This window comes from Mixophyes fleayi, chromosome 2, assembly GCF_038048845.1.
Source record: "Mixophyes fleayi isolate aMixFle1 chromosome 2, aMixFle1.hap1, whole genome shotgun sequence".
Classification (NCBI taxonomy): Eukaryota; Metazoa; Chordata; class Amphibia; order Anura; family Limnodynastidae; genus Mixophyes; species Mixophyes fleayi.
The window spans coordinates 324,124,958-324,197,046 of record NC_134403.1 but is presented as its reverse complement, the minus strand read 5'-3'; positions in this window follow the sequence as shown (position 1 = coordinate 324,197,046).

Below are 72,089 nucleotides of genomic sequence, written 5' to 3'. Positions count from 1 at the left end.
TACTACACCCAAACTGAGGCAATCTTTCAAAAAGTAAGGACTCTAGATGGAATTGATTATAATGGTCAGAAAATCCAAATATTCCAAGACCTCTCTTGACATACACTTTAACTCAGACATATGCTCAAATATAGATGGAGCTTTCCTTTTGGCTTGCAGGTTACCCTCAATGGGCAAACCGAATCTGTGCGAGCTCCCTCAGATTTGACCTCCTTTTGTTCAGCTTTGGATATTCACAATATCCAACTGCCAGGATGGCATGACTACTTTGCGAGACTAAACCCTCTGTCGACAGGGTCCTGGCAGACAGCCGGCAACACGAGATCATTGTCTAAATGAAGACAGAACCCTCTAGGAGATCCTGTCACTTTAACAATGTGCCTATGACTTTTTCAACATCGTCAGTTGGTAGCCCAGGAAACCGCCTGGGCTTAGCCTTCTAGGCCCCTCCTGTTGTCACTGCTGTTGAGATTTATGGTTCTCGTTTATTGTTGTTTTTTTTTCTCTCCTATTGCAGGTCCTCTGAAATAGATTGTAGACCCTACAATTTACCAGTCTCCAGGCCTACAGACAGTTCTTAATTGATTGTTTATTATGTGTTTTAATGTCTGGTACTCTAGTCCATTCACCTTAAGGTAATTCATGCCAGGTTTCACTCCTGTTGTCTCCCACCCCTCCATAAGCAACCACCAAAGATTATCCTGGGTCTACCCAATTGCCCGTTCAGTGAACACCTTAATCAATATTTGGATACTTGGAGACTCCTTAGCGGGTTATTGTACCATAGTTTGCACTTTCATTTATGTGTTTTTGATGTATTCAGCCCAGTTTGAATTGGAGGCTAGTCCTCCGTAGTTACTTCTCTAATACGTAAACTCTAGTAGTTACCTTGGTCACCTACCCCCGTTGACCCCCAACCCTCCCCTCTGTCTGGAACAGGGTATACTTTGTTCTATCTGCAATATATGTAAGTTCTATGTTATTTCTCTGAAACTTTCTTTTTTTCCCCCTTACTCTTCTCTTTCCTTCGTGTCCCTCCACTCCAATCCCTCAGGAGCATCCTCCTATAAGATATAGAAATGGAGCTTTAATTAGTGCCGTACCCAGTTCCTATATACCCACATTACCTGCAACCTTAAAGTGGTCTAGGTAAATTATAAAGGGTTAAACCTTCCAGAAAAACGTTCACGTGCATTCATGAATTCCACAGAGAAGGCGCTGATGTTGTTTTTGTACAAGAGACACACTTTAAGTATGGGTCATCTCCAGCCTTTTGAGATCGCTACTTCCCTAGTTCGTACTTTAGCAAAAGCGCTGGTAAAACCCTTGGTGTTGCAATAGTCTTTTCGAAAACACTTCCTTTTACAAAATACTAGACTGGTTGAGGGGAGAGCCCTTTTAGTTAAATGTAAGCGCTACAACACTGTTTATACCTTTGTTAACCTTTATTGTCCAAACCAGAGCCAACATTCCTTCCTGGCTTCAGTCGTGGAGAAGTTGAGGAGCTGGCGGAAGGTGTGCTGGTTGTAGTGGGTGATCTCAATTGGTCTCTGCATCTGGAACTGGATTCATCAAATGGAGCTCCCAGACTCCATAGGTCCCTACACGCGAAGGTAAGGCCTTACATGGTTTTAAGCTGGACGATACAACACCCAACAGTCAGAGACTATACCTTCTTTTCGCACCCACATGGAGTTTACTCCTGCATTAATTATTTATTTCTCTCACATAGACACCTCCATTTGGTTCATTCCACATCTATAGGCCAAGCGACCAGGACCAACCACGCCCCTATATCCCTAAAATACCTTCTGGCCCAACCCAGGATAAAAAGCTGTTCATGGAGACTTAGTGAACTTCTCTTACAAAAATCATATTGTAGGACTCCAATTGAACAAGCCTTAGATCACTATATAGAGTTCAACTATACTTTGGAGGTTTCAGCGGTGTCACTTTGGGAAGCGCATAAGTGTGTTATTAGTGATAAACTAATCCAGCTAGGCTCCTACATGAAAAAAGAAAAAGAAGTTCTCAAAAAACAGCTCCTTCAAAATATCATAGATCTTGAATCCAGACATAAAGCCACTTTGGCCACCGAGGTACTAGCAGAACTTATAGAAGCTAAGTCAGCCCTATATAAACTTCTAAAAAAAAGAATAAAATTAGACTACCGCAAATGTCGTAACCGAACATAAACTTATCCCCCCGATGGTGTCGGCCTTCATTGCGGTCTCGGAGGGCGTGTTATTTTCCACACATTCACTAGAAGCCCACATCACAGTGATACCTAAAGAGGGCAAAGACCCATCCCAATACCCAAGCTACCTTCCGATTTCCTTACTCAATGTAGATAGTAAACTTAATACAAAACTCATTGCTAACTGACTAAAATCTCTTCTCCCAGGCTTAATTCACTCTGACCAGGTTGGTTTTGTTACTGGTCGAGAGGCTAGGGACAACACAACTAAGGTCATTAATTTGGTCACTGGGCACTAACATCCCAGCTTTGCTTCTATCCTTGGATGCGGAAAAAGCATTTGATTGTATCGATTGGTCATTTATATGGTGCATGATTTCACACATGGGTCTAGGTCCACTAGCGCTCCACAAGATTTTGTCTCTTTACCACTCCCCCCACAGCACGTATTAAAATAAACGGGATGCTTTCGGAACCGGTGTTGATTGACAATGGTACCAAGCAGGGCTGCCCACTCTCCCCGATAATTTTTGTGCCCACAATGGAAGCTCTGGCCAGGTCCATTAGAGCAAATCCTGACATATCAGTATTACAGGTAGGAGGGGTAGAATATAAACCAGCTCTGTTTGCGAACAACCTCCTGGCCATGGTCACTAATCCGGTTATTTCGATTCCAAGTTTGGTCAAGGAATTCCAGCATTTTGGTTCCCTGTCTAACGTCAAGATTAATTATTCAAAATCGGTCACCCTCTATATCTCATTACCTATCCATGAAGCTGAGGGTATCTAACAAGCGTTTCCCTTCCAATGGCACTCCCATCATATTAAGTACCTAGGTGTGTTGATCCCTAGCGACCTATCAGGGCTATTTGACCTTAATTTTGGTCCTCTATTAGTACAACTTTGAATGGATTTAAGAGAGTGGAGAAGTAAGGCCTCCTGGGTAGGTCGGGTCAATATAATTAAGATGAATATCCTTCCCCGCATTCTCCATCTTCTACAAACGCTTACAATTCACATGCCCGATAGGTGGTTCGTTGACTTACAGAAACTGTTGAAAAACTTTGTATGGGGAGAAAGACCCCGTTTTAAACATGATATCCTGTACCGCCGCAGACACCTGTGGGGTCTACAACGCCCACATTTTGCCTTCATATCACAATGCAGTCATGTTAGGAAGGACTGTGGAATGGACAATCTCTAACGTTGAGAAACAGTGGATTGACACTGAGGGTGCAAAGCTGCCTTCTCTGACCCAGTTTACCCCATGGCTTTACAAATTACCTTCCATCAAACATCCCACTATTGGCCCAAACATCTCAAGGTGCTCTCCGATTACTCACTCGCATTTCCTCGCCTATATCCCCTTTGCTTCCAATTTTTCACAATGCGTTGTTTCCGCAGGGCGAGTGAGTCGGTCCATTCAAAACATGGATTTGAGCTGGAATCACACCAGTCGTCCAGCTGATCAACTCCACAGGTGTGTCTCCCTTTGCAATAATTCAGGCTAAATGGGAACTGAAATTTGGAGATTTCCCCAAATTAAGCATTTTCTGGCCTCTGGACTTCCCTAGAAAGACACAACAAGGGATCTTATAGCCTTTCAATCGATTTGTCACGCCTCCAGCTGCCCTCCTCATTTCTTCACCTCATCTCTGTTTTATATACACTCCTTATTGATAATTTATATAACTTCTTACCGAGACTTACCACAGAGATTGGGAATGAGACCTGAGAAACCAGATCCAGACAGCAGATTGGCCAAACATTTTTGAATCTACACATGCAAGCTCCACTAGTGTTGCAGTCGTAGAAACTCACTACATGGTCTTATCAAGATGGTATAGATGCCCGGCCCAATTACTAAGAATTTACCCGAGGGTTCCAAGCATTTGTTGGAGATGTCAGGAGGCTCCAGACACCCCCCTTCATATATGATGGAACTGTGCAATGCTCCGGCTTTCTGGACCCAGGTCATAGCAGTCTTTAAATATTTTGTGAGATGAGGTCCCTGATAATCCTGCCTTTTGGTTGCTAAATAAAACTAAGTCTCCAATTTCTAGCTTCAAAAAATCAATTTTAAAATATCTCAAATCAGCTGTCAAAGCAGTGATACTGACCCATTAGAGGTCCCCCACACCACCGTCCATCAGGGAGTGGCTCCAGAGAATAGAATTTTATAGATTAATAGATGAATTAATTTTCTCTTCATCGGACAAGTTTGCAGTTTACTAAGCCATTTGGTGTCTCTGATTTGCGTTTCAGGATGTGGAGAAACTAGCGCCCTTGACGAGTTCAATTCCCATCTCCTCAACTGATAATGGTAACAACAACCCCAATCACAATCACAATGAGGTAGCTCCTCCTTTATCCCCTCAATTCCCACCCCCCTCCTCTCTTCTTCTGTACCTCTTTGGGCGTCACTTGAGCTGTGCTGTTTCGTACCTTTACTTTTTCTTCTCTTTCTTACTTTCTCTTTTCTTTGGTAAAAATTATATATCTGACATTTTCTATAGAAAAATATAATCACTCTAGTGGTTTGTTCTATGTGACCATGATGATAAAGAAATATTACACTAAAAAAAAAAAAAAGAAGACGTAAGAAGGAGAGATAAGAAACAATTAACATTTCTAAAAATAAAAAAAACATAATAAATAACAACACAATACAAAATTAAGAACTGTATAGATATATTAGAATGCAGAGTTAATCACATTTTATACAGCAGAGATAATATTGGATTAACAGACGTCCAAGGTATATAATACATAAATGCAAAATAATATCAATAAATTGCTTATATCAATTGAATAACATAACATTTAATTGTAAGAATTGTTTTTGTAAACAGATTTTTTTTTAAGACAGCTAATTTATTCATAAAAATTACAATATTTCAGTATAATAACAATTTAACTGAACATTTAACATATTTTGCTTTAAAGATGCCCATCCCGACATTGAAAAAATGTCCTGTGAGAGAGAGAGAGAGAGAGAGAGAGAAGGGTGTGGAGGAAAAACAGTTAAACAGTTTGAACAAGGAGAGAATTGAGAGAGTGAAGAAGAGAGGCAGTTGGAGAGCACAAAGCAAAGCAAAAGAGGGTGTAAGTGTGTTGAAATAGCTGCTGCTGCCTGTCAACATCCTGTGGCTTCCAGTGTGGAACTGGGGAACCTTACTTTGTGCAGTACCCAACAAAAGAAAATGTATCACACATGGTTCCAAGCCAGCACTTAAAAGTTCATAAAGAAACAATATTGAGTTTGAGGATGAGCAATAGTCTAATCACTTTATCCTCTGGGAGATCTTCCAGTAATCTCCTTCTTTAATAATATAATGGTGTGACCTTATATTCCTTGGGTTGGTCTGGTCCAATCTTCTATCAGGGCCATTCCTTGAAATTCTGCTTTCACTACTGTTACATTCTCTCCCTTTGATCTATTTCACTAGCCCAGTCATATATCTCATGCACTCCCACATTATCTCCCTAATCTTCCCCCTCTTCTAGACCCACCATATACTCCACCATTTATGCCTTCAACCACTTCATGCAAAGTCCTTCTCTTGCAACTTGCCAAATTATAGGGGAAGAACAAAATAGTGAAAGGACCACTTAACCAAATGACAAATATAGATCTATATTATTATCGAATATATTACAAAATAAAAAAGTATATCACACACTCTGCAAAAGTCTGTGATGATTACTTAATAAAATTAATGATGCGTAAACTTTTTAATTACCTTCAGAGGTGCAATTTCAATTAATTGGGAATTTATTACCACAGCACACGTGAAAACTTCACAGGTTTTAGCAATTTAATTGGGCATTACAGAGCTGCCTTACATTCGTATAGTAAAAAAAAAACATAGTTGCATGAAATGTGAATTGAATTGCACAAGGTAAAAAAAAAAAATCATGGGCAACTGTGAAAATGGCTAATTGAACCGCCCTTTAGGTGTCACCTTTAATTATGTCTTTAATTAGCAATTGTAGGTAAAACAATGTAAATAATATTGCATGGTGTTCTGCCTTTGCCTGTATACTTCTCAACAGCAGGATTTACACACCATAGTCATATTTTTGTAAATGTGTTACAGTTAAATGATTTCCACAAATACAAACATTGTATTGATTTACCTTAAATTCTGTGCTAATTATAATCATAAAAAAGTATATATACTGTATAAATGTGTCTGTGTGTGCTATCCAACCTGCTTTGAAAAAGCTTGCTCAAACCCACTTATTTTCTAAATTCTGTAGATTTGTGGAGACCTGGACAGGAGAGACAAACTGAGCTACGCCAGGGGTGAGGGTCCTTTACAGTACAGTAATAAATAGCCTTCTGAGACTGATTTTGATGTTTATCAACTTGCCCTTTGTAAACGCTCCCCAGTTTGTTATAAGCCCTTTTTTAGGGATCAATGCTTATATAGTAAATAAACTCCTTAATATGGACATACTAAAAGTGACAACTTAATTCTTTTGCTTTCAGAATAGATTTGCTTTAAGCGCATCAGCAATACCAGCTCCTACAATATCGGTATCTTGGGAGTTTGAAGGCTATCTCTTTCTTAATTAGTACATTGCAGTGCTATCATCCTTAATGCATTTTATTGATTTATCCACCTTTGTAACCAGACATGATGGGTATTGCGTAATATCTGATATCTCATTTAGTACAGAAGTACTATATCTATCAAATAAATGTTTGCATGTGTTAAATCTTGCACAAAAGAAGTCATGTATTTATACTGTATTTCACTAATGATATAAGTATTGTTTATGGCATTGCTGTTATTAGAACACATAGGAAAGTATCAGTATATATTTCAAAATCCAATTATGTAAAAGACATAATGTTATATGCAAGTGTTCCTTCTGCTATCTGTTAATATTATATTTTATTTATAATGCACATATTATGCATCACTGTACATTAAGGTGATCATGATACAAATAAATTAATTATAAAGACATGACACAAAATGTAAACATGGCCCTGCTCAAATGAGCTTAAAATCGAAGAGATGTGGGGAACAATTGATATATGAGGTAGCAGAATGTCATTTGTAGTTGCTTGTGCAGAAAGTGCTACTCTAAGGCAGAAGCATTAACAGACACCAATACTAAAGCTGCCATGGAATGTGAAGAGACAGTGCGAGACAGATAATGAAACATTATTATTGTTATCATAGATTTATAAGGTGCCACAGTGCTTCGCAGTGCCGAACAGTAGGGAAAACAGGAACATACAAGGCGTGGCAGGATCACTTATAAATAACTTATGGTATAAATGTATTTAAAGGAAATAGCGCAGGGTGCTTATTTATATATTTGCAATGTACTGATTTTACTATATCGTGTGGTACTTGGTATAGGAAATGCGTTCTGAGGTGTTGATTTCTGATGCAATAAGCATTTGTTGAGCAGGTCTGTTGCGTACCTTCGAGAGGAAGTCCTCATTAAGTCTAATTAAGTCTATTCATGTGAGTAACCAATATGTCCTTTTTAGACTAAATGCACCACAGGAGGTTGTTACTGTAGTTCCTGAGCAGTCCTTTATCCAGTGTGTTGAAACCTGTTGAACATTGTAAACAGCACGTGATGTAGGATATCACAGATAAGTACAAATTTTGTTAAGTATAAATTGAATTTAAATCCATGTTAGGGGAAACATATTGCATCCTGATACTAAAAATAACTCAGACTTCTTGGGACCAGTTAAGATTTCAAAGGGCTGCCTTACCCCCTGCTAGGCTGCGTCCAAAACTGTATAAAACAGCACAGGTTTGTTCTGAAATGTATCATTTTTGTTCCATCTGATCACTGGTACCTTAAACCAGTGTGACCTGTCTTTATCAGGACACTTAAGCGAATAAACATCACTTGCTTCAAGATCCTGCTTTGACAACTTTTTCCCTGCTGTATTTCTTGTGACCAACAGATTAGACCCAAATCTAATCCGTTTACGGCTGTTCTGAGCTTTCCAATACCAAAGCTTTGCCAGCTATCTGCAGCTCTGCCCAGTGGATAAACCAGGTGTACCATCCACAATAACCCTGATCTGAAAGCAAGAGCTCAGGGGTACCATCCCAGGTGTACCAGCAAGGGGGTACACTAGCAGCGACAGTTACCAAGAAGGATGCAATTCTGAATGCCGCTAAGGAGTCCAATGGTGGCAGCAGTTTAATCCCCCTCATACTAAAGGGTACATTTGGGATAAACAAAAAGGGAACAGTGCCAAAGTAAGCCCAGCCGGTTCCCAGCAACAACGGACAAGGTGGCATAGGCGGTCCATCCTGTCACACAAGGTAGACAAAATAAATGCAGACATGAAAACAAAGGGTATGAAGGACACTTCTCATTAGAGAGCTTGCATTCTAAGTGGAAGAGGACACAGATGAATCAAGAGCAGCGAGTGTGGCTCACAGTGGAGATTGGGACAGTTGTGAGGGTGCATTAGTGTGAATAGTGTTATTGGGTATAAGGTCATCTCTAAAAAGTATGGGCTTTCAAACAGCGTCTAAAGATTTGAAGGCTGTGGTAAAGTTAGATTGAGCGTGGTAGGGAATTCCATAAGTGGGGAGCAGCACGGGAGAAGTCTTGAAGTATGAAGTAATAATTGTCTACATCTTAAAATATTCAGCTTCTGTCAACCATAACTGTCCTTTGCCAGTTATCTTATCCTCCTTCTTCTTTTGATACTTCTTTTGTGCTCCATTGGTACTGTTGTGGTTATCTGCCAACATGGAGTAGCTATGTGCCAGGTTTTTTTATTTTGCATCATGCTCACTGCTGGACACAAAGCCAGAACACTAATTACCCATGTTTGCAGAAGTTGTGGCGGTGGCTGCCACCACCAAGGAGGCTGTGGAAGAACAGAAATTGACATATTTTTGGTCCTAGGTGTAATGACAATCCTCAATACTACTATGGTATAACTGCTATAATGTATTTCTTAACTTTTGTAATAAATTATTTCCTTGACTCCAGACACAATTTGAAACACATGGGTGCATTAACTTTGCAGTCTTCTGCAAAAATGAGATTTTAAATTTAATTTTGAGGCGTGAGATTATTAAAATTAGATAAATGGATGGAGAAGATGCATTTTTAATGGAGCTCCTTGCTTTGTCGGGAATGACACACAGCCAAATCTACTCTGCAAACACACTTGAATATTGCAGCAGCTCTAGCCCGCATACTTTGCTTTTCTGTTTGCGCCAACACAATTTCTCTCAATACAACTTGCTTTGTTGACAGAACTTGTCACCCAGTGTAGTGTAGTGTCACAATACATACATTTGTGACTTGGTTTCTTTCTATGTGAAATATGTTCCTCTTTTTCCTTGTCAATGGAAATATCATCATCATCATCATCATCAACATTTATTTATATAGCGCCAGCAGATTCCGTAGCGCTTTACAATTGGGAACAAACATTAATAAGACAATACTGGGTAATACAGACAGAGAGGTAAGAGAACCCTGCTCGCAAGCTTATAATCTATAGAAATATTCCAAAAATCAGAATTACATAAGCACAAGTGTTTCAAATCAAAATGGCATCACTATTAGAGATATTTGATTATTCAGAATTGTATAGGCACATTTCAAATTAAATTACATTATCATTACAGTATATTAGGACAATTATATTTAGCCTTATAACGGTAATGCCCAAACACTAAATATATGCAGAATGTCCAATGTAGAGAAGTGTCCTTGAAATCTCCTTGATTGTATAACACAACAGATCTATGACCAACACAGTACCAGTGCAAGGCAAATAAAAAAAACAACAACACATGAACCATCAAATCCACAAAAACAATTGTAATAAAGATAGAAAAAAATACATAGTTACTTGCCCAGAAGAAGATCCAGTGAGGGGGTGATCACCTCTCCTATTAGGGTTTGGCTGGGCCAGTTCCATTTTAATGGTTTCGGGCCAGTCAGCTGCCTGTGGCCAGACACTCGATAGACGTGACTTGCGGCTGAGAGGCAGACAGAGGAACCTGCTCTGTCACTCAGTTTGTGTTTAAAACACAATCAGAGAGGCCGGGCAGCATTCTCTGCCTGCTACTTACCTGGCAGGCACATCCATATATTGTGTGTTTGCACAGGGTCATACCAAGCAGCACACTGAATGATGGATGGCGCTTTTTATTCACCAATCAGAGTAGTGGGAGAACTATCAGCTTCAGAGATCAATTTCTAAAAAGAAGTGGCTAGCTAGTGATGGGATCCGGTACCATCATCATTGTGTATTTGCACAAGCCCACAAGCCCTTGAATGTGATAAAGCCACTGACAGGCATGTATGCAACTCCGTGCCTGTCTGATTCAGTTCTCAATTATCCAAACATGTCATTAGTGCACGCAGACTGCGTTTGCATGCCCTTTCCTCCCCCTTTCCGTCATTCCAAGCCTAAGAAGGTGCAAATGTCAGATCTGCATATAGACAAAGTCATGGACTTTTTTGCAGGCATGCTCAGTACAAATTTGCATAGTTTATTCTAAGTAAACGCCCCAACTAAGCATTTTAGTGCACATAAAAATTACTATTGTATATTTAACGCTAAATAGAACCCTTTCTGAGATGCAGACCATTGTAAAATACAATAATATTTGTTTTATTACATCTTCTGCAGATGTTTCCCTTCTTTAAACCATGAAATTGAAGTTCTACTTTTTTGTGAGTACTGCAATAATTTTGATCTATTTGAGCAGAATAAAGTCTTATACTTCCTATCCTTCTTATCATGGTCTCCAAACAAGTTTATGAAAATGTAATGTTCACTATTATTCAAAACTTCAGTACAAAATGACATTGGAAAATATTAATAAAATAACATTATGACTTTGCTGGTGATCAGTAAGCAGAGTTCTGTCATATTTTACATTTTTCGATTGGTTACACATATAAATTCTTATTCAATCCAATCACACAGAATAATAATGTTGAATAGGAAAAAATATATCAAGCAAGAATTTGTAAAGTAATGCAAATAAATTTAGTATATGGAATTTTTTTAAACATTAATTTATCAGGAAAGCATTCAACAAGTTTAATATATGTCAACCTGGCCTGAAGTTTCTAGTCATTCCCTGAGCACAAAAATAACATTAAAACTCTAAAATGGCTTTGAGCTGAGATTGTGGGTGTCACAACTGTAACACTGGAAAAGCCACTGGCTAGTATTAGCTCATCTGATCAGGGAGGCGCTGAGTCTAATGCACTCCTAGGGCTAGATTTACTAAGCTGCGGGATTGAAAAAGTGGGGATGTTTCCTATAGCAACCAATCAGATTCTAGCTTTCATTTATTTAGTACCTTCTACAAAATGACAGCTAGAATCTGATTGGTTGCTATAGGCAACATCCCCACTTTTTCAAACCTGCAGCTTAGTAAATATAGTCCCTAGTGTTCACAAGGGACCCCCAATAAGGGAGTCTGGGCTTTGCTGCTAATGGAGCGCAGGTTGCGGTTCTCTGAGATCCAGTGCAGGGGCGGAGTAGTCAAACAATCCAAGTCAGAACCAGACAGAAATAGAGGTACACAGGAGTGATCACAGAGTAACACAGACAAGGCAGGCAGCCATACCTGACACATAGTGATAGTGAGGGGACGACGCCTGACAGTGGGCAGGGAATAAAAAAGTTTTATTTATTTTTTTTACATTTTTTTTTACAATATTCTAAAATGATCACTCTGGATGGTTGTCAAAGTGACAAGATGACATAGGAAGCCTGAATCCTAGAGATACCTACAGTATTGAAGAACTGAGCAAAAATGTAACAATTTTACACAAATGTTAAATATAGAGTATAGTAAGTAAATTGTCATTAGGATATTTGTTCTTGTCAGACTTCACATATCCTGAAGAATACAACCTGTACATTCTTCCCTGTAATAAGAAAGATCTTGAATAGTTTCAAGTGGTAACAACAACTCAGTTATCTCTGATTGCTGTATCTGGGACAGGCTGGGCGTTTGTGACAAACTGGTTGGCAGCTTGATGGGATTGATAATATTTTTCTTTTTATTATAAGAACTTAAGTGAATTAGTGGTGTGTGATTCTAGAGAGAGTCAGCATCCTAATTGACCAGAGATTACGCTCAAGGCTCACAAAAATTTAAAAGACATACTGAGCAAATAGTTTCTGTTCCCCTCCTTTCTTGTTTTCTTTTCTATTTTTTATTTGGTGGAAGTGTGAGGTCCAGGATGACCCCTGACTATAAACAGATAAAAAAGGATGAGCTTTTGGCTTTGTGTGTCGAAAGAGGACTTGCTGTCGTCCCCGTCAGGAATCGAAAGCAACTGATTCAAGCGCTTGTGGATGCTGATCAGAAGCCAAGTGTCGGGGGAGGCCAGGGAGAAAGCATCTCTGTAACACTAGGCATTACCACAAATACCTCTGTTGAACCAAGTGAGGAACCTACCCTGGACAGATACATGCATGCTGTCCTCAAACAGCTGAAGGATACTGATCCTGTAACATCGCTGCAGCTGATCCAGCAACTCCAAGAGGTTGTTGAATGCTGTGCCGCTGCAGACAGGGAGGGTGCCGAACGCCGCTCTACAGCAGACAGGGAGGCTGCTGAATGTCAAGCCGTATGCGAATACCAGTTAGAGCTAGCCAGGCTCAATGGCGAGTCGGCAGACTGAGGCCCGGGGAAGAAAAAACCCAGGCACGACCAATCTAGTGTGTTGGAAAAAGACGACAAACTTAATTCGTTCCTGAGGGGATTTGAAAGGACTTGCCGATAGTTTGAGCTGGACTCCAATAAATGGGCCAGCTATTTAACTTCTGGACTGAGATGGAAAGCTTTGGAAGAGTTTGCAGACCTTCCCCAAGAACTGGACAGAGATTATGTCGCAATTAATAACTCCTGAAGCTTACCGGCGGAAATTCACAGACTCAAGACGCAGTCCCTCTGATACCTATGCTGGAATGTTACCGCAATTATCATCCATGATGCATCAATGGATTGAGGGATTGCAGGTGCTGGACTATGATAAACTAAAGGAATTTATTCTCCAGGAGCAGTTCCTCACTGTGCCCAGCTGAGGAGAGAATGGGTTGTGGATCGCAAGCGGCTGCTAGCCTGGCCGACAAGTACACAGTTACCAGGGCTCCTGTAATGAAGAAGAGATGGGGAGTGCTAGGGCAAACTACCTGGAAAGAGAGGCAACCGGGAGGATCAGCCCTGAGTTCCCTGTCAACCAAACCACCTGTTGCTGAATCTTTTGGGAGGGAGGGGGGGGGGAAACCTGTTTGGCAACTGGACGCAGGTGTTTTACATGTGATGAAGTGGGGCACATCAGTGCCTTAATGGCACCCTTAAACAAATGCTTAGGACTTTTGTGGAGACTGGGAGAGGTTCCTGCCGCACCTCTTTGCATACCGTGAGGTACTGCAGGAATCCACTGGCTTCTCATCCTTTGAACTCCTGTACAGGCGCTGGGTGCGCAGCCAGTTAGTTTTGATTAGGGTGTTAGGGAATTTAGACTGTAAGCCCCAATGGGGTAGGGACTGATGTGAGTGTGTTCTCTGTACAGCGATGCGGAATTAGTGGCGCTATATAAATAAATAATGATGATGATGATGATGATGATTAGGGAAGAGTTGGGAAGAGAAATCGATCACCTCAGACACATCAGTAGTACACTATGTAGTGCCGTTCAGGGAAAAATTGCAGTTGCTAATGCGGATGGCACAGAGCAACCTGAAAGCTGCTCAAGCAAGGCAGAAGCTGTGGTATGACCGCAATGTGAGAGAGCGCATATTTGAGGTGTGGCAACAGATTCTAGTTCTGATCCTTATGCGGCAGAACAAGTTTTAGGCTGCCTAAGAGGGCCCCTATACCATAGTACAGTGTATTAATGATGTCAATTATGTTGTGACAACTGATGAGGGCCAAAAGAGGCAGAAGGTATATCACATCAACATGCTCAAAGCTTATCATGACAGGAAAGCTTGTGTATTAGCTGTATGTAGCTTGCCTGAAAGGTATAAGGAGTTTGACCCCTTGGTAGATTTAATACCTGTTGTTAGAGAGTGAGGGTCCCTAGCAGATGCTCACTGCAGTGTAGAGCTGTCTGATGATCAATTAGAACAGCTAGTTGACACGCTAAGGCCTTATCAGTCTCTTTTCACAGGGAAACCTCGAAAAACACACTTGGTCCACACATCATGTAGACACAGGCTCCCCCTCAGACAGACAGCATATTGTACTTCCCTAGAAGTGCTATTAAAAGGGAGATAAATGATATGCTGCAGCTAGGGATAATTCTAACATCTTGTAGTTCTTGGACTGCCCTGATGTTACTAGTCACCAAGAAATGTGGGGGCACCCGATTCTGTGTAGACTATAGGAGGTTGAATGATGCCACAGTGTTGATGCTTATCCTATGCTTAGGATAGATGAATTGTTAGATCAGCTTGCCCAGTCACGCTACATCAGTATTATGGATCTTAGTAGAGGGTACTTGCAGATCCCATTGTCACCCAAGGCCCGCATTTATCACCCCATTTGGGCTACTTGAGCTTTTGGTCATGCCCTTTGGAATGAAAAATGTCCCTGCTTCCTTCCAGCGCCTGGTCAATAACCTGCTAGAGGGCCAGGAAGGTCATGCGGTTGCCTACCTGGATGAAATTGTGGTGTTCAGCCAGACCTGGGAGGAGCACCTGATCCATCTGAGTAGTGTGTTAGGCAGAATTACTAAGGCAGGTCTGACTATCAAGCCAGAGAAATGCCAGCTTGGCATACATGAAGTACAGTACTTGGGGCACCGTATAGGGGGAGTTACCCTCTGTCCAGAGCCAGGCAAAGTAGAGGCTATTATGGAGTGGCCGACCACTACCACGAAAAAGCAGGTCCTGTATTTCTTAGGTACAGCTGGGTATTATAGAAATTTTAACAAAAAAGAAACTACCACAGGTGATTTATTGGACAGAGGATTGTGAGAATGCATTTACAGCTCTGAAATCTGCCCTGGCCCAGTCCCCCATATCAAGAATACTGAAGATTTTAAAGTAATAGTAATTGAGACTGTAATTCCAATAGTGAGAGGAGGTGGTAAATGTAAAAAACTATGCCAACAAAAAGCTTAGAGCTGAATGAAGTAGTTAATTTAAATAATATATAGTTTGGTAAATTTAAAAAGATTAGGTAAATATTCATAAATAAATATATATATATATATTTCTTACAATTCAGATTGCTAATTGATATAATTGGACCATTATTATGGTTTAATCTGGTTTAATTTGAAAGACTTTTTATTGTAATTTCACCATGCTTTTAAATAGCATTAAATGAGTAGTTCCTATTGCAAGTAAGTTTATTTAATGGATCTAAATAATTATGTTAGTGCGTTTCAAAATGAGGTGAGATGATTTTTTAAGTGCCATCCCACTCTACACCTTTATTTATGGCTCCCTTCCTCCCATCACACAGGAGCCTGGATGGCCCCAGGCAGCAGCTTGACTTCTATTATCCAACCCCTCCCACACACAGACAGAAAAAAATACTAATTTTATTCTTGATATAGCACCTGACTACTTTTAGCCCCCACACAGCAGCCTAGCCCCTTTTAGCTGACATAAAGCAGTCTGGCTATCCATTTTTAACACATAAGCTTGGTTCCATTTAGCATCTACATAGCAGCAGTGCTCCTTTTAGCTTCAACAAGGTAGTCAGGCCTGTTTTGAACACCCCACCCCCACCCAGCAACATGGCCTTTTTACCCTTTACACGGTAGCTTGCATTGTTAGCCTTCAGAAAGCTGCTTGGCTCCTATTAGCCCTCACATAGCAGCCTGGCCCCTATTAGCCCCCATACTACAGCTTGGCTCTTTCTGCAAATTGGGACAGAAAATGTGATGTAAATGTGGGTGAGAACCTAGGATCCAGTGACCATCAAGCAGTATGGTTTAGTATAAAGACAGAGACCATCTTATACCACACAAAAACAAAGGTGTTAGATTTTAGGCAAGCTGAGTTTATAGAAATGGGAAAATGTGTAAGTGACTCTTTGGCAGAAGGGGATCAGCTTGCAAGGTATTCAGTTGAGGTGGGAAAAATTAAAAAATGCAATATTAAAAGGAACTGATTTGTATGAAAAGGGTTAGGAAAAGCACAGGAAAAAGGAAGCTAGTGTGGTTTGTAAAAGAAGCAGCGAGTATTGTGAAAGCAAAAATGATGGCCTTAAGGAAATATAAGCAGACTCAGAATAATGAAGACAAAGACGTGTATCTTGTTAAACAGACAGAGGCTAAGAAGGTAATCAGACATGCAAAGGCAAAAGAGAAAATTGCCCAGTTAGTAGGTAAAGAGGGAAAAACTTTTTTGAGGTATATACGTGAAAGGAGAAAAACAAAAGGAGGAAAAATAAGACTAAAGACAGAGAGTGAGAGTCTTGTTGAGGGAGATAAGGAAATAGCAGATCATCTTAATATTTCATTTTGCTTGGTGTTCACTACAGAAAGAAAGGGAAAGGAGCCACAGTTAATTTACAAGTATATTCATAAAAATGAGGTAGATACAAGTACATTTGCAGAGTTGAAGGTCCTAACAATTTTCTCCTGTGCCCCTCCCATCTATCCTTTCTACTCCCAACATATCCTCTCTTCTCCTATTACCTTCTTCATCCTCTTCTGCTAATGTTGATGGAGTCCTGGTGGCTGCCGATCGGAAGTGAAGTGGGCAAACTTGAGGATGGCAGGTAAGCACAATCTTTTTATTTTAATACTTTTGCATACATTATGGGTCCTATTCATCAAGCTCATAACCCCATTAGCACATCTGCTTTTAAGACAGGGATTTTTCATTGAATTTGCATGTACTAATGGGCAGATTTATTAAAGGATAACAAACCATATTACCTGCGAAAATGGGAGTTTTTGCAAGTTTTTTGTTTTGTTTCACCCTATACATCAAAAATTTATTGCCAGTGATAAGCCTGATGGTGATAATATGCACCAGCTTTTTACATATTTTCTTAAAATAAATTTGAACGATTTAAAAAAAATAAAATAATTCCAAATCTGGAAGCTGACTCACGCTTGCAAACATACGCAAAGACTGGCCTGGTGAAATGGTAAGTTAAGTCTTACCATTGTATCCAGTATCATTGTGGCTGCAGATTAGCTGCTGTATTGATACATTTTGGCGATAAAGGATTTTTTTATCACCGCAATAAGTGACATTTACATTTTGTTTTACCTATCGCCATGAAGGGGCTGTTCATGATAAATAGGCGCCTTTATCTTTGAATTAAATCTCTATTGCATTTTTCAGAAATAAAATTCAAGGTTACAAGCCATTTGACAATATTAGATTAGACTAGTCTTATCAACAGTATGTTGCAATAAAAACACAAACAATCAATCAATAGACATTTTCTTAATGTTGTTTTTTTTGACAGGGGTCTTTTTAATAGAGTGAGAGACCTTAAAATATCATACTTGTGAATACATAGTATATTTATTTTGTATAGCAATACAAGCTTCCCACATGGGTCTCAAAAACACAAAGGCTAAATATAGTATTAACACCACTGCAATTAAAACTACTGAGGAGCAAAGGGATCTAGGAGTCACTATTTCAGGTGACTTAAAGGCAGGTAAGCAATGTAGCAAAGCAATGAGAAAGGCGTCAGATGCTTGGTTGCATAGGGAGAGGAATCAGTAGCAGAAAGAAAGAATTAATAAAGCCACTGTATAGGTCATTGGTACGTTCTCATCTAGAATACTGTGTTCAGTTCCGGAGGCCGTATCTCCAGAAGGATATAAATACATTAGAGACTGTACAAATAAGGGCAACTATAATGGTGCATGGCCTACAGCACAAAACGTACCCAGAAAGACTAAAAGATCTTAATATGTATAGTTTGAAGAAAAGAGGGGAATGGGGGACATGATAGAAATTTTCAAATATATCAAGGGTTTTACAAAGTAGAGGAGAGTAACATTCTTCAAAGGAAGAGAAGTATTAGAACACAAGGACATGTACTGAAAATGGAGTGAAGTGGCTTCAGAGGAAATTTAAGGAAAAATTACTTCACTGGTGTGGTAATGAATAAGTGGAATAGCCTCCCATCAGAGATGGTAATTGCTACAGGTGAGCAACTTAAACATGCTTGAGATAGATATAAGGATATCCTTACAAAGTCCTAAAAATCAAATAGGGTTTGAGGTTACCATAGGTTTAAAAACGGGCAGACTAGATGGTTCTTATCTGCCGTCAAATTCTATGTTTATATGTTTCTATGGATGGCCACTTTGTAATAGTTCTAGCAGTACACACACGGTTTACCACCTTTAAAATGGTTAATCCAACTGTAACATTGAAAATGTTTCCCCAGTTAATGCTTCTAGCAGCAAAATCCAGATTGATATTTCTGCACTTTCAATGAATACGTCTGGGCACCTCTACAGCTCACTGGATTATTTAATGAGTCTGTAATATTCTATTTAATCACTAGCTTTAAACTACTTTAAAAAAAAATACTATTGATCATACTAAAATATTTTACACGTGCAGTTTTATTATCTCATGCTGGTCTGATACCAAAAAGTAAAAACCATGATAAATTTTAGCTTTTGGTATTTTTATTATGCATTAGGAGAAAAGTACTGAAAAACTGGTTGATATTATCTATGTTTGTCCAGATGTCTCTCATACGTGTTTTAAAGTTCTGAGAATTTTGGTATGATATTTTAATGCTGGTTTATTAGGTGTCACTCACCAGGTCTCTAGACCTAGATCCAGGCCACTCACCTCTCTGCCGGCACTCGTGAGGCACCGCAGCCGTCTACCATCTTGAGAGGACTTCTGCGCATGTGTAGACCGGAGAGAACTTTATAACCTTTCCTCACTTCGTATTGGTTACCCGTTAGTTTTCCCCTATTTAAGGCACTTGTGACCTCTTCCTAATTGTCTGTTCTTGATCCTCACTTCGCTGTGGTAGCCGTGATCTACTCTCCTTTGGTTCCTGTTCCTCTCAGTGCTTCCTGCATCTCCAGACCTCTCACCTGCTGGCCGGATAAACTTACAGCAACGTCCGTGGTAAACCTGCCTCTCGCTGATTCATCGCAGCACCTGCTACCTCTCACCTGCTGGCCGGATAAACTTACAGCCACGTCCGTGATAAACCTGCCTCCCGCTGAGCATCGCAGCTCCTGCTAGCTTTCACCTGTTGGCCTGACAACTCACCGCCACGTCCGTGGTAAACCTGCCTCCTCCTGAGCATCACAGTACCTGCTACCTCTCACTTGCTGGCTGGACAACTCACTGCCACATCCGTGGTAAACTTATCACCCACTGACAACACAGTACCTGCAACATATCACCTGTTGGCCGGCTAATTCTCAGCCACGTCCGTGGTAATTCTGGCTCTTGTTTATCATCGCAGTACCTGCTCTCTCTCACCTGTTGGCCGGATAATTCTCTTCCACGTCTGTGGTAAATCCCTGAATTCTGCTGAATATAACTACATCTCTCATTATCCCATTCACTGGCTGGATAATCATCGCCACCTCTGTGATAAAACCCAGCCATCCGCTGAATATATCTACATCTCCTATTATCTCATCCACTGGCCGGCGCATCATCGCCACCTCTGTGATAAATCCCAGCCATCCGCTGAATATATCTACATCTCCTATTATCTAATCGACTGGCTGGATAATCATCGCCACCTCCCGTGGTAAATCCCAGCCATCCGTTGAATATATCTACATCTCCTATTATCTCATCCTCTGGCCTGATCATTATCGCCACCACTGTGGTAAATACCTGCCACTCTCTGTACTGTTTACATCTCCTATTGGCCGGACCTTATCTCTATGTCGATGATGACAACCTTCTGCCTGTCACCTGCACCGCTCTGCTGCTCCCAGAGTTCATCCACTTCTCCTGAGCACCACATCACGTGCCATTGTCCTGATTGTCCTATCCTTCTATCTCTCTGCTGTATTCTGTTGCCCTGCCGCACTCCCTTGAGGGCCGCGATCTGCGCAGTGGTGCCGCGAAAACCCAAACCCTCTTGCAGGGGTCCCTGGAGAAGACCAACCGCTGCGTTAGACTCCACGCCTCAAGGGTACTGACAACTACTGGCAGAATTGTGGGTCGAGAACCTTAGTGACCGTGACAGTAGGTCTGTGGACTGAATAGAGGCCAGTTCTAGCTTTGTAGCCACTCAGTTGTAGTGAAGAGATAGATACATTTTGTGGACAGCCTGACACCTGGCTTCTTGTAATTATTATTTTGTGTGGTCTAAGAAGAGAAGGAAACTTTAAGCGCCTCATGTAGCGTTGGACATAGGTCCATTTTTGCGTAAATTAGAACTCACTTATTTTGGGCAGGGGCATGCAGCTTTTGTTTTATTTTTTAGTTATACATTTAAACACCAGTCATCAAGTATGCTTTTTAAACTTATCTACATGAAGACTATGATGAGATGTACTTATCTTAGGGTATGTGCAACTCAACATTATCACATAAATGGGACACTTTTGCTGTACGCATTTACTTGTACGTTTTGGACACAAATACATTCATCTTGACATAGAGCAGCACCATGGCTTTGTATTTAGCACTTCTGCCTTACAGCACTGGGGTCATGAGTTCAATTCCCGACCATGGCCTTATCTGTGTGGAGTTTGTATGTTCTCCCTGTGTTTGCGTGGGTTTCCTCCTGGTGATCCGGTTTCCTCCCACAGTCCAAAAACATACTAGTAGGTTTATTGGCTGCTATCAAATTGACCCTAGTCTCAGTGTGTGTGCATGTTAGGGAATTTAGACTTCAAGCTCCATTGGCGTAAGGACTAATGTGAATGAGTTCTCTGTTCTGCGCTGCGGAATTAGTGGCGCTATATAAATAAATGATGATGACATAAAGAGTCAATTGTTTTGTTAGGCCTAGGATTTACTTCTGTAATTATTTCATATTGCTTATTTGTATCCTGCACCTTCTCCTTTAGGAGACCGCTTTAGCTACCTACTGTAAGATCATCACGGTATATATGGTGTAGAATGGGGCTATATAATGGCATTTGCTGTATAAACTTTTGTAAATATTTAGGAATATTTTTATGAAAACACATTCATATGTGTTTTATATGTTAAATTAAATTAAAATGTAAGTGCTGCACAAATGGTATATTTCAATTAATTTAAAGATATTTTAAATTTAAATATTTTAATCTTCAATTACTGCACTATCAACATTATCATTATTACTGTAAGATGGATATTATGACACTTAATATCTGTGGGAATTTATTACAATTGCATTGATTAATAAAAAAAGGAAAAAAGTGAATAGTAAGAAGGTGTACCTCATGCAGTTAAACAGCTATTGGGTTCACTGAAAAGAGTCTTTATTATGGATATTAATAAGTACACCCAGTATATAAGGAATATTATAGTCAGTTCAGAAATAAAAGTTTGGCAACTTTATCATTTAACAGAATCACTGTGTTTCTAAAACTATTAGTGGACAGATCTGGATTCCAAAACGTTTGTCATAGTTACGTAGTCTTGTGTTGATCCAGAGGAAGGAATGTCTGTTTACATCTAAAAGTTGTTTTGGGAGCTTCCTCTTAATCATACTTGTGGACTTTATAACCTCCCCTCCGGGGATCCAAAAGGGGAGGCGTCAAGTGAAGGAGGGAGCATGGTGATGCCATGCCGATACTCACAGCATCGCATTGAGGGGGGGGGCCTGATGACGTGAATCACATCATTAAGCCCCACCATCCATCAGGATCTGGGCAAATGGCTACTCGTCCCAAAATTCTTGAGCCTCCCGGAAACTCAGGGAGAGTAGTAAAGTAAGCTATTAATCCTCAAAATTAATGACCAGCAATCTACTAGGTAGAACAAGAAAGTCAATTATTGGGTGCCACAGGTTTTTTACATAACTGTTTACACTGCCTTCATTCTTCAAACTGACAGTCTGATTTCAAAAGCTACACCTTTTTTTCCACTTTCTAAGGATTTTAACATGAATGCAAAGTAACTTATTATTGAACAGTCTGGAGCAGTTTACTTGGCAATGTAAAACAAAAAAAAGAAAATCTGAGAGTGCCACCTTCCCTGTGCTGTGACTGTCAAATCCCTTTATGTAGGCTAATTCAAATTGCTTCATACTGCTGCAGGGGTGGGCCCAACATTGTTCACCACTGTGGTTAGCTCCTTTGTAGAAGTACAAATCACAGGGGTATCTTACCCAAACTCAGGAGAGGGGACATTTGTTTTTAAACGGTCATTTTAGAAAGTAGAAATATTTTTAAAGCAAACAGTTCTCTTCTAAAATAACTATGTTCTATGCAAATATTATTAGTATTATTATTATTCACAGCTTACTAATAATATTAAGCGGTAAATACAATTGGGTGGTAATCGTATTACTGATGAATGGTAATTTAAAGCAGCAATGTCTGGACCTCGCAGGCTTAACCAACCCAATACAATGCATCTCATCCCCTAAAAAACATGAACTGTTGGAAAGTGCAGTTTATCATATTTGAAGCATACTTGTCTATTCTCCAGAAATTTCTGGGAGGCTCCCGAATTTCAGGAGTCCTCCCAGACTCCCGGAACAGTGGGTAACCTCCCAGAAACTTGTGGAGGTGGGGCTTACTGACACAATTTTGCAATTAAGCCATGCCCCAGAAATCAATGCCACAAATTTCAGGGCTATGGTGATGCAACGACGTCACCATACCCCCCTATACTTTTCTCCGGGGATCCACTGCGGGACATGTCTTATATGTTTGCAAGCATGAGGTAAAGTGAAGACAAAACCAATGCCAAACTAGTTCTTCATTACTTAAAAACTTACAAACCCCTTAGATTGTACGCTCCTTCGAGCAGGGTCTCCTCTCCTCCTGTTCTCCACCACCTTAACTCTGCTCTCCGGCTCCTTGTCTCTTCCGTAAGGCCCTTCTACCCCTCTCTCTACCCCCGGAGGCTCTCACCTTTCATCTAGCTGTACTTTGAGCTTCTGAGTTACTGTGCTTTTTGTTAACTGTTCTGTGCTGTCTCACCCTGTACCATTTTTCTGTCTGTTCGTGTACGGCGCTACGGATACCTAGTGGCGCCCTATAAATAAATACTAATAATAATAATACAAACAAGGGGTCTGATTCATTAAGGATCTTAACTTAAGAAACTTCTTATTTCAGTCTCCTGGACAAAACCATATTACAATGCAAGGGGTGCAAATTAGTATTCTGTTTTGCACATAAGTTAAATACTGACTGTTTTTTCATGTAGCACACAAATACTTGATAGCTTATTTGTACACTGAAATTTAAAGTTGATATTTGTGTGCTACATGAAAAAACAGTCAGTATTTAACTTATGTGCAAAACAGAATACTAATTTGCACCCCTTGCATTGTAACATGGTTTTGTCCAGGAGACTTAAATAAGAAGTTTCTTAAGTTAAGATCCTTAATGAATCAGGCCCAAGATCCAATTCAAGTAATAAGCCATACATTATGTAGAAGTCACTCGCCATTGCAAAAGGACCATCTCAATTTCTTTCAGAGCTGTACACATAATTGCCTCACAGAGCTCTCTCCTGATGTGGAAGTCAAATAACTGAATGAGGTAGGCTAAATTGATTAATATTGTTTTACCGTGCGATTGCGATTAGTACACTATGGTTAATAACGCAATCGCACAGGAAAACAACACACACTTACATTTACACCTACATTTGTAAATAGTACACATTTAATAAAGTTCCAACTCGCATCAGTTTATTAGTAAAACTTAAAGGTTATTTATGCAAAGATAAATTTACATTGCAGGTACTTATGGTTCAAGTCCTAAGAAATGTATGCTGTTTGGTCTTATATCATTCCTCATTTCACTAGTAGAAATTTGTTGTCAACAGAGTAGCGATCGCACCTAGAGATCGCTAGTTATGAATAAAATAAGATTGATACTCTGGAGTACTATAGGATGCACAGGTTTATAGGTTGATTTAAACTGGATAAGGTCGGTTCCATCAGGCACAACATGTGTCAGCTGTTGGAGTAAGCTGCCCCCACCTATGAAGAGGAATCCTTTGAACTGACCTATGATCTGCATTGAACTGGACTGGCTTGACCCCTGGACCAATGAAGAAAGACCTTAGTTTATCTTTGTTCATCACTGTTATTGGTCCAGGGGTCAAGTCAGTCCAGTTAACTCAAACCATATATAAGCAAGCCCCTGGGCCAGTGTTAGATCTCTTTGACTGCAGACATCAAGAATGAAGCTGGACCTGGGCCCAGGGGGATTTGAAAATTCTTAGCGCGTAATGTATTAATGTATTCCGATACTTTCCTTTATATTGGTATACCTTTTTATGCATGATCATGGCTTGCTGTTATCCTGCTATCTTTTGCTCTTAAATTTCTTTGTGCGTTGGAACCACAATAATCGCATTGGACAATATTCATTGGTAGCAATAATATGAACAGACCACTGTGCTCTCTGCTGAGACTCTCTTTTGAGGATTTCAGTCCTGTGGGACAAACCCCCTTGCCTGTCAATGACTGATCCTCCATTATTTCCTTCATCCTGCAGAACACACAACTCCTGTTGGAACTCTATATTGGACTGCTGTGCGGACACACACCCTGTTAATTCTGTAGAGAATGATTCCTACCTCCAGAACATTAACAGGTGGCAAATTAGCACCACCTAGCCTGTAAGCATCACATTATTTAACAAACAAAATTAGTCCGCCAGCTTCAACTTACACCTGAATTGTAAAATGTAAAAGATTAAAGACACCTCTTAAAACATACACTACAATTGTGTATGTGTGCTGCAATTTTTGTTGATAGTGTTAATGTTGTCTTTTTTTAGCTTAAATACATTTCCATTGTTCCTGTACTGCATTTTTGTAACTGCATGGATATATCTTTCTCACTATAAGAAGACAAATGTCTTCCTGCCTTATATTGTCATGCAATTGTAATTCTTTTGTTAAGATTCAACAAATCATATGGCAATTCCTATAAAATATCTGTAGGTCACGAAAGGTATACTGTATATTCTTTGCAGGCAGCACTACATATTCTCCATTTCCATCCAGCTGAAAGATTGACTAATGAAGCCATAAATGAACATCTTATTAGCCTAATTCTCCATGGGAAAGTACTATAAGTAGCTATTTGCTCAACCGATATCATTTAAACAACTTCATCCATCTTCGTCAAAGCGAATCCCTGGGTTTAATTAACCACGGCCTCAACAAGGCGGGGAGATGGTATGAAAATATAGTGTTGTCATGTAGGCTATTTATTTATACCAATCAACACATTAGAAAGGAAAATTATGTTTAGATGCTATGCTTGCTGTTTCATTTGTAAGTGCATATTTGCCACATTTTTAATAGCAAAATGATTTAAAACCATTATGCTTTTAGAAATGTGTTGGCATAAACTAGTTTTTTTGGTTCATAAGGAGGCTATGCATTAATCTATATGTTCTAATGAAGAAAAAACATGTTTAGTAAAATGCAAAGTGAGATTATACTGAATGCAATATTAGGTTCATTTACAGAGATAAGATAATCTCCCGAGGTTCGGTTTGTGGGACAGTTTACTACAATGGGCCAATTGTTGCATTTTAGTGAACCTTTCCATGCTGAATAAAGCACTTACAATAATGTAAAACATGTTTTAATTATATAAAAAATTGTTTATACTGAGTCACAAAGTGCAGCAATATGGTCACAATCTCCTACAGTGTATACAACCAGATCGGTTATGCCAGCTTTGCATCTTGCTTGCAAGCACTTTCCAAAAACTTTCTTGTCTTTGGCATCCTGGTTGAGGCAAAGGAGAGGTTGTTTCGGATCTCGGGAGGTCTCGGGTGCCAGTGGGAGAGAGTCATGCTGTAACACTAAGCCTAGGATGTGCACACGCTCCAACAGACAATACTATCACCAGTGCTGTGCGCACCTCAGGCGCTAAATTAACCAGGCAAACTGGTTTTAGCATTGCCAGATAAGTCTAGCATTTCTTAATGTTCTCCTGACTTATCTTTAGAATACCAAACACAGTATTTGGCATTAGCACTGACCGTGTTTGTTGCTAACTCCTTAGCTTCCAAGAGTACCAAATCATTATATTTAACCCTGACCGTACTTGATGATAATATACATATTGGGGGGGGGGATTAAAGGGAGAATTCAACCCCGTTTAATTTTTAATTCTCAAATGCTACAAAAGGGAGCAAATTGGTCTTTAATGTGATATATATATATATATATATATATATATATATATATATATATATATATATATATATATATATTTGCTAGTTTGGGTTCTATCAGTTAGTGCAGTGACTATAGGCTCTCTTTTAACAGCCAACAAACAAGGTGGTTGCAAGCAGTTTTGTTAAAGGCAATTCCCAATAAAGAGCAGGGGAGGACCCAGAGGGGGGCAATCGGTGTGAGACATCTAGAATCTAACTAATGTTGTCCGACACAGTGGCCATTATCACTACCCTTAGTTATGGATAGATACCCAGGCGCTAAATGCAAAAATACCACAAAGGCTCTATTTGCATTATCTGTATGCTAGTGGACTCCAATCCATGTCTATGTTTTCACATCTGCATATATGTATTTTGGTGTACTAATTATTGTCAATACAATTAAGTTTGCCGGCACATTAATTCACACTGCTATTGTATTATTATATTAACTGTTAGCCATTTACCTTTGAATGTTGTATCCCTATATCACACCAGCGCCTGGGTATCTATCCATAACTATTAGAAAATTCTGGGGATTAGGACTAGCCCCATCCACATCCCAATTGGCTGCTTACCTACAGGTCTAGGAGCGCAGACCCCACCTTTGTATATTGTTTCATTATCACTACCCTATTCACCAGCCAATCAGCGGACAGCCAGACACAGCAGCAAGTTAGAATAGCCACTGTACCTATTAAACCATTGTTTCCCAAACCCAGTCCACAGGGACTCTTAACAGTGTAGGTTTTCCTGGTCACAAGTGAAATAATCAATACCACCTGTGGATCTTTCAAAATGTGTCAGTCAGCAATGAATAGACCTATGCTCCAACAAGAATTGTTAGGGGTCCCTGAGGACTGAGTGTGGGAAACACTATATTAGACAAAATTATAAGCAGCAACTAGCAACAAACATGTCAAAAAGCAGCATTGCGCATAGCATCAGATAGGAATCTAATCATACAGCAGTATATGCCAGTGGACCAATCAGTAACAAGAATGAATCTTCAGAATAGAGATGAGCGCACTCGGATTTATGAAATCCGAGCCCACCCGAACGTTGCCGATCCGAGTCGGATCCGAGACAGATCCGGGTATTGGCGCCAAATTCAAATCTGAAACTGAGGCTCTGACTCATAATCCCGTTGTCGGATCTCGCGATACTCGGATCCTATAAATTCCCCGCTAGTCACCGCCATCTTCACTCGGGCATTGATCAGGGTAGAGGGAGGGTGTGTTAGGTGGTCCTCTGTCCTGCTATATCTCGTGCTGTTCAGTTAAGTTCTGTGCTGTTCAGTTAAGTTCTGTGCTGTGCCGTGCTCAGTCCACTGGTGCTGTGTCCTGTGCTCTGTCCTTCTGAGGTCAGTGGTGCTGCTGGGTCCTGTGCTGTGTTCTGTTCAGTCCAGTGGTGCTGTGTCCTGTGCTCTGTGCGTCTAAGGGCATAGTTATTTCCCCAATATTCCCAAGTGTTTAAAAAAATAAAAAAAAGTTATTTTAAAAAAATACAAAAAACTAATTACATTTTTTTTTAATTACAACAAAATTTGCACAACCAATCCTGCAGTATAAGCCCATTGGTACTGCAATATTACCAAGTTCACACATTCAGCAGTAAAAGTCCAGTGGTTCTGCAATATTACAAAGTTCACACATTCTGCAGTATCAGTCCAGTGGTGCTGTGTCCTGTGCTCTATCCTGCTGAGTTCAGTAGTGCTGCTGGGTCCTGTGCTGTGTCCTGTTCAGTCCAGTGGTGCTGTGTCCTGTGCTCTGTGCTTCTAAGGGCATAGTTATTTCCCCATTATTCCCAAGTTTTTAAAAAATAAAAAAAAAGTTATAAAAAAAATTAAAATAAAAAATTAAAAAATAATAATAATTATAACCAAATTTGCAAAACCAATCCAGCAGTATATAAGCCCATTAGTACTGCAATATTACCAAGTTCACACATTCAGCAGTAAAAGTCCAGTGGTACTGCTATTACAAAGTTCACTGATTCAGCAGTGTAAAAGTCCAGTGGTACTGCTATTACAAAGTTCACTGATTCAGCAGTGTATAAGTCCAGTGGTACTGCTATTACAAAGTTCACTGATTCAGCAGTGTATAAGTCCAGTGGTACTGCTATTACAAAGTTCACTGATTCAGCAGTGTATAAGTCCAGTGGTACTGATATTACAAAGTTCACTGATTCAGCAGTGTATAAGTCCAGTGGTACTGCTATTACAAAGTTCACTGATTCAGCAGTATAAGTCCAGTGCTACTCTCCTGTGCCGCATATAATTTTTAAAGGCTTTGCCGAGTGTGTGTGGCTTAGGGGTACGCTCTCTTGTGCTACATATAATGGAAAACCAAAATTTGGAGGATAAAGTAGGGAAAGATCAAGACCCACTTCCTCCTAATGCTGAAGCTGCTGCCACTAGTCATGACATAGACGATGAAATGCCATCAACGTCGTCTGGCAAGCCCGATGCCCAATCTCCTAGTACAGGGCATGTAAAATCCAAAAAGCCCAAGTTCTCAAAAAATAGCAAAAAGAGAAACTTAAAATCATCTGAGGAGAAACGTAAAGTTGGCAATATGGCATTTACGACACATAGTGGCAAGGAACGGCTTAGGCCCTGGCCCATGTTCATGACTAGTGGTCCAGCTTCACCCAAGGATCTAAGCCCTCCTCCTCCCCCCCCTACAAAAAATTTAAGAGAGTTATGCTGTCAGCAACAACAACAAAACAGCAAAGAACTCTGCCTTCTAAACAGATGACATCACAAATCCCCAAGGCGAGTCCAAGGGTGTTGTTGGTTGTGAACCCTGACCTTCCCATCACTGTACGGGAAGAGGTGACTCCATCCAGCATTTGCAGCACGCCCTCTGCATATGCTGGAAGGATCACCCACAGTCCAGTTACAGATTTGGCTAATGAAGGTGTGAATGTTGTACACCGGGAGGAGGATATTGATGTAGCTGGGGGTGAGGAGGATGTTGATGATTATGATGCAGACAGATACCAAATTGCCTTTCTCAATTTCTATTTATATTCTAGATTATATAACGGCTGAAAAGTTTTCTGTTTTACTCCTAGTGGAGAGGGGATCTGATGCAGACAGATACCAAACTGCCTTTGTCCATTTCTTTGTATATTTGAATTTCTAGTTCTACAGTCTATGCAGGCTGCTTTATTTATATTCAATTACAAGTGTAGGGCGGGGGGGGGGGGGCATAGATAGCCACCAAAGTAACGTGGTCCATTTAATTTCACTTTCTAGCTCCATAGTCTGTGCAGCCTGCTTTTTTTATCTTCAAAGTATTTATATTTACAAGCCTTGCAATCTAAATTAACTAGAGGTAGTGACGTGGTAGAACTCCAAAAGGCAGTTTGGAAGCCCCTGTACAAACTGGCTCTATTTTTTAACTGAGTTGTCCCCCCTCCAGTGTGTACTCGGAAAGAGTTTTTAGTGCAGCGGGGAACCTGGTCAGTGAGCGGCGAAGGAGGTTGCTTCCTCACAACGTTGAAAAAATGATGTTTATAAAAATGAATAATCAATTCCTCAATGAAGTACAGCACTGCCCTCCAGACAGTACAGAGGGACCTGTGGTTGTGGAGTCCAGCGGGGACGAATTGATAATGTGTGAGGAGGAGGAAGTACACACTGTAGGGGGAGAGGAATCAGAGGTTGAGGATGAGGACGACATCTTTCCTCGGTAGAGCCTGTTTAGTTTGTACAGGGAGAGATGAATTGTTTTATTGGTGTGGGGGCCCAAACAAACCAATCATTTCAGCCACAGTTGTTTGGTAGGCCCTGTTGCTGAAATGATTGGTTTGTTAAAGTGTGCATGTCCTATTTCAACAACATAAGGGTGGGTGGGAGGGCCCAAGGACAATTCCATCTTGCAACTATTTTTTTGGCATTATGTGGCCATTCAACAGTCGTTTGCCATGTTCAAAAAGTAAAAGAAAATGCCTACAAATTCAATAAATTAAATCAAAAGTTAAATGCCCTGTCATTATTTAAAACAAGAGGTTTTGACGTGCTAGAATTAGTGTAGTGTTAAGATGTTATAATATAAACACTACACTTGGAACTTGTAGGAGGTATTGTGGCCCCGGTATCAAATTGGGTACCAGGGCCACCCCACTACGCAGTCCAGATACTTGTTTGGTGGAATTCAGACCAGTTGAGGGTGTATTTATTTTATTGTGGTCCCGGTATCAAATTGGGTACCGGGGTCACCCCACTACGCAGTCCAGATACTTGTTTGGTGGAATTCAGACCAGTTGAGGGTGTATTTATTTTATTGTTGTCCCGATATCAAATTGGGTACCGGGGCCACCCCACTACGCAGTCCAGATACTTGTTTGGTGGAATTCAGACCAGTTGAGGGTTTTATTATTATATTGTGGGGACCACTCTATACCACACTACCACTCTATACCACTCTATTTAATACTTTAATTCTATTTAATACTTTAATTCTATTACTAATTCCCATAAAGAGGAACTGCCGCTTCTATTTAATACTTTAATTCTATTAGTAGTTACCATAAAGAGGAACAAAATAAACAAATTTTACCAAAAGTATAATATGACTTACAAACACTACACTTGAAAGATGGTGCCTTTAAATGAAAAAGTCAGTCTTCATTGCACGACTATGTGCAACAGGGACAGTTTTTTGGTTTACAAAGTCACCCAATAACACTTCGACCCTGTCTGTCTTTAACATACTTGATGGGATCTCAATGACGAATGGTCTGTACCATGGTTGGAGGAGGTATTGTGGCCCCTGTACCAAATTGGGTACCGGGGCCACTCCACTATGCAGTCCAGATAGAGGTGTATCAGATATTAAACAACGTTGACTGTTGCTGCAAAATTTTTAAATAATATTGTGGGGAACACTACACTACGCAGTCCATAACTTTTTGGGTGGAATTCAGACCCGTGTAGGGTTTTTTAATAATATTGTGGTGACCCACTCCTCTACGCAGTCCAGGTACATTATTGGTGCGAATCATACAAGTTCAGGGTTTTTAATTTATCTTGTGGTGACCCACTCCTCTACGCAGTGCAGGTACATTATTCGGTTCGATTCATACCAGTTGATGGTTTTCTTATTATATATTGTGGTGACCCACTCCTCTACGCAGTCCAGGTACATTATTGGTGCGAATCATACAAGTTCAGGGTTTTTAATTTATATTGTGGTGACCCACTCCTCTACGCAGTCCAGGTACATTATTCGGTGCGATTCATATCAGTTGATGGTTTTCTTATTATATATATTGTGGTGACCCACTCCTCTACGCAGTCCAGGTACATTATTGGTGCGAATCATACAAGTTCAGGGTTTTTAATTTATATTGTGGTGACCCACTCCTCTACGCAGTCCAGGTACATTATTCGGTGCAATTCATACCAGTTGATGGTTTTCTTATTATATATATTGTGGTGACCCACTCCTCTACGCAGTCCAGGTACATTATTGGTGCGAATCATACAAGTTCAGGGTTTTTAATTTATATTGTGGTGACCCACTCCTCTACGTAGTCCAGGTACATGTTTTGGTGCGATTAAGACCAGTTGATGGTTTTCTTATTATATTGTGGGGACCACTCCACTACGCAGTCCAGAAAGATACCTCGTTGCAACGTTTTGGACTAATAACTATATTGTGAGGTGTTCAGAATACACAGTAAATTAGTGGAAATGCTTGTTATTGAATGTTATTGAGGTCAATAATAGCGTAGGAGTGAAAATAAGCCCAAAAACTTGATTTTTTAACTTTTTATGCTTTTTTCCAAAAAAATCCGAATCCAAAACCTTAAATCCGAACCAAAACCTTTCGGCAGGTGTTTTGCGAAACAAATCCGAACCCAAAACATCGAGGAAATCCGGATCCAAAACACAAAACACGAGACCTCAAAAGTCGCCGGTGCACATCCCTACTTCAGAAGAGACAAATCTAAACCTCCAAAGTTAACAGTGATAGCTTGAAGCACAGAGTGACATAGTCCATGCTATCTACCATGTAAGTGCTATATACAAGTGGAAGCAGAAGGGGAAGGCGGTTACTTTGCATATATGTTATCTGGTATTCACAGTAAACTTTCCTGGAGTGTTATATCTGAGCTGACAATGTACAGTTCTACAGCTGTAGTGGAGCCACATGTCCCAGCATGTCATGCCAGGCTTGCAAAGTATGCTAAAAAATGTAGTTCCACCAGAGCTAGCGATTCACAGGTTTCCTGGTTCAGTGTTTTATAATGTACTGTGGAGAATTATATATGTATCGGCTGTCAGTGCAAGGATAAGGTGTCTTTTATGAGTCCTCAAGATGTGTTGAGGACACAGTTATGGACAGATACCAGCATCCATGTCACTTAGGCCAAGAGATCAGGAAGTCAGTACCCGATATCAGGACAGCTAATGCCATTCCACAAGATACTTTCACTTGATAGCCACTTTTATGAGTATAAAATGTATATTCAAAAGCGTCCACTTACTCTGTGGCTTCTAGTGTGTTGTGTGCTGCGACCTTCTTATTGATGTATGGTATGCGAGGAGAGGTGCTGTGCAAAGTCCCGTCTGGTTTATGAAGAGCTACTGTCTACCCCTCTGAGATTTGGGGGTCTATGCATCAATAAGATGCGGTACAGCTAAATATGCATTGCTGCACATCGTAGTGATGATTATTTATGAACCGCTAAGATGCACCATGCCGAGGCTACTTTTGGAGCCCCGGCGAAATGACCCCTGTGCTGCAAACTTTTTTTCCTATTTACCAGCTTAGCGCTAACACTGTAACAGATTCTGCAATGCCAGAGAGGCTTCAGCAGAATCCCATAAGAAATGACAGGTAACGCCTTACTGAAATGCCGTTACCTGTCTGCGAAATGCACAGCGTATCAAAGCTTGATGCATTGCAGAACATTGCAGTCCACTTAGTAATCTATGGGCACTGTGATGCTGCACAAGATTTGCCTAAACATTATACATGTAATGCATAGCAAGCATACATAAAAGATGCAGAAAAGCGTAGTTTCCGCATCTTTTATGTGGCAAATATACTTGATGCATAGACCCCTTGGTCCGGCGAGATACTCCCATCTCTTCTGGCAGCGTTTGAACATTATTAGTTGTGCTCTACAATGCTGAAAGGTGCAAGGGGCCAGGCATCACTCACATTGTGCTGGCGATAGCACGATCTTTACGCCCCACTGCCTGAGTGGGGCTCTTAGGCAGCGGAGCTTACCAGAGCTTTCTCACATACACTAGTGGCTCACTTTGTTTCTCTGCTCCTCACTGTAAATACTGTAGGCAGTAGGTGCATTTTAAGTTTAAATGTGAATTTTCCAATACATATTTTACCCTTTATCAAGGATTTTCAAACATTCATTTTTCATATCAAGCCTTTTAAATATGTCTGGTAAGAAAACTAAACAGCAAAACAAACAAAGATAAATATGTTTACTTTAAAGATTGCCTGTTTACCCTTTTGTCTTTGGCGAATGTCCTTTAAGTCACTATATTCCATCTTTGAAATCAATACTTGATTGTGTCAATATTTTTTTTGATGGAAAGACTCTGCCAAATATGAGCATAACAATTTAAATAGCCTAAAGTAAAATGAGAAGAAATTCCTGCAATTTTCATCTACGAAAAATAGTCTCACTATAATGAAAGCAATCACGTTTCTAAATTATTAGCACCAAAGATACCATTACAGGCTGAGAACAAAAGATGAATTGATCATGGTAATGTTATTGCATTTGGGATCATGCATTCGGTGATATTACAGTGTGGTTTATTTCTGACTGTGCTATTTAATAAAGTTTGGGCCTTCCTAGCATAACTTTTTTCCAAGAATATTAATAATTGATGTAATATTTGTTGACATTTCACAGACAGAAAATGATAGTGGTTTGATTACTCTGAAGCAATGAGAAATAAAAATCTGCTCTATGTGCATCAAATAATTAAAATAAAGATGAAACAACGAAGAACTGAATTTATTGCTCGCAAAGTTGCCATATTAGAAAAAGGGATTTTATTTCTCCCTGTATCTTAAATATCTTAAAGGGATCTTACATTTTTTATCTTAATAAAACCAAACAGTAAGATTTCCAAGTATAAGAGACTCTTTGTTAAAGCTATTGATTGTGCCACACCTCCACGGAACTCTTCATCGCCTAGAGCTCCATGACCCAACTCCACATCCTATAAACCACGTGAATAAAACAAATAAACGTTTTATTCCGCTCATTTTAATAAGCACTGATTTTGTGTTTATACTGGCCGACATACATCATGAAAGAAGTTGCATGCAAACATTTTACAATTTTGCATTATTATCTGGTTAGTTAATTACTTCATTAAATCAGGAGTCACATTTATTTCAAAACACTTTCTTTCAAAATAGTTTCTATACTTCTATCTCTAAAGTGTTTATTTTGGTAGTTGCCTAAAGCGGGCCTGAGTGATTAAGAAAAGTAAAGCAAAAAAAAGAGTTATTGTCCTCTGGGACAAACCATGTTACAATGCAAGGGGTGCAAATTAGTTTATTATTTTGCACAAAAGTTAAATACTGGCTGCTTTTTCATATAGCGCACAAATACATGACAGCTTTATTCTTACACTAAAATTTAAAGTTGATCTGGGACATGCTCTATCCCAACTATAAATCTGTCCCCACCTTTTAAATTTACTTTCCCCTCCAATGCAACATGGTTTTGTCCAGGTGCAAAGTTACTCCTTTTTTTATGCTTTGCTCTCCTTAATGACTCAGGCCCAGTATGTTTATAGTAAAAAGGGAACTATTGTACACTATCTTTTAGTTTGAGTTAAGACATTGATATACTAGGAAAGGTATAGGAAATGTGACTTTTCAAAGGTCAGAGTCTGCCTTCAGGTACAGATTAATAGCATACGACATAAGGTAAGCAAAACGTCTCATCTGCATTTGAAGTACATTTGCCTCAAGGCTGTCCTCACCTTGGACCCAATCTGGATCAGCATTGCTTGTAGTTCGCCTGTATGGCAGATTTTATTAAAAGAAGTGGCAGAAGACAATTTGTTATCTTAATGTAAAGAGTGTTGGCAGCTTCTACTCTATTTAATTTTATTCTATTCTTATAATAGACTGCTGTAGTTCCAATATCTCAGTAGTGCGTTACAGAGTAAACAGTACAAACAGGTAGTGGTCAAAGTGAAAATGTAGAAGTGGAGGTATGAAAAATGTAATTGTTGGAAGTAAATTGTAATTGATAGTTTTACATAAAGGCAGTAGGAGATGTGGCAGTATGACATACCACTGTATACACCACTACTTCAACCACTGCATACAGGGCAATCATAGCAATTACAATGCACAGAAACACAATAGGAATGACCACTCTGATAATAAGAGCATACAATCTAAAAAGAAAAGTGGATGGAAATGTGAGGTGGGAAAACCTTTGGAGTGTAACACAGTTGCCATTTGTGATTATGCATTTTTCAATAATTGCTGGGAAGAGCAGGTATAGATCAGTGAAGCATAATTGTTACAGCTACTGGTCATATACTTAATTAAGAAATAAGCTTAAAGGCTTAAAGACTCCCCGTGTGTCAGGTAGGAAGACCAAGGTTCTTCAAATAATAAGTGCAGCATGAGAAAAGTGAGAAGTGGTGTGGTAGATAATGATCAATTATTAATACACCAGTATATTTAGAAATGTAATATATCTTGGTTTAATATTAAATGTATTGTGTGTATTAGTTGTAACAAATGACTTTTCAAGTAAGCTTAACCAAGATGAATGGACGGAAATTCCAGTGAAATGGACAGATGGTTTATTGCAAAGTCCAACTAGCTACAAGTCTCCTCAACAGATTTGTGCAACAGATTTGTGTGACTAGTGAAATATGTTGGTATAATCATGATCTATACACAATATAACACTGAAAAAAAAATAAAAAAAATGAACTAACCATTCAGAAAGAGAAAAACCGAGAGAGAAAAGAAGAGGTCCAATGATACCTTCTTGAGGAACACTAAGAGACAAAGGATAAACAGGGCAAAAAACTGTACAGTGAAACACTGTAAAATGATTTAAAAAGATTCAAACATCACAGATGTTTCTGGAGAGACCTCTAGCAAACTCCAGGAAAAACAATTTTCCTAGATCCCATTTATATTAGTAATAGCACAGAGACAGAAAGATAGATCTGGGGGGGGGGGGAGTTCCCAGGCACTTTCTTTTTAACTACCAGAATAAATACTCAAATCACACCTTTCCAAATATTGTGCATGGAAATAGGCAAATTCATCACAAATAGAATTTTGAGAGAAACGCTCAGGTATTGTTACCAACACTACCATCTCCTGGGCCCCTGCATTGCACACGGAAAAGCAGAGCAGAGGCCTCTTCATGCACAGATTTGGCGAATGCACAGAGAAGCCCCATTCAGAAGGAAACTATTTATCAGCTCCTCTGAGCATGCGTGGGTCTGGTTTATGTATAGTGAAGCCATGGACAGATGCATGTTAAGATGAGGCCCCCAGGGGCCTTGGGAGGATGACCTGGCATTACTGGCCCTCCCATCCCTCTGGGCCGCTTACCTGCTGCTCCCCTTCCAATGGCAGTTGTTCCACCACTGCTACCTTCATCAGCCCAACATTTCCAAAACAACATTTCAAAGCAAATTTGTGCAATGAGAAAAATATAAACATTTAATGTTAAGAGTTTTATTTTTTTCCTTTTTCAGCAAAATTAGGTTTGTCTACCACATTGAAGCCTCATTTTACAGTCCAATATGTTGCTACTACTCCTAAGCTATGATGTATTAGGTGGAATAACCACTATATTGCCGTATATTCCACCTAAACATTGCCTATGACTTTTATGTTCAGCCATGACTGTGCACAACCCACACACCTAGGTGTTCACATTCCCTATTAAAATGTTTCATAATCTGTTCAAAATTGTTTATAATCTTAATGGTCCGCTGGGATTAATCACAGTTATTTTAAGTATTTGTTTTTTATTAGCATAATGTAAAACCCAACAATAATTGTTTATCAGGATCTCTATAACATCTACAGATATAGAATTCATTTAGATGCACATATCATTAAAGTTGTATACTTTAAATTGAATTTTAAGCAGAGCCATTAGAAGCGTATAGTTGATAATTACTGAAAAATGTATAAATAGGTTTCCGCAAACAGGTATTTTTGAAGCTGCAGCTGTGGTTTTTTTTCGGTTCTCACCATCTCAATGAACTTTCCATTTTTATTAGGTTGCAAACAACTGTTACTTAGTATTATCATTATTTAAATTACATTGTTGTCTTTAGTGTACTGTAGGAAGTTTGACCTAGGCTACATAAGTAAATGGAACGAGATATCATACAGTGAGACTAGGTTGCTCTTGTGCAAACACAAGGTAACTACAATGATTCCAATTCATCCAAACAGAGGAACAAACGTAAATTGAAATTGTATTGTTTTATCCTTGACAACATCCTAAAAACATGAACTGTTGGTAGCCCTTGAGGACTGAGTTTGCCCACCACTGCTCTAGACTATTAGAACATGTCCTAGTTTTCAACACTTCCAGCTTTGTGTGTATCTGTATTGTATTTTTATTTGTGTGCATTTGTGTGTATTGCTCTGTATTGTGAAGCCTTTGTCTGTTACTGATGTCAGCCTTCCTCCATTACTGAACTGTGCTTTTGTTATTGTCTGTGGCCTTTGTGTTTTCTGCCTTAGCCTTAGTCATAGTATTGCTTCCAGTCATAATCTGGTTATAACTTGCATAATGTTGATGTTTCTGTCCACTGCACAATAAAGCTCTTATATCACATTACACTTATTACTCTTATAATGAAATAAACACACGGACACAGATATGAATTTGGCAAACAGGTCACAGTTCATTATAATTGAAAAGGGTGGAGGAGAAAGCAACATGCAAGTTCACCTAAACAGACTAATACTAATCCAAACAAGTGGACGGTCAACTGGCCGTCTAGTTGATCGAACTGAATGGCTGGCGCTTAACCTTTCACAAGAGAAACAATGCCCCATCTGGACTCACAAAGACATGTCAGCGCAAGCAGGTGAAGGAGTCCTCCACACAAAGGACCACAAGCCAAAGTACATCAAAGGGGAAAGCAACATGTATTAGCTGCTGACAACAATGCTTTCCTGGCAACTGTGGCTCGTCTGTATGGAGGGAGAAAAGAAATTAGTAACAAACCAGTATTAAAACAAAACATCAACATTACAAATGGAGGGAGGGGTTTTGTGCAGCAAAAGAGGCAGAATCACCAAGTGAGGGGACCTATAAACGAAATCTGAAGAATCTCCCCCATGGATACTATTGGCTGCTTGAGAATGGCCAGACAAAACTTTAACCCTTAATAGGTGAGTGCATATATACACAAACTCATATTGCACTTAACTGCGTTCGGCTATATGGGCAGACTAGGCTTTGTCATAGTTATTGTCAGATTCAGTCCCAGTTCAATCTTTCCTATTTATCCTGCTAGAATTGAGTCATGTCTAAATTTATAAGGGTAGCAGATAAATTACATATATAAATGTACTATATGCATGCAAAATATAATATTTATCTTCTTGTGCTAACTACGTACAGATTAGTACTGTTAAGGATAAACACTGACAACAACGTTATTCTGTCGTTTGTATCATATTATCCTGTTTCTCATGAATCAGACCTGCCTTAGTTTTTTGTCTGTGTTTCCTGCTGCCTTGTCCTGCTGTAACCCTATCAGCTCTTCCCCAGTCCTGGCTCTGTCACTAGTCTGCCATTGTTTATTTCTGCATTTCAGGTGCAGTTAAATTCTGAGGATATTTAAATGCCATGTCTTACTGTCTAATTTGGCTGCTGTAGACTCAAGCACATGCCAAGACTGGAAACATTGTTCTCCAGCAGTGGTTCAAATGTCAGGTCCTACTCCACTTCTAATCCCCTTGTAGATCCTGCATCTGTTTTGCTTGTTATATATTTTGTGTCTTTGTCCAGTTTCAGTACCCTGATTCTAGCCTATAACTTGTCTGACTGCCCTTTCTGATTCTGAGCCTTGGCTCTCTGACAACCAGCCCACTCTGAGATCTTGATGTTGGCTGTCTACTGACCTTCCATTAATGTACACTGTCCTGTCTGACTCTCCTCTCAGCCACATTAAGCAAGAGGTGAGTACATAACTGCACTTTTCACATTAGCTAATTCCCATTAATACATTATTTTCTTAGATTCTTTTACCCCTTTTGTAATTGATCAGCAGTTCTCAGCTGATTAATACAGCTTGAAATTACTGCATGTACTTAGCACACTAGCATGAATACTTCAGCAGATTTGCAAAAATGTATAAAAAGAATAGCAGACATGAAAATGAAAGGCTTACCATGACACTAAATAAACCATAAACCAGATAAACATTCATTTATGTATTTAACATACTCATATCAACCTGAACTGCTGTTGAACTGTCTTTTAAACTTACTGGTACCTTTATTTACAACATCTCAATGTCTTACTCTCTTCAAAATGGACAGGTGGTCTATGCATGCTGTGTCTTTTACTGCAATGTTTCATATATGAAAAAAACAGAGGAAGGCTCATTTCTAGGTTGGATTTGTTTCAATAGTCAAAATTTTGCTCTAAAGAATAAAGGAAATAGTCTTCTAGATCATTTATAGATCATGCGCGGCAGGTCTCTAGGTTTTGTTTTGTTTTTCGGGGGTGGAGGAAACCCCCCCTGACAAATCCTCCGTGCACCCTTGAAACTGCAGCAAATTCTATCAGCTCCTCACAGGAATACTACATTAATAAACATAAGCATACATTTAAACTGTAAATGCCATTTACAAAATTACAAATAATGTGAGTCACAAAACATTTCTATTGGTGCAAAGGCAGCTACCATTTTTGAGGGATTCTGCCTCTGTGGAAGTGTGCATAGTGAAAAAAGTAAAACCATCCCTTCAAATTCCTGACCACCTTACCTATTAATTTAAAACTTTCCATTTTTATTCCAAAATGCAATTCAATTTACCCACATTTACATCTTAAAATAACTGAGGGGGTATTGGGACTACTTTTATTGCATGTGTCACTTTTGTGTTTTTGAATTGCGTTATTATATTGGTTGAAGTGTACCTGGAAATGCACTTTTCTGTAAAAGTTCACATGGAAGGTACAAAGGCATCCCATTCTTAGAATGAGCAACATCCCATTGACAGCATAATCCACGTCACACTGACAGTATAATCCACATCTAATAGATAGTTTAAGCCACATCTCATCGATAGTATAAACGAAATCCAATGGATGGTATAAGTCACATCCAATGGATAGTATAAGCCGCATTGCATCGCTAGTATAAGTCACATCCAATTGACAGTGTAAGCTACATCCAATGGAGGGTATAAGTCACATTAAATGGATAGTGTAAACCACCTCCCATTGAGTGTATAAGCCACCTCCCATTGATAGTATAAGCCACATTCAATGGATACTATAAGCCACATTGCATCAATAGTATAAGCCACATCCCAGTGATAGTATAGGCCACATCCAATGGATTATATAAGCCACATCCCACTAATAGTATAAGCCACATACAATGTATAGTATAAGCCATATCCCACTGATAATATAAGCCACATCCAATGAAGAGTGTAAGCCACATCCCATTGATAGTATAAGCCACATCCAATGGATGGTATAAGCCATATCCCATAGACATTATAAGCCACATTCCACTGATATTTTAAGTCACATCCCACTGATAGTAAAAGCCACATCTAATGGATAGTATATGCTATATCCCTTTGACAGCATAAGCCACATCCCACTGATAGTATAAGCCACAGCTAATGGAGAGTGTAAGCCATATCCCACTGACAGTATAAACCACATCTCACTGATAGTATAAGCCACATCCTACTGATAGTATAAGCCACATCCAATGGATAGTACAAGCCACATCCCAATGACAGCATAAGCCATTTCCCATTGATAGTATAAGCCACATCCAATGGAGCGTGTAAGCTACATCCTACTGATAGTATAAGCCACATCCTACTGATAGCATAAGCCATTTCCCATTGATAGTATAAGCCACATCCAATGGAGCATGTAAGCTACATCCTACTGATAGTATAAGCCACATCCAATGGAGCGTGTAAGCTACATCCTACTGATAGTATAAGCCACATTCTACTGATAGCATAAGCCACATCCAGTGTATAGTATAAGCCACGTACCATAGACAGCATAAGCCATATCTCATTGATAGTATAAGCCACATCCAATGGAGAGTGGAAGCCACATCCCACTGACAGTATAAGCCACATCTAATGGATAGTATAAGCCTTATCCCACTGATAGTATAAGCCACATCTAATTGATAGTATACGTGACATCTCAATGATAGTATGAAACAAAATATATGTGTACTTAAGTGTATGGATATGAAGTTCTACAGTGATCTTCTTATAAATGGACCTTTCACAGAAATGGATGTTACTCACAAATGGAAAAAAACAATAATAATATAGTGTAGTATGTAACACTTTGTATTTCCTTCATCAAAAAGGAACCCCCATAGTCCCCAAGATAGAAATATGTCTTCTTATTTCCTCCGTCTTTTAACAATATCACAAGGTTAATTAACCTTTTGGTTTCATTTTGAGTAATGTGGTGTGCTTTAATAAAGTGAAATTTTTGTAAGCACAACCCGGGTGTTTGTGTCATTCTGCCATATTCCTCATATGTGTGTATACATATATATATATTTTGTTTACTATTACACATTATAATTTGGTGCCCTCGATTGTCTATTATTTTTGCTGTAGTACTCTTTAGAGAAGATGTCCTAACCCCCTGTATTGGGGAGCGACAAATTACAGTTGCATAGTAATATTAATAGATTGTAGGTTCTCCAATATATTAGCATCTAGGAGATTTCAGTATATTACAAGTTTGACTGTTTGTATTTATAGCTTAAAATGTTTCATAAACGTTATTTTTTCTTGCAGAAATGTGTTCAGTGTGTCTGAACTCATCTCCTGGCCTATGGCTTCTGCAGTTTTCCTGGTAACTATCCAGATGCATTAAGTTAGTTTATTAAGTTTAGAGAAGTGTTGAAGCTGCAGTAAGACTAATGGTTACAATTAGCTTAGTGGCAGGCCTGAACTGGTATGCTCAGCAAGGAAATGATCACTGTGTTTATAAAAAAGTAATGAAGGAAGAAAAACATAATATCTTCTATTAACAAAGGTAATGTAAATTTTAAAGAATAACTATATGTGAAACTTGCTATTATATTTTAGTACATTATTTTAATAGAATTTATTTTCTTTGCAATAATAAAGTTTTTAAATGTGTGGTATAAGTTTTCTTAGAATAACGTTTTGTTATATATTTTATGTTTTGAACCTTTTATGCTGTAATGTTGTTAATTGATGGTTGGACTCTACTATATACATGGGGATTTGAGACAGAGTCAGCATTCTTTGATGAACCCGAAAGGCAAGACTTTTGGATGCCCAAACCAGTCTGGATTCCTCTGAACTGCACACAGAGCAGCTACATTGGAGACCGCAATTCTAACATTAGAGTGTAAACTCTCACGGGCAAGGTCCTCTCCTACTCATGTGTCGAGTCTGCCTCCCCTGTACGACCTTGTTGTTGTGCCTTAAACTGAAACCTTACCTTATGCTATTAAGCTCAAGAGCTTCTATTGAGACGTTATTATGATTAACTGTATTGACGTCATTATCTGTATTTGTCATTTTATTTATTGTACTCATGTTTGTCATATTTGTAAGATGACTGTCAGGAGCTACGGAATCTGAGGCTTATAAATAAACGATGATGATGATGATGATAGCATTGAGGTTCAAAGGATTCGGATGTTTAACTATTATGTTGAAAACAAGTTTTGCAATAGCAAGTAACAACTTGTCGTGTTCATGCAAGGAACTATAGTAAAGAATATTACATTATATATGCCTATTTTTATTCCTTTCTTGAGCGCCATGGCTAAAAATTGTGGCAACAGATATTTTGCTTGAAATCTAGCCTCATGTGATGTAGCTTATTTCTAAACAGTTTTATGAAAAAGGGGATTCACTTTAAGGGCTAGATTTACTAAGCTGCGGGTTTGAAAAAGTGGGGATGTTGCCTAAAGCAACCAATCAGATTCTAGCTTTCATTTATTTAGTACCTTCTACAAAATGACAGCTGGAATCTGATTGGTTGCTATAGGCAACATCCCCACTTTTTCAAACCCGCAGTTTATTAAATCTAGCCCTAAATATGTCTGACTAAAACATTGAAGGCAAAGTACTGATTCCTCAAAAGAGGTTGTACCTATATGTAGAATAGATGAAGTGGGTGAGGATAGAACAACTTGGAGCCCATCAGAACATTATAATGTGAACAGCAGCACAGATCATTTAGACTCAGTCAACTCCTATCTGTCCATGTGAAAACAAGTTTAAAACAGGAATTACCAATCCAAGAGCATTAAAAATAGCAAGAGCTATATTAATAATGTCATGCTCCTGCCAACATAGTGCAGGCATATTGTGGTATCAAACACACCTATATATAAAATGAAATTCATGCAATAAATATGCAGAACTAGATGTGTCCATAGGCATGGGATATTGGTAGAATCATTACAGATGAAATGGTTAAAGTATTATCAGCATGATATAGCTACAGTATGAATAAAATATTTTGAACTATCGAGTACAGCTAACATTGCTGATCTTATTAAGTCTGGCAATGTGGATATGAATGCTATTAACTGAGTGAGTGCATAGATTTTTATTTTTTTATGAATATTCTCAGACCCTACAGCTGAAATAATTTCATGGATTTAAACATATTTCAATACTAGTTTCAGATAAACTGAATCCATTAGAATTGCAGAAAATCACTCTATGTGGCGTGAAACAAAAAATTATGTTGTAGCAATAATCGTCATCAGTAAATTAAGCAAATCACTTCATTGGTTCTCAAAACAAACAGGACCTGACACTCCCTTTAAAGACCATTTTTTGTAGATATAGCTACCGCAGTTGCTTTAATTGATGGCACCACCCCAGGACATGTTGGATGCCTGTGGTGGGATTGGAGGCATTAAATACCTGCTCTGATACCCAGGTCTTCAAGAGTTATCATAACCGCAGGCTCAAGTTTTCTAAAGTTGATTTTTCCATAAAATGCTGAATGGTTGATGTTCTCACATAATAATATGCCCCCCTCCTTTCATCCATCTACTAATAATAAAGGGCACAAAACAGAACTTGGCACATAAAGGAGTTTATTAAAATACAAAAAATGTTTAGTGGAGGAGAATATGATATGCAGTTTGGCTAGGACCAATGCTTCTAATATCACAATAAGGGTAATTTATCCTCTTGAAATTAATACATGGGGAACCATTTCACCCACCCTTATTCTTAAACTTGGGTATCCCTTATCCCAAGCACCCAAGTACCCACATTCTTTCTGGACTGTCAGAACGCATCCTTCCCATCAAGAAAATGCCTCGATATTCTCCGGAGAACTATATTGGACCAGCAGTGGACTAAGTCAGTCCATAAGGAATGTAAGACACGCCAGATTGCATATTCAAAATTAAGCCCATGGACTTAACATGGCCAAAATTATTCCCGGGAAGACAGATCACCAAGAAAGTAGGCACCCCCTAACTAACAATCCACCTCTAAAACCTGCCCAGCGCAAACCCCACTTACCCAACCAGGAAACTACAACAGACCAAGGACAGTAGAAAGAGTCTGTCGCTGCCCAGTGTAAAGCAGCCCAGTGAAAGAAAGAGTGGCCAACTTCTCAGATCCACAGAAGCTTCCGATAAACTGTAAGGCACAATAGAAATTCCAACATCAATCAAATTAAACGCAAAGAAGCAGTATTCAAACCAGCCCAGCAAAAGAGGCAGCAAAAAAACAAAACAAAGGATAGCAGCTAAACTAGAGTGGCCCGAGCAGAGAAGCAGTATTTAGGCAGAGAGCGGCAAAGGAGAAACACCCAGATACAAAACACAAAAGGAAACAGGAAGAGGAAGAGAGAAAGGAGGGGAAAAGCAACAAAAGAAGCAGAACAACAGGAGACACAAGTGAAGGAAAAATCATGAATAAAAAAACTTGTGTGCCAACAGCCATTAAGGCCTGCATATAAAGGGAAAATTAGGTATAATGCCTACGCACCCTTGCTTCCAAAACAACAAGCAACCAAAGCCCTGTGTCACCCATAGGCAGAAAGAGCAGAGAATTAGCACAGCAATTCAGGATAGCAGAGAAGAAGGCCACATATAACTGTTAAAAGCATTCAACTTTTATCTTCCCAACTGCAGGATGCATTGGATTGATATTCTAACTACAGCTGTGGATGAGGCTGCCCCATCTGAAATTATTGTGTGGTAAACAACTCACTATCCAAACTTATTGGGCCTGATTCATTAAGGAAAGTGAGGCCAAAAAATTAGTTTCCTCCTGGACAAACCATGCTACTATGCAAAGGGTGCATTTTAGTTTATTATTTTGCACATATGTTAAATACTGGCAGTTTTACATATAGCATACAAATACGTATTAGCTTTATGCTTACACTGAAATTTAAATTTGATCTAGGACATGCCTTTCCCCAACTATAAATCTGTCCCCACATATTAAATTTAGCTCCCTCTCCAACATGGTTTTTGCCAAGGTTCAAAGTTACTTCTTTTTTTGCTATACTTTCCTTAAAGAATCAGGCCCATTAAGTCTGACGTCTGCTTAAAGACAACAGTAAACTGGTATTTCATTAGGGGCAACCCATCATGGTCTACCAATCACGCGTCTGCGATACAGGGCTAAATACAGGCAAATTCAGTAACAACTTTAACCGGGCAAACTGAACAATTCCTTCTGGAGACAAAGTAACCCATCTCTCCTGGCTCAGTGGCTTGACACACACCAGGCTCTCAGGTCTTGTCACTTACCCCTCTGCTGTCTTTCTAAGCTATCCATGTGGTCCTCAGGCTCTGCTAGTTTCAGATCTCTCTGCAAGATGATGTCCAGTCTGTCTCCAGTCCAGAGATCCCTCCAGAATCAGTGTATGGCCTTCTTCAATGTCATTTTTGGGGACACCCGAACGTCTGCGATCAGCAAGTGCAGTTTACCAACCTTACAGGCAGGCAGGCAACAGTGACTTAAATTTGTGTCAATCTCTATGCTAAAATATGACACATCATTTGTGGGACCCTCAGTTATATTACTGGTAATGGAGACCCCCATGGAACAAAACAGCACAGTAGCAGAAAACAATGCGTATGTACAGGTCGTGGACTGACCTGCCCCCACCACCGGGAAATCGTCCAAGTAATGGATGACACCAGCATGACTTATTCCTGCTTCAGTACACCAATGCAGGAATGTTACTGAAGCATTCCAAAAATGAGCAGCAAATGGCATATTCCGTGAGGAGGCACTTATCGACATAAAAACCATCTGCCAACTTAAAACCCATGACTGGAGATGACTCAGGGTGCATCAAAAGGAGATGAGAAGCGCATTCTATCCCCATCTTCGCCAGCAAGGCCCCCCTACGAATGCCCATAACCATCTCCAAAACAAACTTGAAAGATTAATAAGACACAGTAAAGAACTGTTCTAGGATAGCATCCATTAACCGACCCAACCAGCGTAAATGTGCTAGATCAACCGGAATATACCCTGGCACTTTGAAGAAACCACTCCCCACGGGAGAAATGACAAAATCCTGAAAAGGTGGATCCAAGATAGGGCCACACATATATATTTTTAACTGTTGAGGTCTAAACAGACACCGTGATGGCCAATCAAGTAACAGAAATTAAACCAAAACGCAAAAATTCAGTGTCTGCCTTGTTCAGGTAGCAATCGAGCCATCTACCAAGGCTGACCAATTCAATCAGGGATAGGCTCTTGGCCATACCACTCCTCGTGGCTTTATCACAGGATTTTGGGACATGACCTCCACTGCATCACAGACATGTGTCACTGAAGCAGTGGGCATTGTTGAAAGCATTTAACGCTCCAAGGAAATGTAATGAAAGGCTTCCCATGCTTAGCCAGCTTACAAGCTGGGGCACCCGAGACCCCCATCCTACCTTCCTGAGAAACCTTCAACCAGACCTCAACATGTTTAAAACTGGGCACAAGACTCGATTGCCCATCATACTCATCGTGATACAGCTAGGTTCTGGGCTTGGATATCATGTACATGTCATGGATTTTGTGGAAATATTTAAACACATTCAAGTACTTGTGAGGCCTCGTTTCCAAGTAGCAGAGCTAAAAAGGTACATACCAACTCAGCCAGTAATGATAGGTCTTGTAATTGGCTTTAGCATGCTCCGTGGAGACAATTTTCTTAACCTTTTCCGCAATGGTAAACATGTTCACGTAGGGGAGGGCGGCGTAACTAAAGCACCAGGCCCACTGCTGGCCACAGAGGCCCGGTTACCGACAACTGCAGAGGAACAGGGGGTTACATTATGCCCCCCTGCCCTATGGTGTGGCTTCACTTCTTGACCTACATTACATTTATGGGGGGTAGGGGGAGCATAGGGGGGTGCTACCATACAGGCTGTGTGGTGCGACATAAAAGCTGGGTGGATGGGTAACCTTCACCCTCAGACCGCGCCATTGGCTGGAAAATGAAGCCACTGACTTGTAGTGGAGCAGAGCAGTTGCTGTAAGGACAGGAGACAGCAGCAGGGTCTCTATCAGGTGCTTATGTCTGGGTCCTGAATTGTGCGACCCAGTCAAGCCCAAGCCTTATGAGATAGCATTGACCACTATAATCTAGTTTGAGAACTTTTTTCAAAACAACTTGAGCATCTCTAATTAATAGCAGACAATCCTAGCCTCAAAATCTTTTCAGTAAGATGTTAAGATAAAATGATTATTCCATGTCAGTGGCAAGTCAAGAACACCTTAAGGAAGCCAACGAGACACAGGTCATGAGACATTAAGGAGAGCAAAGGAAAAAAATGGAGTAAGTTTGGTCCTGTACAAACCATGTTACAATACAAGGGGTGCAAATTAGTTCATTATTTTGCACATAAGTTAAATACTGGCTGTTTTTTCATGTAACACACAAATACTTGATATATGTATTTTTACATTGAAATATAAAGATGATCTAGGACATACCCTACCCCAACCTGAAATCTGCCCTAACATTTTACATTTATCTCCCCCTCCAATGCAACATAGTTTTGCCCAGGTACAAAGTTATTCCTTTTTTATGATTTGCTCTCCTTAATGACTCAGGTCCATAGAGAGATACATTCAGTAAAACTGATTGTGCTTTTAACTTTCCAATAACTAGTTCCTACATGACTTCTTACATATAATTGAATACACATAAAGGGCCACATTCAGATTTTTTACATCTGTTTTTTCCTGTGTAAGATGCACATTTGTGTACTGCACATCTGCAAAAAAAAATGTAAGCATATGTTCATATATAGTTTTTTTGAATATTTTTGACTTGCTACTCATTGTGCCTAAAGAGGTGGAATGGTGGGGCCAGAAGGGGCATGCGATTATAAGCCGAGTACAATAAGGACTACGTCTTTTAGATCTGTTCTATCTCTCTGTGCTGGGGGTACTAGAGGGCTGGTACAACAATATGCGATGATGATAATGACCATTAGCAGCACCACCTAGTTGCTTCTAATTAGCTCTTTGTGTGTTTATTCCTCCAGCTCATACTCCTTTATTCATTAGCATCCCTGCTATTATACATCAAGTCGCATTTCAAGTTTACATCAACTTTTGCAGCAGAGAAGATTGCCATTGCATTAATAAAGTAATAAACAATGGGTGTGTGTGTTTGCAATTAACTACATATTATAAATGCAGGTATGGCATTTGCAAATTAGAAATCAGGGAAACCAATGTAAGCTCTTCTAAATTGATGAAATGTGTACTAGTGAATAGAATAATACCACTTTCATACTGCCGCCCAGGCAATATCCCAGGTTTTTCAAGTTTTCAAGGCGGGTTTTTGCAGGGGTTCGGAGTGTCCCAGCTCAGAAACACCATTCATACTGCACCTCGGACCCGGGAATTTCCCGGATTGACCCCATTCATATTGCACAAGTCTGTGCCCTGGCAATTTGTGGGAGTCATCACCAGAGCACTTTTCATTGGCTGAAAGCTGTAATATGAAAAATCTCTCTCTCTCTCTCTCTCTCTCTCTCCTTGCACCATTCATAGTGCAGGCAACCCGGGTCCGACCCGGGAATTACCCCTCGATAAATCCCGGGTTGAAGACCCGGGTTTTTAGACCCGGGATTTTTCACTTGTACCATTCATACTGCACCAAGACCCGTGTCGTTTGAGCTCGCCCCAGCAAAAACCAAGGATTTTGGTGCAGTATGAATGGGGTATTATTTGAGAAAGTGCTGCAAGGACTATTAAGACCACTGTGTATGTGAAAACAAGAGATAGTCTGGCTCTCTAAGACAAACAATATATAAATTAGCTATGTTCCAGCATATATTGGGATAAGCTCACCTGCCAACATCTAGGCATTTCTTGTAGGTGAATCCCTAAACTGTTAAACAGGTGTACTCAAGATGTCATAGTTAAAACCTTCATGAGTCTCCATTTTCAAAGTATGCAACACCTATGAGGGGAGTCTTGTGGATATGACACTTTTTTATATTAACTAACTGTACGACTAGTGTAATGCATACTTGCCTAGTTTTTAAACTTCTCCTCTGAGAGATCCTGGAGGAGAAGTCATGTGACATGGGTTGAGAGGGGTCGTGGTGACGTCATTGCATCACTGTAGCCCCGCCCCTGCTAGGAAAAGCCTGAAATTCACGACATTTCATAGCAGTGGGCGGGGTTTAGTGACATGAAATCGTGTAAGTGAACCCCGCCTCCATCACCTGTGGGAGAATGCCTACTCCCAGACTCGCGGAAATTCCAGGAGAGTAGGCAAGTATGGGGTAATGGGATTAACAGTGTGCATGAGTTGGTGATTGTCCTATAAAAACTATATCATCAGCAGTGAAAGCACAAAGAAGAACATATATTTGCAAAATATATTTAATGTGTCTTATCAGTTTAGTTCTACCAGTTGTTCAAAACATCAGTGTACCTACTAAACAAAATATTTTCTTTGGCATGCTGCACAAACATACTAAGATTTTAATTTTTAAATATTATTCATTTATATTGCAACTCATTGTCTCAGTTATTAGTTATAAAATCTTGTTTTATTGTAAACAGTTCATCCCCTTGATAACAATATGTTACGATGTTCTTTTGTATTTTATAAACAACAATGTGGGATGTTTAGCAAAGCTGCACATTAGAAAGAGTGAGACATTTTAAAATTTGGATGAAATCACTCGTTTGTCCCTTGATGCAAAAGACGTCTGTTCTAGTTGAAAGAAACACATCTAGACCCCACTCCTCTACTGCATACAGCTATACAGCAAGAAATTATGTACCATTCCCAAGATTGGTTAAAGAAAAAAAAACCTTTGGTTTGCTGAAAGTGCATTTTCATTGTCTTGATCACTCTGGAGTAACCGTCAGGTATGTATCCAAAATTGTGTGCAAAATAGTTTCTATGAGAGCTACATTTCATAATTTTGCCATAATGGGTGCCGTGGTGCCATTAGCACTAGATCATGCATGAAGATAGAGGATCACACTATCCAGTAAAACTCTATATTTAAGTACAACATAAAATTACAGAGAGAAAATGTCAATACACTATGGGTGTGATTACCACTTTACAGCCAAAACGTCTTCAGGCTGAACTTTTTAAGAATGAAGCAAATAGTTAATATGTAACACATACTCAGATAACTTACAGTTATGGTGAGAGCAGAGCCTATGGGGCATATTCAATTCTTTAGTTTCCGCGGCTCATAAAAACTACTACCGTTATTACGGTAGTAGTTAGCTGGATTTCAGCTCACGGCTCAGGGAGCTGCAAACTGTAATCCAGGGAGAAAATTACCTTAATAATGTTTTTCCAACGGGTAATAGTGCGCGGGCCACGAGATTTTTGGCGTTTGCGCCGACAATTGAATACGCCCCTAAGCGTGCTAATCCTTTATTTTCAATAACTGTCACCCTGCTCTCATCACAGAGATATACAACATAGAATAGTGTGTCTTCAACAGGTGGTATTTATTTAGAAATGTGGATGTTGCAATACACAAGTAGGAAACAGTATAAACTGTAATGACGTATGTGAAACACAACAGAGCTTACTGTTTTGAGTGAGCTGTCTTGACTGAGAAATGGGACATATTCTCCATAGCTGTGCTCTTTATTTAGAGCTGGGATTAGTTAGCCCTGACATATGCTTTATTTAGAGTTGGACTGCTTACCCCTGAAGTGCACTTTGTGCAACTGCTACTGTTTTAGAGCAGGCCTTATCTTGAGATATATAAAGAAGAACCTCCTTGGTGCTAGTAAAATGTTGGTGATTGTATGTCTGGCTGAGGAATGTTAGGAAACAGTATGCATTGAAAGTACCAATAATGTAATAAATGTAGATGGTCAGCATGTACATGCGTAAACTATGTTGTAATAAATGTCCTAACCAGAACACACTGGTAAAGCAACAACATCAAATAGTGCATTCAGTATATAAACAGACCTATCAGATGCAATAATGTTATTGACAAAAACAGACTCATTACTAGGCAAGAAACAAGTAACAGATAATACACTCAGTAGATAAGTGAACCCAAAATGAATGCTTGGTACCAGGCACATGAATACAATTGCAATATCGCTGATAATGGTCTGTGTAATAAGTCCATAAGATGAATCTTGGAAATAAAGATTGATAGAGTCTCTATATACATCCGTTTGTATTAATGTCATAATTCTTTTGTTACAAATATGCTATATGTGGTGGATGATTCCAGCAAGAAGAGTTCAGTCCCAAAATAGGAGTCACTATGGGCCTGATTCATTAAGGAAAGTTAAGCAAAAAATTGAGTATATTTTCTTACTCAAGTTTTCCGGACAAAACCATGTTACAATGCAAGGAGTGCAAATTAGTTTATTATTTTGCACATAAGGAAAATGCTGTATGTTTTTTCATGTAGCACAAAAACACTTGATAGCTTATTTGTACACTGAAATTTAAAGTTGATCAAGGACATGCCCTACCCCAAATGTAAATCTGCCATCACATTTTAAATTTACCCCCCCTCCTCCAATGCAACATAGTTTTGCCTTACTTATTTATCTTTGCTTAACTTTCCTTAATGAATCAGGTCCTATATCCTTTGTATCCAATGTGAGATTCATAGTAAGTGCTTCCAACATTAAATCTCAGTCATGAAAATTGATCACAATGAAATTGTAAGCGTATAGATTGTAGAAGACTTTATATGTGTGGGCTGCAAACTGAAAAGGTAAATTATTTAATACCATAAGGTCTAATACATTTTTCAAGATAGTGGTTGATGTGCTTTATTAAATAAATCAAGATTTTGTCAACAACCAATCTAGCTACTCTATTATAATTTGTTTTGACAGCTTCAGATACCGCAGCTGCAGGTGTTATGTCTATGTCTCTTAAATGAACATTATTTTGATTTACACTTGTCATTTGTATGCTAAAATTTTCAAATCAGAATATCTCCCTTATATTTTCCAATCATCTAGAGTTACAAGAAAGGCAATTTACATATTAATATGAGACATTCTGTATGTTATATATGGGTTTAAAGCAAAGTCCTAATTTCAGTGTAGTTAAACTGACAGCTATGATCTCTGTGGATATACCGTATATTTATTATGTGATTTCCAATTGGACATTCGCTTACATTTAATGGATTAAAATTCATCCTGATACATTTGGATTAATTGTAATAAGGTGACAAGACACTATCAGATATGTGCTGATATTAGCACCTACAATAATGAAGTATATAACAATTAAACTAAGCCATGCCCCTTACTAAAGAGGCTCTGCCTTTCACTCTTTTATTAATGGAAATTAGGTTTAACTAACTTAAATCAGGATTATCCAGCAAAAATCAGGATTAGTGGGCATGTATGTGGTCATGAACTGTTCTTAGAGTATATAATGTATACATGCTTATTCAAAGTGAGAGCAGGCTTAAGCTTGAACACATTAGTGTTATTAAAGGTGAAGTTAGCATTGAAAACTCAAGTGTGCTCCTACAGTGCATAAGTATTTATGTGCACTGTAATACAGCACACATCTGGTGAAGGTCATAATTCCGACAATGTGCTGACAGCTTCACAATGGCTATACCCTGCAACTGACCAATGGAATTGCTCTTTGAATGTCAGCATTGACAATGTCGCCAATCACACTCGATATTGTGAACCTGTCAGCACAATGGAAGTGTTGACCTTAAGACTGATGACATGTTCATGTCGACAAGTTAAGTGCCGAATTTTCCCCTTTCGCAATTAGGTACCACACACCACACACCAATACTTGCACATTATACAGATTAAGAGTTAGTAGGATGATTAAAAATGGTATATGCAGCAATTTGCTAAATCCAGTCTCCGGTCACAACTGCTAGAGCGTGGAACTTTGAAGATAGTGCCCTCAAGCTTTATCCTTCCTCAAAAAGGGAAGTATTATTAGTATCTTATTTCTATTAAGTTATGTAACATGAGCACACAACATGAAACTGTGGAAAAAAGTGTGTTTAAGATGATAATATAACCCAGCCCACTGTTCCATCTAATAAAGTTAATTCATCTTCATAAATACTTAAATTCCCATAATTTTAATTATCCTTAAAGTGTTCAAAATGTTGAAGGCTGTGTCTCATCTGCAATGATGAAACCAATGGTGCAATGTCAATCTACTGAAGGAGATTTTAATTATATTAAAAGTAAAAATAAACAATTTCCTTTAAGGCATTTTAAGTTTTAAAAAGCAGGTTATTATACAAGTTTGTTACTTTTTTATTATCACTTTTCCTTGTTGTAGAAATGACATTTTTAAAAAATGTTCAAAAGTAACATTATAATATACAATTTTAACTTCTTATTTCCAAGTTTCCCTCTCTACACCTCTATCAAATACGATTAGGACTTCCAATGGCTTCACATTGGTAAATAATTGATAGAAATTCCCTCTCTCTTTGTCTCTCTTTCTCTCTCTCTCTCCCTCTCCCTCTCTTTCACTTGCTCTGACACTCTCTCTCCATTGCTGAGTCTTTTTATTTAACGTGTTACATTTAAAATGTACTACATATTCTGGCAAATTAGTTTTTATTTAAATTTATATTATGTATTTCTATGTAGCTTATGAGAGATGTAGCTCTATGTAGCTTATGAGATTCAACTGTCATTACACTTTGGCAATTGCAATAATATAGATCTCAATTTTCAATATAATATATGCAAGAAAAGATAGTGAAGTGGGTGCTATTTTAATATTGTACTTTGATTATTAGGCAGAAATAATAAATTAAATAGAAAAAAGAGTTCTTTATGTGGATTATATTTCAGTCCAGGCATTTTAATGAGCATATTAGATGGCTTCTTAAATATGCGTATTGAAATTAGAGATATATAGTGGGCCAAAATACTTTGATTTAAAGTTCTGTAGTAATAGAAAGGGTAGGACTTTTATTAAATGAAAATACAAACTTATGCACCATGATTTCATTTGGGAAGGGGGGGATTCTAAATGATCCTCAATTGTATTCAGCGATGTCAGTCATTGTCTTACAATGCTTTAATTTACTATGATAAGCAATATCCATCTCAAAGAACAAATGCAATAAACATGCCTAATTAACTGATGTAGAGCAATATGAGTGAAATAATTTAGCGAATTATTCCTTTGTGAGTGTAAGTTTTTGACCTGAAAAAATGTGAAATTCTGAATCCTTATTGTCTGCTAGCAACAAATTTTATTAAAAAAATAAGAAATTTGCATTATAAAGTTTATTGAACCTTATTTTTTTTTTAATTATTTTATTGCGTAAACTAGCCGTAACATGTTTGTGGGTAAATAACAATTTGGTCCCAATTTTTGAATCTTTTATTTATTTATTTTAAGCTTGAGAGTCACAAGTTTTATCCTCAGATTGGGGTTTCTCAATATAAATCTTCAATTACAGGGAATGGAAAGACCGACTAGTGATAATCACAAGTATAGCAAAATAGTGATATTTGCTCCAGTCCGTGTGTTGCAAAAAAATGACATCAGTTGTGAGCCAATGTATTGCCACCAATTAAGCAATGTATAATCTGGTTATTTGGATACCTATATGGGTAATGACAACTACAGAAATAATGGGTTTTAGATTTATTAAAGTATTGAATTATGTAAAAGGGAGGATGTAAAGATATAGGTAATTTGCACAATGGAAAAAACATACACTAATTTATTGAACCAAAAGATTGTGAGTCACTAAGTACTGCAAGCAGAATGGAAATGTGTCAAGTGTGCACAGACTCAAAGTGAAGATAAACATTAGAATAGTTAGGTTCTTGTCCACTGATAAGCACCAGTGCAAGTCACAACAACAAATTATAGTATTCACAGATGTATTAATGTAGAGCAATGCAGGAATAATGAGTGCTAGAGGGGCTGTAAGCTCTTCTATGAGGATATAGTCATGTGTCATTAGTTGATCCTTGCCGCCTGACTTAATTACATTTATTACACTGTAAATTGCATGGTTCTTCAGGGACTGTAATTTTTTTCAGGAACTGTTGGGCGAATCTGTACCAATTTACAAATTGCTTTGCAAGTTATGAATCGCTGAAATTCAATTGAATTTCAGAATCAACAGATTCTTTGTCTCCAGCAGTAAGGCCGGCATCAGAAAGCCGCTGTAAATGGTACTTATAGACGAAAATAAATGGGGAATACTGATCCCATCAAGGGAGTAATCAACTTAGTGAAATATTAAGTGGTTATGATATTACTATAGTTCTTGAAATTAAAAGCTTCCCATGATGTTTTCATTGGAATGAAAAGCTTTCAGCCCACTTCTGGGGCCTTAGAAAAAGAAGATGAAACTGAAGAACTTCTAATTAAGATAATACATGAAATACACTCGATGTGCACCAATAACAGCCTTTGGTTTTGCAGAAGTGCATCTAGATGGCCCACCCAGCACACTGCAAGGTTCTCGCCTATTCTCCGCTTTTGGAAGATGCTTCTGCGACCTGGAAGTATGCCTAGATGTGTGGAAAGGTGGAAAACTCATACTTCTACAATGTTCTACAAAACTAGGCATAAATTTCAGCTACTCCTACTAATGCTTATACAATGATCATACAAAAAAAGGCTCATACAAATTAAGTACATTATATTATCTAAAAAGAGAGCATAATATTTTATAAATATTGCTATTGCATGGTTTTGCCTGTATCTTTTTTAGACCCCCCCTAACTTTATAATTATACAAGAATGAGTCAAAGTATTAAAACATGTTTGAGTTTAGGAAAACTGTCATTGCTAAGTATAGTGCTACAATAATTGGAACACATCCTGCTACCCCTATTTTAGAGGTTATATTCTCAGCAATATTGGTTCAATGCACAGAATGGCTGCTTCCATTGTGTGTTGGCTGCAAGCGTTAATTATCCTGAGATGAATTAATTCATGATAAAAGTGTTTTTAACATTGGTTACTTAATTTAACCCAAGTTGGTTGAATTGGATTTTGAGTAGGAAAATGTAAGAACAAGCAAGTTTTGCAGATAAAGTGGGTCATGTTGGGAGCCACCACCGCTAGGCAATTGAGTACATATCAATCTTCAAGAGCTCCACCGCTAGCCACCGGTCATAACACCTCCTACAGCCGCGATACCTCTCCGGATCATCACGCCTGTCACTAGGTATCTGAGCTCCTCATCTGCACTCTGACTGTTTATCGATGAGAGGTATTTTATTTATTTTTTCCCCCTTCATTTATTCTAATCCTGACCGGGACTGATATTTATTGTGAGTATTTGATACATTGGGGATCTTTTACGTGCTTTTCCCCCCCTCTCCATTTATTGTTGTATGAAACTTCTCTTATTTTGGACCATATCCAATCATAGCTTTTGCATGGTTGTTTTATGCTTATGTTGTTTTATCATTTAGCTGTACTATTACAAATGTCTTTTTTAGCCTCCCTCTATTGTTTCCTTGGTTCCTATTAAATCAATTGTTATTTGCCTGTTCTGTACCATTCATGCCATGTAACATTCTTCACATCAATTTACCAGTACTTTAGACATTATTGTAATCATTTAGTGGGACCTAGGTAATTGAGCGCAGTACATTTGGTTATATTTTTTGCATGTTGGGAGTTATGCAAATGCAAATGGCTGCAGTCATGTTCCAGTTTTTGGGAAAACCTGAGAATTTAAATAGTTGGGAAAGGCTGTTTGACTCTATTTCAAGTGACTTTTGCAGACATGGCACATATGTTCATCTAAGGAAAAGCACACATTTATAGATAATTTAATAACCTTAAACCCCAAAGGTAACAAGGGCAATGGTAGGAAAAAACACAAAAGTCATGAAAACAGAAACTATAAAGACTGTAAAACATAGCATGTTCACACTGTTTTGATTCTCTATAATATTTGTCTGTAAACACTCTCTTGTTGTAAGTGTATTGTCCTGAATATGGCTGACACTGTAATGTCATTAATAGTAGCCCAAGTCATATTGCCAACCTTACAAATGTGGCTGGATGCACTCAATTGAAACAACAGTTTGGAAAAACAAATTAAATTGTGTGATAAATGATATCTATTGCAATGATGGGTATTCATAGGGGATCCTTCCAAACCCAACAGTGGTTCAATACTCTTCTCGACCAGGGACTGGCTGGACAGGGGGGCATCAGTCCACTGGGCCTGTCCCATAGTTGCCTTCCTTGGGCTGGGTCACAGGGCTACCAGAATTTTTTTTCCCTTAAAATATTCCTTATAGGCTGCTGAGCCGAGTCTTGCCCCATTGGCTTAAATTTGTCAGTCAGTCCCTACTCTTTACCCAGTGTAATTAAACGCATGTGTGACAGCAATTGTGCATATTTGTTTGTGGCCAATTCAGCTTTATTGCCCAATATAAATTGCAGACCTTAGGGATTTGGTACCGTTGATCATACAGAGGGTTTCTTTTGCAAAATGCACTAAATGCACTTTGCAAATTTACCTTGGTTTTGCACAAATGTGTCTAGATGGTTCACAACAAGATGTACTCTTACTCACCACTCAGGAGACACCTCTGCAAACTATGGGCCTGAGTCATTAAGGAGATCAAAGCATAAAAAAGGAGTAACTTTGCATCTGGGCAAAATCATATTGAATGGAGGGGGAGGTAAATTTAAAATGTGGGGACAGATTTATAGTTGGGGTAGGGTATGTCCTAGATCAACGTTAAATTTCAGTGTAAAAAAAAAACAATCAAGTTTTTCTCTACTACATGAAAAGCAGCCAGTATTTTGTTTACATGGGAAATAATAAACTAATTTGCACCCCTTTCATTGTAACATGGTTTGTCCCAGATCACATGTACTCCTGTTTTTGCCTTGCTCTCCTTAACGACTGAGGACCTATGAGTGCACTTTTGGTGAGGTAGTAAAAGAGTCGCATTATGGTTAAGTGTTAACACCAGAGATGTCCCTTCCATCACTTTAGAAACATTCTTTTCATTAAATATAATTTTTTACTTTTTCTCTGAAACACTGTATAACATTACTCAATTTAGGCTCATTTATTACTTAAATTATTCATGAGAATTAGGACACATAGGGACTGCTTTTATTACATATGGCACTTTTATGTGTCTGAACCTTTTTTCCATTAGTCAAAGTGTAGCTAGAAATTCCATTTTTTCAAGGCAGGCGGAAAATGCAGGCCATTAAAAATGTAAGAAATGTCTTAATCTCCACCAATTCAGAGTGGCTGCAAAATTCAATTGTTTTTGCAGTTTAAAATATGACTGTTTGTCCTTGCACAAAGCAAGGGGTGCACCTAAATATGTTCCTTCCCACCCTTTAATTTAATTTCAATTAACTTGCTATGCGACATAAAATATTGTTTTTCACTGTTCCGCAAAGCTAGGTGCATTGGTGTAGAAGGAACATCCATGCTTAATTCAGCTTCACCTATTATCTGATGTTAACTTCTGCTGTTTCACAAATTCCACCATCTACATTGCAAACCCATACGCTAAAGGTGGAGGGAGGGGGAGGAAGCTTTCCACATACACACATAGAAAAATATATTCAATATAACAATATATAGCATCATTACATAAATGATATACTTATTTGTTTATATGGAGCTTGTGTGCCCTTAAATGTTATTGTACTTTTATCTAAAGAAGTATGCCACCACATTGGTGCATTTTAACTGTAGTTATTGGTAGGTGTTTCTATACCTGTAATAATTCTATAGACCCAAACTGTTTCTGAACCGATAATTGGGGCATGGCCTGGTGTTTTGGGGGTAACGCCAAGCTTTGTCTCAGTTCAAAATGTATTCATTAACTTTAAGAAGCACATTTTTAGGAAAATATTAGCACTATCTTATCTGACAATTGTATCTGCTATAACTATTTGTATGCTCTTGCTTATTTCATTATGTTTGGTTTTTGCTTTAATTTTTTTGTTTACAAACTGTTAAGGTAACTAAGATTTATAACCAGTGATGTACAGTCATGACCAAAAGTTTTGAGAATGACACAAATATTGGTTTTCACAATGTTTGCTGCTGCAGTGTTTTTAGACCATTTTGTCAGATATTGCTGTGTTATACTGAAGTAAAATTACAAGTGTGAAAACTTGTGGTCAATCCTCAAGAGGCAGGTAGACAAACAAAAACCCACATATTCTGACAAACTCCAAGCATTGATTAAGCAAGAATGGGCGGCCATCAGTCAGTATGTAGCCCAGAAGTTGATTGACAGCATGCCAGGGTGAATTGCAGTGGTATTCAAAAAGAAGGGTCAACACTGCAAATATTGACTCTTTGCATAAACGTAATGTGGTTTTTAATAAAAGCCTTTGAAACTTATTAAATGCTTGTAATTTTACTTCAGTATACCATAGCAACATCTGACAAAAATGTCTAAAAACACTGAAGCAGCAAACTATGTGAAAACCAATACTTGTGTGATTCTCAAAACGTTTGGCCATGACTGTGATTTATTATTATTGTATGTTTAATATTTACATGCATTAGATTGTCTATGCCATAGCAGTGTTGTTCCCTAATTAATATTAGTTTGCTCCCCTTCATTTTTAGGTGACCGGCACTCAAAGAACAAACCTACAGCATTATTTCTAATTACATTCTAAAAACTATAACTATTAACTTTTCCATTAGCGATTTTGTACCTATAAAAAGTTCACTCTGAAAATGTAATAATAAAATAGTTTTGCATAGTCAGAAAAAAAGCAGTTTGTGGCTTTTATAGCATCTTAAAAATTGGTCTGGTTATAATTTATCCTATCTTTATGCTGGCTAAGACATGAGCATCTAAAATCCCCCAGAGATGCTTTTTTTTTTTAGATGGCATCGCACTGCGCTCCATCCACTATATAAAACACACCATCTCTCTTTATACCTTTTCATGAAAGCCTGGATTGTTTTCTGATTAATGTTATAAATTATTACTGCATATAAAGAAGAAAACGCTATTACTTTGTATTATATGGATTTCATAATAGTTTCATGGCATGGATAGGGCTGAGAAAATAGAAAATGACAGCTATGAATCTGACTGTGTTGAAGTCTGTTATTTGTCTTATTGATGTGTCCCTATCAAATACAACAAAGGGCAAACAGAGTTAAATAGTGGTAAGCAGCAAAGAGAGGCAGTCTAATGCAATAAAGAGAAAAAGACAGTAACGAGAGACAAACCGGTGAGACTATTGGAAGGGAGAATTGGCAAGTAAGTGAATAATGAAAAACAAACAAAACAATGTTTACCCCCAAATTAAAATCAACACCCGTTCTCATAGTCCATGCTGGTTAACGCTAATTTGGTCAGCAAAAGAGTCCCTCTGCTCGGTTACAGTTTGAGGAAGCTGTCTGGTTGGTTAGTTGTTGTTTTTTTAATATCTCTTGTATTACTGTTAGGAACTCTTCCAGCCGGCACAACACAACCCGGAGTCTACTCTGTCAGTCAGGTGTTCACTGGAGCCCCTGATGGTGGGGACAGACTGGGCTGCAGACTGACAGAGGGTCGTGAAGTGTGTACCGGCTGGGGAGAACCCAGGCAAGAAGAGTCAGGTCCACGCAGAGGTCAAAAGGCCGGCAGCAGGTATCAGTATCGATGAACAAGCTGAAGTCAGAGGTCACAGGCAGAGAAGCGGAACGGGTAAACGAGCCAAGGATCAGGGTCACAGGAAACACAAGCGAAGTCCAATACAAGCCAAGGGTCAAACACGGATAGTCAAAAACGTAGGTAACAGGATACAGGAACTGGAACAAGCAGGTCAGCAGACTGGAGCACAGAAGCTATAACCGGCAATGAGGCAGCAGACCTCATTGCCCTAAATACCAGTGGTCACCAATCAGAGCCTAGCTCAGAATTAAACACAGCCCCCAGCATAATTAATAGGTTGCATTAATTAGCCCACAGGCTAGAGAATATGGTGAGCGCTGCGCCCGGCTTCCTCTCATTGCCGGGACGCAGCGCTGAAGCGTCTTCTCGTTGCCCTGGCAACGGCCGGGTCAGGGCCGGAAGTGACATCCCGGTCGCCATAGCGACGGCCGGGACGCAGGTGAGTGAGTCGCGCCGGCTGGGCACCGCCGCGGCTCATAACAATTACAAGAAAAGAAAAAGAAAGATAATCCCTTTGGAATTAAGAGATTAATAAAGCGGGGAAAAATGTAGTGGAGGAGTATTTATTTAAAATAAAGGCCTTTATCTTTAAAGTTTTTTATTTTTTAAACTTTTTAACAGTGCTTTTCTAAGTGGACTTTCAGGTGGCACTAATTTCAACCTCTTGGTAAATTGATGGGCCTTGCAAATTCCATATGAATTTTATCATCATTATTACCATCATTACCATCACAACCACCATATGCAAAGAGATCTATCAAGTAGAGCAGTGTGTTTTTTAAAATTTGGTTTATGTTAATTCCCTCTGATTTCCAGGCTGTTTGCTATCCAGTATCCTTCTGATGCTCTTAATTCCACACTATTTATGCAGGTTTTTTCTATAAAACATGGATAGGCTTCCTACTATACACATTGGCCCTGATTCATTAAGGAAAGTAAGGCAAAATGAGTAAGATATCTCCTGGACAAAACAATGCAAGGGGTGCAAATTAGTTTATTATTTTGCACATAAGATCAATTCTGGCTGTATTTTCATGTAACACACAAATACTTGATTTTTACACTGAAATATAAAGTTGATCTAGGACATGCCCTACCCCAACTATAAATCTGCCATCACATTTTAAATTTGCTTCCCCTTCCAATGCAACATGGTTTTGCAAAGGTGTAAAGTTATTCATTTTTTTTTGCTTTACTTTCTTTAATGAATGAGGCCCATTGTATTTCTTTGTACGATAACTTTTTCCATTATATTATTATAATGTGCATTGAAATGCATATGATATATATGCATTTCAAATGCTTATGATATAGTTTCCACTAAAAACCCATTGTATTATAAAATTAAAATGTGTGTTGCCACTATTTTTTTTACAGACAACAAGAATTTGTCCAATAGCCATCATAAAACCCTTTTCCCTTTCTCTCTCAAACGAATTCTAGAAATAAATGATATATACAAATAATGGATCTTTTTATCCAGAGACTGCTGCTCTCTGATCATGTCATACATATCATTCATAAAGAACCAATGACACACTTTCTTTTAGGAGTGCTACTACACAACATAATGAGTGGGGCCAATGTGAGGAAGGACAGTCATCATTATTACATGTGTTGTGTAGATTTTAGGCAGGTGTTCCAAATTAGGTAAACCTGTATCTAAGTAACAGAGTTCCAAGAATGTGCATCTTTTTTTAAAAAAAAAAAAACAATAGATGCACTTGCACATAAGAAGATTCATGATATCACACTAAAGATAGAAAAGGAATGTTTTCTGAGACCCTCATTCTGAATCCCAGTGGTTTCAAGGGCAAACCTTTAAAACATAGGATTGTCTTTGGAAATTGTAGTCCATGCGAACTATTAACTACTAGTTCTGATAGCTATACATTCCAGTACAATTAAGTTGTGGGAATGGTACACTATATTGTAGTATTGTAGTTTTGAGATATATGTCGATTTGGTGTGCCCTGATTTTAGATTGCCACTGAATCTCAAAATGCTATAATAAGATAAAAGTATAAATATACAATAGATTGTTTAGTTTTCATCTGACTTTCCACTAGACTTCTGCTAATAGTTAAACTTAAATTGTGTATTTAGTTTCCACTTCATTACAGACAACTACAGCATCATATTAGGGGGCCTGATTCATTAAGGAAAATAAATGCCGATACTTGCTTTATAATGCATAAAATCTCTCTATGCCTGACTATAAGCCAGTGAATACAACAACATCCAATCCATCTTCGAGCACAAAGGACCTGTCACTCACCGGCAGGGCCGCCGAGAGGGGGGGGGAGCGGGTACTATTTACCCGGGCCCGGGTATGCCAGGGGGCCCGGGGCTGCACTGCCGATTTTTTTAATTTTTTTTTTTATAAAAAAAAACTTTTTCCATGTTGGGGGGGGGGGGGGGTAGGGTTCGGTCCGGGTTCGGGCTCGGGGTTGCGCTACTGTAGTGCCGGCCGCGGCGCACAGACAATGCGATGACGTCACGTGAGACTGTGCTCTCGCGTGACTTTGTGGAACTTGTTTACAGCCTGTGACCGTGCCTGTAAGGAGCGCGAGTCAAAGCGCTGTTTTCTGTGCAGGGTGCAGGGAGCAGGGAGCAGGGAGCAGGCTGCAGGGAACAGGGAGCAGGCTGCAGGGAACAGGGAACAACAATGTAAGTAGAATTATTATGTGTAACACATCCAAAGCAAAGATTAATGTTCCTTATTTGTTTCCTCTATAAATTCGTGGACCACACTTTTTGGAAATGAATATTCTACCACCATATTCTTAGACATCAGTGTCTTCTGAAGGGAACTGTGCTGAAAATACTACAAGTATAGGTAGGATAGGTGTCCAAAACAGAGGATTATAGGGATGGAGCACAGAGAGTGGTTTAAGGTGTGAGAGAACTGTGGGAGGGGATGGTGCAGAAACTAGACACTTTTAAGAGACGTTTTCTAACTGAACATTTTCTAATCAGAAAATGTTCAGTAGGTGAAGTACTGTGCGTCCTTTTCCAATTCCTCCCATCGTCCTCGTGATTTGTCCCTTATTATAGGGAGCTTCAAGAAGTTTTAATTTCTCTGTCAGAGAAACAGATCATCATCATCATCATCTATTTATATAGCGCCACTGATTCCGCAGCGCTGTACAGAGAACTCCCCCACATCAGTCCCTGCCCTGTTGGAGCTTACAGTCTAAATTCATTTTATGTCACACAAAAGTGCCCCCATATACTCCCCCATATGTCATGCTCCGGCAAGCGGGCGCTACACCAATGGTGTACGCAGCAATGCAGGTTTTTTTCGGTAGGAAGGTGGACTAGTGCTTTTAACCTGGTAGACATGGGGCCGGACACAATTATGCATAGCCATGCCCCAATTGTGTAACCACTCCCACCATAGCCACGCCCCCATTTTTGCGGCAAAAAATTTCTGGCCTGCATCAGGGGGCCCCATGAGGTTTCTGTACCGGGGCCCTGAATTCCTCTTGGCAGCCCTGCTCACCGGACTGTGAGTGCTACTTCTAAGGTAGCTAGGAACCGTGTCCGTCCATTATAATGAGGTACTGCGCATGCGCAGCCCCTTCTAACCTTCAGTTCTGTTCCTTTAACTTAATTGGCTGATCAGGCAACACTCCCTATATTAAGCACCTGTGGTCAATACCACGTTGCCTGATCTTGGAGTCTCATTCCTCATGAGTCTCTGAAGGTGTTCCAGTGCCTCCTCGTGTGTTCAGCTGATGCTGATTCCTGTTTGCCGTTTGTGGTTTCCAGACCACTTCTACTCCTCGTGTTCCTAGTGACTTCAGCAGCTGATTCCTATCCGCTGCCTCCGTGTATCTACAGTTACAGACTTCTGCAAACTTTCCTGTGTTTCTTCGTGACTCCAGCAGCTGATTCCTATCCGCTGCCTCCGTGTGTCTATCAAGTTACAGATCTCTCCAACTCTCCTGTGTTTCATCGCTACTGTTCCAGCTGATTCCTGTTAGCTACTTCAGTGTGTCTACAGTATCCTGCTCGTCTCAGTGCTCCAGTCTGCATTCTACCTGCCGTCAGCTGACCCGCTGCCTACTGCTTCTACAGTGTGTCCATTTGTGTCAACTTGCCTGTTAGCATCGAGTCTACGCTCCTCGGCTTCCAGCTCTGCTACATCGCTTCAGCTCTCCCGTGGTCTCCTGCTGTTCTATTCGTTATACTACTGCTTCCTGAGTATTTGTCGTCCTTGCTGGCCTACCTACAGTGCGCTGCACCTACCTGCCGCTTCCATTCTGCAAGGACTTCTCATCTCGTCAGTTCCCTGCCGCTCAGGTATCCCTGCAGCTATCTCTAACAGCCTGCTCATCTGAACCACGGTATGCATACTTCTCATTGACTGTGCTGGTGTATTGCATATCCATCTGGACTGAGTTGTTCTCCTCCGAAGTTTCCATCCTCTGAGACTATTGCTATTATTGGCTGTGTTGCCTTTTGCTGGACTATTCTAGTGACTTTGTTTATCTGTGCAGTGCTGTTTATTCATTATTATTATTGTGTGCAGTTCAACGTGGGATCAAGTTCAGTGTACCCGTGTAGACTCTGCATTGCATTTATCTCCTCGTGTCCTTCCTCACATATATATTCAGTGGTACAACTTGCTAGAGGCAGACCACTGATTCCTGTTTCCCTGTGTCACCAGTTGCATATATCCTCTCACATAAGCAGTGGTACAACTTGCTACACGCAGACCACTGACTTCCCCGTTACCTTCACCTGGATTCCATTCCTTCACTACAGACAGCGGTACAACTTGCTATACGCAGACCGCTGACTTCCACCTCCTTATTACTCCTGGACATTCCTTCTCACTATAGCAGTGGTACAACTTGCCGTGCGCAGACCACTGACTACCCTCACGTGTCCTTGTCCATCCAGATCCTCGTGTTCAGTTACCTATTGTTTACCAGTGCTGCTAGTCATAGACTTTCTGAGCATTCTCTAACCATCTGCTGTTTCCAGTTCCATTATCACCCTGCCACCAGAGTATCATATACCAACTCTACTGCTCTGATAAGACCATCAGCGGGTGATACTGGGTAAAGACTCCTAGTGCCCGTGACAGTAAGATCAGGCCATGACAGACCCAGATTCGGAACCCACAGCTAAAGAGATGCTGCAGCATCTGGTCACCCGTGTGGAACAACAGGATGTTCGTCAACAACTATTACTACAATGTTACCAGACGTTAGTCTCCCAAAGAACGTCTGGGCAGATTATTACAGCTTCTGTTGATGCTCCTGTGCTTTCCTCCGTTTCCCCAGTGCCATCCCAGGTGTCTACGGCTTCCACGCTTCACCTGCCAACTCCGTCAAAGTATGATTGAGATCCCAAAACATGTAGAGGTTTCCTCAACCAATGCTCAGTACATTTTGAGCTCCAACCTCAAAACTTTTCTACTCATCGTTCCAGAGTGGCCTATCTCATCTCACCTCACCTCATCATTATTCTCCGGACAAGCTCTCGCATGGGCTTCCCCTCTGTGGGAAAGAAATGATCCGTTGTTACAGGATAGTGCCAAATTTATTTCCATGTTTCGTAATGTATTCGATGAACCAGGTCGTGTTATTTCCGCTGCCTCCAGCATTCTTCGTTTACGACAGGGTTCTCGTACAGTAGGACAGTACGTCATTCAATTTAGGATCTTAGCCTCTGAGCTTCAGTGGAACACGGAAGCGTTAATTGCCGCCTTCTGGCAGGGGCTCTCGGATAAAATTAAAGATGCACTGACTACTCAAGAACTCCCCACGTCTTTAGAAGATTTGATTTCTCTTTGTCATCGTGTGTATCTCAGATTTCGTGAGAGGGACTCTGAGAGAACTACTTCAGCTAAAACATCTCTTCGTCCCACTTCTCAAATTCGTCCTGCTTCACCTCCGGTAATACCGATGGAGATTGGACGTTCCAAACTAACCTCTGCAGAGAGGAATCGAAGAATTAAGAATAGACTTTGTATCTATTGTGCTGATGCCACACATATGCTCCAGTCATGCCCCAAAAAATCGGGAAATGCCAGGCCCTAACTATTTCTGGAGAGGTGAAGTTAGGGTCCCTGGAGTCCTCTCCATCTTCTACGAAATCAAAAATCTGTGCATTTGACGTTACCATTTCATTTGCTACTAAGTCTTTTGAGTCCCAAGCGCTGATTGATTCAGGAGCTGCGGGAAATTTCATTTCTGAATCCCTTGTAAATCAATGGTCCCTACCAGTGATTACCCTGAAGACTCCTATTACGGTGACTGCTATCGATGGATCACATATTATCAACGGTCTCATCACCCAAAGTACGTCTTCAGTGACCCTTCAGATTGGTGTTCTACACCGAGAAGAAATTTCGTTTTTAATCCTTCCTGTTACTACAAGTCCGATTGTTTTAGGCCTTCCATGGCTTCAATGTCATTCTCCCCAGATTGACTGGCGCACTCCTCAAGTTACGTCTTGGGGACCTGAATGTCACCAACATTGTCTTTCTCGTGTTGTTCCTCGTAAAATACAGCAAACCTCCATTTCAACTTCCTCACAGGGACTTCCTCCTCAGTATGCTTCATTTGCCGACGTCTTTGATAAAGCTCAGTCTGAACGTCTTCCCCCTCATCGTTCATGGGATTGTCCGATTGACCTGTTACCTGGCAAGACTCCACCTAGGGGTCGTGTGTATCCACTTTCATTACCTGAGACTCAGGCTACTGCTGAATACATCCAAGAGAATCTCCAGCGAGGATTTATTCGACCTTCTACTTCTCCCGCTGGAGCTGGGTTCTTCTTCGTGAAGAAGAAAGATGGATCATTACGCCCTTGCATAGATTTTCGTGGACTTAATGCTATCACTATCAAAAATCGGTATCCCATTCCTCTGATTACTGAGTTGTTTGATCGGATCAAGGGAGCCCGGATTTTTACTAAGTTGGATCTTCGTGGTGCCTACAACTTGATTAGAATCAGGTCCGGTGACGAATGGAAAACAGCTTTTAACACCAGAGATGGGCATTATGAATACTTAGTAATGCCCTTCGGGTTATGTAATGCCCCTGCTGTTTTCCAGGGCTTCATTAACGAGATCTTTCGGGACTTGTTATATGTATGTGTCGTAGTATACCTGGACGACATACTCATCTTTTCCCAAGACCTGCCTTCACATCACCAACAAGTGGCCGAAGTTCTTTCCAGACTCCGGAAAAATTCATTATTCTGTAAATTAGAAAAATGTTCATTTGAGTTGTCCCAGATTCCATTTTTGGGTTATATTGTTTCCGGAGTTGGTTTACAAATGGATCCAGAAAAGGTGAATGCTGTGTTACTTTGGCCTCAGCCAACTACTCTTCGTGCCATTCAGCGTTTTTTAGGCTTTGCCAACTACTATAGACGCTTCATTCAAGACTTCTCTTCTATTGCATCTCCCATTGTGGCTCTAACTCGCAAAGGGGCCAATACTAAGCAATGGTTATCTGAGGCTCTCCAAGCCTTTCAATTTCTTAAAGAGTCCTTCTCCTCTGCTCCCATCCTTCGACAGCCTGATGTGACGCTTCCCTTCTTCCTAGAGGTAGACGCCTCTAATGTTGGTTTAGGAGCCATTCTCTCCCAGAAATCGGAGCAACAAAAATTCCATCCTTGTGCCTTTTACTCTCGGGGTCTTCTGCCTGCGGAGAAGAATTACACCATCGGGGACAAGGAGTTGCTGGCTATTAAAGTAGCATTGGAGGAGTGGAGATATTTGTTAGAGGGAGCTCGTCATCCGGTGACAATTTTTATGGATCATAAAATTTTGTCATACCTACAGTCTGCTCAATGTTTAAATCCTCGTCAGGCAAGATGGTCTCTTTTCTTTTCCCGTTTTGATCTAATCATAACCTTCAAACCAGCTGCAAAGAATAAAAAAGCAGACACTCTATCTCGAGCCTTTGTGGCGTCCTCAGACGTTGAAGAGATACCTAACCACTTTATATTAGACCCCAAATGTGTTTCTCTGGCTGCTTCTTCCACTAAAGTGCTACCATTTGGGAAGACCCTCGTGCCTCCTGCTCTTAGGAAAAAAATCCTTTCATGGTTTCACTCTTCTCGTTTCTCTGGACACGCTGGTGAACGCAAGACCTTTGAAATCCTCTCTCAAAGTTATTGGTGGCCTTCTATGAGGAGAGATGTCAAAGAGTTTATCGCGGCATGCGATTTATGCTCCCAGTTCAAGACCCCCCGCAGAACTTCAGCGGGGTTGCTTCAGCCACTACCCATTCCATCTAAGCCTTGGACCCATATTAGTATGGACTTTGTTACTGAGCTTCCTCCTAGTAAGAATTGCAACACCATTTGGGTAGTGGTGGATAGATTTTCGAAGATGGCGCATTTCGTTCCCTTGTCTGGTTTACCTTTTTCTTCTAACCTGGCTGAACATTTCATTAGAGAAATTTTCCGTATTCATGGATGTCCGTCCGAGATCGTGTCAGATAGAGGAGTACAATTCGTTTCCAGATTCTGGCGGGCCCTTTGCAAGAACTTGGGCATACGATTAGCACTCTCATCTTCCTACCATCCTCAATCGAACGGACAAACTGAAAGAGTCAACCAAGATCTTGAGACTTTCTTAAGGATGTTCTCGTCAGCCAATCAAGACAACTGGGTAGAATTACTTCCTTGGGCTGAATTCGCTCATAACAACATGTACCATGAGTCATCGTCTAAAACTCCATTCTTTGTGGTTTACGGTCACCATCCGTCTTTCCCGGAATTTCCTGCCCTCCCGCCCACCCAAGTTCCTGCTGTTGAGACTTTGTGTCAAACCTTCAAAAATATTTGGGCTCAGGTAAAAACCTGTTTAAAGAAGACATCTGCCAGATATAAGTCTTTTGCGGACAAAAAGAGACGGGCTATTCCACCATTGAAAGTCGGAGACCGGGTGTGGCTATCTACTAAGAATATTCGTTTGAAGGTTCCATCCATTATATTTGCTCCCCGTTTTATTGGTCCATATAGGATCATTCAAGTTATAAATCCAGTTTGCTTCAAACTTTTACTTCCCAAGAATCTTCGTATTTCCAACGCCTTCCATGTTTCCTTGCTCAAACCTCTCATCATCAACCGTTTCTCGGTCCCTCCTTCAGCACCTCAGCCACTTCAAGTTCATCAGGAGGAAGACTTTGAGATTACTCAGGTTTTGGATGCTAAAATTTCGCGAGGAGTTCTTTGTTTCCTCGTGCATTGGAAGGGCTTTGGTCCTGAGGAGCGTTCATGGATCAAAGCATAAGATCTCAACGCTCCAGCCCTCTTGAAAAAGTTCTATACCAAATTTCCGGACAAACCCGGTTCCAGGTGTTCTGTGCCCACCTTTAAAAGGGGGGGTACTGTCACTCACTGGACTGTGAGTGCTACTTCTAAGGTAGCTAGGAACCGCGTTCGTCCATTATAATGAGGTACTGCGCATGCGCAGCCCCTTCTAACCTTCAGTTCTGTTCCTTTAACTTAATTGGCTGATCAGGCAACACTCCCTATATTAAGCACCTGTGGTCAATACCACGTTGCCTGATCTTGGAGTCTCATTCCTCATGAGTCTCTGAAGGTGTTCCAGTGCCTCCTCGTGTGTTCAGCTGATGCTGATTCCTGTTTGCCGTTTGTGGTTTCCAGACCACTTCTACTCCTCATGTTCCTAGTGACTTCAGCAGCTGATTCCTATCCGCTGCCTCCGTGTGTCTATCAAGTTACAGATCTCTCCAACTCTCCTGTGTTTCATCGCTACTGTTCCAGCTGATTCCTGTTAGCTACTTCAGCGTGTCTACAGTATCCTGCTCGTCTCAGCGCTCCAGTCTGCATTCTACCTGCCTTCAGCTGACCCGCTGCCTACTGCTTCTACAGTGTGTCCATTTGTGTCAACTTGCCTGTTAGCATCGAGTCTACGCTCCTCAGCTTCCAGCTCTGCTACATCGCTTCAGCTCTCCCGTGGTCTCCTGCTGTTCTATTCGTTCTACTACTGCTTCCTGAGTATTTGTCGTCCTTGCTGGCCTACCTACAGTGCGCTGCACCTACCTGCCGCTTCCATTCTGCAAGGACTTCTCATCTCGTCAGTTCCCTGCCGCTCAGGTATCCCTGCAGCTATCTCTAACAGCCTGCTCATCTGAACCACGGTATGCATACTTCTCATTGACTGTGCTGGTGTATTGCATATCCATCTGGACTGAGTTGTTCTCCTCCGAAGTTTCCATCCTCTGAGACTATTGCTATTATTG